Raw genomic sequence first — 72,089 nt, 5'->3', positions numbered from 1 at the left:
TTATACTGACAGCCTCACTGTTAGTTTTAGCTGATTTTGTAATCATTTTAATGAAACAACATCACCTCCCAGTGGGAGATATTTCGTCCCCCTTTTCCTTGTGTGAAATTTGTCAGTAAGCTTTTTGCCTTCCAACCAGAGAAATACGGCAGAGTACAGCCAGTAAAAGCGATTCACAAACCACGATTTAGTGCCGTTAAGACGATTTCTTTAAACATTGTCGTAGCGGAAGGAATTTAGTTTCTTCTTAAATCATCTTATGCAGTAACGTTCACAGATATCTCAAATAGGAAAAGCTCTTTATCCAGGTACGAAGGTTGTAAAACAAACTTCCTACAGTTTGTGTCAGGTCGATCTTTTCGTCTTATAGCACTGCATAAGTATTTTGTCTATGAGGTATCACAAGTAGTGTTCGTGTAGCTGTGGGAATCATTGGTTGAAAATGAGTTTAACACCAATGGGTACACTACTGCCAAATATTCAAAAAGATTATCAACGTAAGTCTGAGTTCATCCACAAACTGAGGCGTATTTATAACACTGTAGCTAGACTGTGTATCCTTGTCTTCCTTGAGTGGGCATTGGAAGGCATTTACACACACGTATACGATACTATGAATACTTCGAACGCTGTAGCTAACGTTGCTCTCATAAAATAATTTTGTTTTGTTAATTTTTCTGGGTGTTCAGTGTGCAATATGTGTTTTAATACAGTCTTGAGCAAAAAAATTGTCCGTAAGGTGGACAATACAATCGTGCAGCCATCAGAATTATATGTCCGGCAATATGCTCGATCTGCCTACATTGTAGACTGCGTCGCTTCCTGGAGGAAGTCTTGAGTGCAGTCTGAGTGCATCACTTTCCACTGCGACTGTAGTCTTGAGGTTAAACGCAAGGCTAGCTACTACGACCGTTGGCAACCGAGAGCACACGTCGATATAATTTTTATCACCCCTTTCTTCTCGATGCTGAAGCTATGAGTGTATTTCAAGCGAATCTACAAAATATTTCGCTTTCTGTCACATTGGTAATAACAGTTTGGTTCAACAATATTTTAGCGAGAGGTTTCTTGTCCGACTATCCGCCTCTGAACACCGCATGCGTCTGAGTTCTCTGTGACCCGTTTGCTGCCCACCGGCGGGGGCTGAGGCACTGCGCTGCCTTCTGCCGGCAACGTCTGCTCCACTCCTCACTCTCGACGATGTAAAATGCTTTAATGTTGTTGAGTGGTCACCCATAAAACCTGTCTACGATTTGTTTTTCACACTCAACTGCAACGGAGGCACAAAACCGTTCTTATTAGGTGAGTATTTTATTACACTAGTATGCAATATATAAATATGCACAGATTTAAGTTCATTGTGATCCAGTGCGCTGTAATTAAAGTGTCACATCCTGTTCTTCTTCCTTTCACAAGAGATTTTTCAAACAATTTATTTTTTTCATGGATTCATATGTGTTAGCAAGGTAGAGAGTGTAAATGCAGTGTAATGCGTTTGGTTCCTTTCTCTGATTCCCTATGGTAAATGGATGCAAAACATAGTGCCAATACCTTTCAGAACCTGCTACATAGCTACTCAGGCATATTGCTTGTTTTGAGGTCTATACATTAATTAATGGAGAAGTGAACGCTATTCAGAAGTGATATTTAAATTATTCAACTGGATTTAAGGCGACAAAATTGCCCATATTTGAAGCTACCCAGAGAAAAAGTAAGTCGCTAGAGCCGCTGTTAGTAAATGTCTGCAGAGAGTTCCTAACAGCTACTGTGGAAATTTAGCATAGAGGCCCTACAGTAATCAAGAGGTTCATTCCCTTCATACTTATCACCCTGGCATGTGAGTCTTATGTGAAGAACAACATTGAAATTCGTATCGTTGACGGTCGATTTGAATTTCTTCAGAGACGCTTGTATTGTGAAGCAGCTTGACAGTAAGAAAGCCAAGATCTCTGACCATTAACACAATTTACTGGGTGGAGTTACCAAGAGGAATTGAAGTGTAAAGGTTTTCCTTACGATTTCGTTACAGAATTTTTTCTGGAAATTCGTAGCTCCATAAAATAAATCAGAAAAAAAGCTCGCTTACGCTGGCTCCCACCTCGGTTAGACCTGACGATTCATTGAGCCGTTGCGACACGAGACACGGGCTTTACCATGGGGCTACGGACACACTGCTGCGAGTACTATACTCTCATCATGGTATTGGTCGCTAAGCCTCATAACACATCGTGAAAGATAATAAAAGTTGTCACTCATGTGAAGAACAGCATTTCTTTAGCCAAAAAATGAATTTTAAGTCTCACTGTCTTAGTTTACATGAGGATTATATAGCACGAGTCATTCAAATGGAAAGAGAATATCAAGCGAATTTAGCGAGTCAATTCAGTACCATACGTGGAAGTGATTGCACTGTCACAGTGTTGCCAAATGTTTGTGACGGTGTTGCCAATTCTCAGCTGTGCTAGGAACAGCTCTGTAGAGGTATGTGAGGAGAATCCCATGCTCATGTCATAGCAGGATACAGAGAGGAGGCGTCTAGTTTGGTTAATATGCAGTGTTTTCTCCTACCAGTTGTGTTAAACATTCAGGTGTATAATCTTCCACAACGATTACAGTTTCCAACATCGTATATATAAATAAAACACTTACCTTGTTACTTTGTGACGAAAGATTATTTCAGTACAATAAAAAGTTTTTGGAAATAAACTTTGCCCACCTGTCACAAAAAGTAAGATAACAAACACTATGCACCTCGAAATCGATTGCATCTATGTGCAGTCTTGTGATCATACAGGCAGAATTTCATGAATTGAACGAGAATGTAGAAAAATGTTGGTGCGAATGGAAGCTGTAAGAAACACAGTTAACTAATTATTCTGTGCCATGTAATAATCAATTCATTTGAAAATTCAGAAGAGAAGAAGCTACACATTATGCCCATTAAGACAGAAAGTAAACTGCAGATCTGCGCTTTTTGATCTTCCGATCTATGCAAATAATGTATACTAATCAGCGTATTCACTGCTTTCGTAATGTTTCCGTCTTGTTTAGTCTTCTAATGATGAACTGGATCCACACCCATGAGTCTGATTGTTTCTTTGTATCCTTCCATCTACTATTTTTGTGTGCTATTGCTCAGTGTTCAAAAAGCAAAATATTATGCCTGCTTCCACGAGGTATTAGAACGAGGTCGCAAGAAGGCTAACGAATTATAATCAAAATACACCGAGACGCCAATTTGCCTGCCGTCATGGTGTTAAGTCGACAGAAATAGTTGGATATTATTGCCTGTATCACCGGCATCCCGTTCTCGTCTTCTCTTACTGAGAGTTTCACATTACCCTGAACATAAGACGCCGAGAGAAATGTATATATTCTCCGTGACGAAATATCCCACATTCCATTCATCCTGATCCATTCGTAACGTGCATCGGCAGCAGTGAGTGATAGGAAATCTGTTGTGAGGTGACGAATAACAGTGACAATGGTAGTAATAAAAAATCAGTAATCAAAGATGTTTACTGCATTACAGACAATTTTTAAGGATTAACAAAATAACCAAGAAAGACTGAGTGTTTAATTGTCGCACTGCATAGGTCTTCTTACCTCTTTGTTACTGAATTCTGTTCTGGTTGTTTGCAGGGAGAAAAGAAAGACCCCTGTAGCCATACATATCGCTAGTACAACGAGATACTACCTATCAACTATCCTTGCTTTACATCACGGCCGGCCGCGGTGGTCTCGCGGTTCTAGGCGCGCAGTCCGGAACCGCGCGACTGCTACGGTCGCAGGTTCGAATCCTGCCTCGGGCATGGATGTGTGTGATGTCCTTAGGTTAGTTAGGTTTAAGTAGTTCTAAGTTCTAGGGGACTGATGACCACAGCTGTTAAGTCCCATAGTGCTCAGAGCCATTTTTTTTTTACATCACGAGACGAACATGGTGTCACCGAGCTGATATTTGAAAAATATTTCTGTTTTCTCTCTCTGTCTCTCTCCCTGTCTTTAACTTTCTTTTTTATTTTCTGAGGAAAGCATCGAGAAGCGCGAGTAATAAGCAAATAGGCATATAATCTATTTACAGCTTTTTTTTATCGGGATACATAATGTTGAAATACACATTTTAAGTGTATTATTGCATAATTCGAATTATTGACAGTCTATTCGTGAGCTTGGTCGCATTCAGTGGGCTGAAACCCATCACAGAAGCAAGCAAAACAAAAATGTTTCTTACACCATGCGCAACACACAAACGAAAGTGAAGACGGCAATGGGATTCCGGTGATGCAGGCAATAATACCCAATTATTTCTACCGATTTAACACCACGACGAAGGACAAATTGGCGACTCAGTGGATTTTGATTATAATTCGTTAGCCTTCTTGCGACCTCGTTCTAATACCTCGTGGGAGCAGGCATAATTTATTGCTTTTTGAACACCGAGCAGTAATACACAAAGATAGTAGATGGAAGGATACAAAGAAACAATCAGACTCATGGGTGTGGATCCGCTTCATCGGTATAAGACTAAACAAGAGGGAAACATTATGAAAGCAATGCATACGTTGATTTGTATACATTATTTGTATAGATCTGAAGATGAAAAAGCGCAGATCTGCACAGTGCCCGCATCTGCACTTTAGTTTCTGTCTACGCCCATGATTGTTTCATTGTATCCTCCCATCTACTAAAATTAGTTTTGAGAGCAACGTTAGCTACAGCATTCGAAGTATTCATAGTATTGTATACGTGTGTGTAAATGTCTTCCAATGCCCACTCAAAGAAGATAAGGATACACAGTCTAGCTACAGTATTATAAATACGCCTCAGTTTGTGGATGAACTCAGACTTAGGTTGATTGTCATTTTGAATATTTGGCAGTACTGTACCCATTGGCGTTAAACTCGTTTTCAACCAATGATTCCCACAGCTACACAAACACTATTTGTGATACCTCTTAGACAAAATACTTCCGCAGTGCTATCAGACGAAAAGATAAACCTGACACAAACTGTGGGAAGTTTGTCTCACAACCTTCGAACCTGGACAAAGAGCTTTTCCTGTTTGAGATATCTGTGAACGTTGCTGCATAAGATGATTTAAGAAGAAGCTAAATTCCTTCAGCTACGACAATGCTTAAAGAAATCGTCTTAACGGCACTAAATCGTGGTATGTGAATCGTTTACTGGCCGTACTCTGCCGCATTTGGCTGGTTGGAAGGCAAAAAGCTTACTGACAAATTTCACACAAGGAAAAGGGGGACGAAATGTCTCCCACTGGAAGGTGATGTTGTTTCATGAAAATGATTACAAAATCAGCTAAAACTAACAGTGAGGCTGTCAGTATAAGCACATTACTGTTGTCAGTATGATGATGCACTGCCCAGGGCCTGTAATGATAAAGGGCCCAATTAGGTCAGTCCTTCTTTTATTTGTTTGTTGTGCTCGACTATCGGCGAGGCACGAAAACGTTCGTCAATGATTTTCTTAGTTTTGAGTACACTTACGAAAGATACATAAAAACAACTATGAAAGTTACTGATTTATGAAGCTTAGTTTGCAATCAGTTCTGAGTATTACTAGTAACTATTAGTAACTACGCTCCAGTCCCTAAACCCAGTTACAGAAACGTGAATCAGACGGATTGCGTATTGCAGGCCGTAGCAGCCGCGTCTTTGAGACGTCGGCTATTGTCACGTCCCAGCCCACTGTAGGATCACATCGGTTCGTCTTCTTCCTGCTAGTAATGTAACTGAGATTTGGCAACAAGGCAAGGTATATTTGGCAACTCTGTGATCGACGAGTTACTTCCTAGTGTGCACGGAATTAAGCCTCAAAGTTCACTTGATTTTTTCTGTCACTTCCATTGAATAATCTGAGTTATTATTAACGCTTGAGTTGTAACAAAAGATTGTAAATTTACGGTTTTCAGCCCAGGAAAGTCGTTGCACGTAAAAATCACATATAATCGCGTCCTTTAAATAGCGGTTTACGAGTTCTAGCCACTACTGGTCTCGTAAGAGTAAACCTGGACGCATCCCTCCTCCCTAGCTCTGTGGAAACGTGGTAACCTGTGAGAAAACGTCTGTTATGGTTTGCGGATCCAGTCTTGCTGACTGTAACGTCTTTATCTCTTCTGTGAAAGAGCTCTAAGCAGTCAGATCACACATCGATAAGGAAATCGAAAGAAAATACTTTCGGCTCATAGTGCAATGGTGAAAAACTTACAATGCTGCACAACAGGTAACGCCTCTTTCCGCTGCTGACAAACAAATTTTGGGTTTCTAGGAATACATAACTTTATTTATGAAATGCCACATTTGCATACCACTTGAGTATGAAACAGCATACCAATCAAACACAGACCCAATCGAAATCTAAGTGATTACTATTTTACTAATTCGTGCCGATAGAGGCACGCTTGTGTACAGATACTCAGTTTTATTGAAACAGACGTTCGTCGTAAGGTTATCGTGGGTAGTTTTATTTTATTTCTTATAATACAGTGCACAATTCTCGTACGGTTTCTTTCAGTGTTGTTAAAACATTAGTTAACATGAGAGAGGAATTAAGGATCAACGATATATGCCAATTCTCTGATGTTATCTATAACAGTCTGACAATGCACATGCAGTTTATTGATTACATGCATGTAGAAAACTTGTTCTGAGTTAAAGCTGTCAAACAAGGTTTGATGAAGAATAAAATGCCACTGCCACACGACAGCTAATGTAGAAAATACTTTTCTGACGTATTTTGGCACGATGCGCTCTCCCCATACATAATACAATAGTTTCGAGATGCATCTGTAGCCTGGCCATCTATTAAACCTGAAAAGAACAAAATGTCGCAGAAGTTAGCCCTTTTTCTACATGCGACTATTTTGGGTTGAGAAGTGAAGGGAATTATGTTCAAAGTTCCATTAGATCGATAGCTTCAGCAGACAGCAGTATGGCGTTTTAAAAAATGTAGCAGTGAACGTACTCAAACTCGCGACGTCTTATCAACTGTGCGCGACGCTTACAGCTACGGTACTAGCTGACACACAGGTACAACACCTCCAGAACTCAACAACAATGCCTCCATTTCATGGCGATTTTGGTCAACCAAGTAAATGAATGTACTGAACATCCTACAAACCACTACAAAGTCTGTGTGTCAGAATTCTCATCCAGTGTGGCGCAACATTGTTATGATAGAAAAATGAGCGATCGAGAAGAGAATTTGGTGATCTCTTGGATTGATGCTAGGTTCATATACTTATGGTCTGAGTTCGATTCCAACTTCTGCTGATGATTTTTGATAAGAAGAGATAGATTCTGTTCTCTTCTGGCTACGCCCAGTGTAGAAGGTATAATGGCATTGTGGTCTGACATTCATGTTGATCGTGATATTCCTTCTCTACCAAGTAGACGTTAGGTCGAACCACAATTAAGTCAGGAGTCGCGTCACGTAGAATCTCTATGAACAGGAATCTTTCTTATACTAGTTCTTTATTTCTAGTGGCGAAAAAAACCCTATGTAGGGTCACAGAACACTTATTCCATCTTTTATTTGAGCTTCTGTACGTCGATAAAATTGGTTCTGATCTGGGAATGCAACTCAGATCGCCCTTAACGTGGAATTTGATCCCTTCGTGACAATACAGCTCGACTGCAATTTGTTGTTTGTTCAAAACTGCAGATTCCTCACCATCTCCACATATTGCGCGTGTAAGGGTTCGAATCCTGACCCGGAACTAAAACTTTCATTATTATTATCAAGCTCTAGCATGAGAACACCTATCTGCTGGTGGGCAATAATTTTGATTTTTAATGTATTTTAATTGTCAACACTTACGGTATCTGACGATTTTGAGCCCCAGTGCGACACAGAACTGTTTGCGAAATCATTGTAAATTCAAGGATGTTATTCTGAGCTGTTGGTGGAGAAAAATTCGGTAGCTGATGTCTCTTTGTGTGCAGTCAACAACGATATGTGTGGCGCTCGAATCCCAGTCAGTACTGAACTCTTCGTCATATTATTTCTAGTTCAAATATGCTCACATGTCGCTGCTGGTGTAACAAACCCATTTTTAACGTTCGTTTCCTCTAGAATATAACAGCGATAGGTGCCAGGTTGGAGTCCCGGGAAATAAAAAATTAATGTTTCGGCCGTCATTTCACTTAAAACATCTAGCTGCTGCCGAGAAAATCCAGTATGTCACAGTTGATTGTGCTTCGATGACAATCCCATTTGGTTCTGGGTTCGAATCCCTGTCCAACAGAAAGCTTTACCTCACGGCATTTCAAGCAAATTACTTGTGAAGAAGGAATATTTAACATCTCTCGAAGTTCGTTAACAAGGACAATAGATGCTGGGTAGGAATTCGCGTCCGTTAAAAATGTTTACGTTATGTAATTTAACGTTGATGTTTGCTAACTGATACTGTCTAAAATCGAGGTATATCGCTCTCTGCATGCCTAGTCAGGAATGACTGTTAGTTTTCGTCAGTCACGAAGTCTTTGCTTAGTCTGCATGACCTAGGTTTGAATCCATATGCAGAACGAGACGGTTCGTCGTGTCATTTGAAGTTCATACATATTCAAAACTAGCTGCTCGTGAATAACTTGAATTTTTAATGCCATTTTGTGTTAAATAATAATTACGGTATGTTATTTTGAAGAGGAAATCATGAATACGACGAACTTACTACGTGAATTACCTATCTGACGTAATAATGAGAGTGGTAACATTTCATGTATGTCATTTATTGTAATAAATGTGAGCTTACAAGCCTTAAGAACCGTCTTATCTGTGATAAGATGTTCCCTGATATTTGTAGTACCTTCATATTACTTTACATCTTGAGTTATTGCGATACAGAGCAGTGTTTTCTAGTGCTGACTTGTTGGAACAATTTTCAATAGTCAAACGACTGTACCGTGGGGCGATTAGAGGACCTGCTAGACAGCTGCTCTATGTGGGTTGCATTCGAATCAGGCAAAATGCAATTCAGGTCGTTCGGATACTTTTGAGCACGACTGTACATTAGCTGCGTGTGCCAGTGGGGTTAAAAATCGAAAAATAAACCTGAGTGGAAGGATAAATCTGTTCCAGTGTGTACATTACGTGAATACCTTGATTAGGTAATATTAATACGTTTACTTACATTTCTGTTGGCGATTTCATTTTCTGGCACACAGAGCACAGTAACAGGAAAAATACAACTTAGCATTTTCACAAATATCTGTTTACATTTTTCGAAAGATTTTTAAAGTCTAAGATAAACTACTTACAATTTCAAAGACTTTTAACATCTTTCCAGATAGTTGTAAATCTAAGCTAAACTACTTACAATTTCAAACACAGTAATATATACCTGTAGTGAAGGTGAGGACTTTTATCTAGATGTATTGGCAATATGGACAATGTTACATGGATACTAATGAAAACAATTCTGCCTTTTGTTAACGTTCATCTTATATTCTACTTTCAAGACACTGTCCATTCCGTTCAACTGCTCTTCCAAGTCCTTTGCTATCTCTGAGAGAATTACAATGTCATCGGCAAACCTCGACTCTTATAACTGCCGTCTGGTTTCTGTACAAATTGTAATTAGCATTTCGCTCCCTGCATTTTACCTCTGCCACCTTCAGAATTTGAAAGAGAGTATTACAGTCAACATCATCAAAAGCTTTCCCTAAGTCTACAAATTCTAGAAACGTAGGTTTGCTTTTCCTTAATCTATGTTCTAAGATAAGTCGTAGGGTAAGTATTGCCTAGCGTTTTCCAACATTTCTACGGAATCCAAACTGATCTTTCCCGTGGTCGGCTTCTACCAGTTTTTCCATCCGTCTGTAAAGAATTCGTGTTAGTATTTTGCAGCCGTGACTTATCAAACTGATAGTTCGGTAATTTTCACACCTGTCAACACCTGCTTTGTTCGGGAATTGAATTATTACATTCTTCTTGAAGTCTGAGGTTATTTCACTTGTCTCATACATCTTGCTCACCAGATGGTAGAGTTTGGTCATGACTGGCTCTCCCAAGGCAATCAGAGTTCTAATGGAATGTTGTCTACTCCTGGGGCCTTGTTTCGTCTTAGATCTTTCAACGCTCTGTCAAACTCTTTACGCAGTATCATCTCCCTTGTCATCTTCATGTACGTCCTCTTCAATTTCCATAATATTGCCCTCAAGTGCATCGCCATAGTATAGACCCTCTGTATACTCCTTCCACCTTTCTGTTTTCCCTTCTTTGCTTAGGACTGGTTTTTCATCTGAGCTCTTGATATTCATACAAGTGGTTCTCTTTTCTCCAAAGGTCTCTTTAATTTTCCTTTAGGCAGTATCTGTCTTGCTCCTAGTGAAATATGCCTCCACATTCTTGCATTTGTCCTCTATCCATCTCTGCTTAGCCATTTTGCGCTTCCTGTCGATCTCATTTTTGAGAGGTTTGTATTCCTTTCGCCTGATTCATTTACTGCATTTTTATATTTTCTCGTTTCATCAATTAAATTCAATCTCTCTTCTGTTACCCAAGGACTTCTACTAGCCCTTGTCTTTTTACCTACATGTTCCTTTGCTGCCTTCACTGTTTGATCTCTCGAAGCTACCCGTTGTTCTTCTACTGTATTTCTTTCCCCTGCTCTTGTCAATCGTTCCCTAACGCTCTCTAAAACTCTCTACAATCTCTGGTTCTTTCAGTTTATCCAGGTCCCATCTCCTTAAATTACTGCCTTTTTGCCTAACCAATAAGTTGTCGTCAGTCTCCACACCTATCCCTGGAAATGTCTTACAATTTAAAATCTGATTCCTAAATCTCTGTCTTACCATTATATGATCTATTTGAGACCTTCCAGTGTCTCCAGAACTCTTCCACGTATACAACCGTCTTTCATGATTCTTAAACCAAGTGTTAACCATGATTAGGTTATGATCTGTGCAAGATTCTACCAGGCGGCTTCCTCTTTCATTCCTTACCCGCATTCCATATTCACGTACAACCTTTCGTTCTCTTCCTTTTCCTACTACCGAATTACAGTCCCCCATGACTACTAAATTTTTGTTTCCCTTAACTATTTGAATAATTTCTTTTATCACTTCATACGTTTCTTCAATCTCTTGATCATCTGCGTAGCTAGTTGGCATATAAACTTGTACTACTGTGGTAGGCGTGGGCTTCGTGCCTATCTTGGCTACAATAATGCGTTCACTGTGCTGTTCGCCAACTCCTGCTTTACCCCTATTTGATTTTGTATTTACAACCCTGTATTTACCTGACCTGAAGTCTTGTTCCTCCTGCCACCGAACTTCACTAATTCCCACTATATCTAACTTTAATCTATCCATTCCCCTTTTTAAATTTTCTAACCTTCCTTTCCGATTAAGGGACCTGACACTCCACGCTCCGAACCGTAGAACGCCAGCTTTCTTTCTCCTGATAACGACGTCATGCTGAGTAGTCCCCGCCCAGAGATCCGAATGGGGGACTATTTTACCTCCGGAATATTTTACCCAAGAGAACGTCATCATCATTTAACCCAAAAGTAAAGCTGAATGCCCTCCGGAAAAATTACGGCTGTAGTTTCCCCTTGCATTCAGCCATTCGCAGAACTATCATAGCAAGGCCGTTTTGGTTGATGTTACAAGGCCTGATAAGTCAATCATCGAAACTGTTGCCCCTGCAACAGATACACTTCCGTCGTGCTTGCACCCGCGGTACGGCTATCTGTATCGCTCAGGCACGCAAGCTTCCCCACCAGCGGCAAGGTCCATGGCTCATGGGGGGACTAACCATGGGGGGACTAATCACTTAAAGCAATAAAAAGAAGCTGGTTTACGTATTCTGTCCTTTCGGTGACTGACTGACTTTACTCACCGTCGCTTGAGTGTCTTCCTCTTACAAGGAAGCCAATGCCTTTCTCTCCGCAGTTCAACTATACCAAACTCAAAAATACCACTGACAGAACAGGATACTAAACCAATAACAGTAACTCATGGATTGCACCATTATTTCACACACACTGCAAGCAAGCGTCTCCCAACTAGCTATAACGCGTCTATGTGAAAGCACTCACACAAAAGAAGAATTCACTTTAGAAAACTTTGCAACGATCACCATCAAACGTTTTGAACCAACAAGCACATGCACCTATCAAGGAGGTACCCTCCAATATACCACGTCACTCTGCTATAACCAACGGTGCGATCGAAAGGCTGCCCCAACGACCACTACGGAAAATAACCTCACGTCATAGGTGCACCAGGCAACAACAAGCAAACCAAAATACCAGCGGTCAGTGCCCCTGGTAAGCTCCGCACCTTTCAACGCCACAAACAAAAATTACTAACACTACGTTGGCTGACCCCAACTAGACATAACGAGCTATCAGCAACTACACAATTTTGGCGAACGCACATACAATAACGGAACACTCACAAAGAGCAAATACAATTCCACGACGAGCCATCAACCAAAGCATTATCACCACTGCCCACCGCGACGCTGGAGCCGCCTGGTGGCGTTACAGGCACGTGACTCGGTAACAAAAGTATGTAAGCGAAGCAGACATGGACGGGGAATCACCCTAGCCACGATATGGGCTGCAAATGGAGAAGTCCATTGAGATGAGCGACTTTAACAAAGGGCAGATTATTATTACACAGAGCCTCTGAACGAGTATCTCGAAAACGGCGAAGCTGGTCGAATATTCACGAGCTACTGTCGTGAGCATCTGCGGAGAGAGGTAGAAGGACAGTGAAACTGCCACCAGGCGCTAAATGCTTGGGTGTTCATGACTCTTCATAGAGCGTGGGATTAGGAGGCTTGTCTGCTCTGCGAAGCACAATAAATGGTGATCTGTGGCATCTCTGCCGAAAGAGCACAACGCTGGTGCACGCACAAGTGTTCCGAAACACACAGTCCATTGTACATTGTTGAACATGGAGTTCCGCAGCAGACCACGTCTACGTGTTCACACTTTCACCCAACGACATCGTCAATTACGATTGCAGTGGGCGCGTGAACATCGGGACTCGAGAGTCGTTTAATGGAAACGTTTCAGTTCTACAGGCGGATCACATTTTTACTATACTAGGTCGATGGTCGTCTCCGCAAACGCCGTCATTGAGGTGAACGGCGGCTCGAAACGTGCAGCGCGCCACGGTCACCAGCTGGTGCTAAGGCCGGTATTACACTATCAAATTTCTTTGTCCAATATCTTTGTCCAATATCTTTGTCAAAGATATTTGATAGTGTAATAGGAATTTTGTCAAATGTCGTCCAATATTTGATCAAATCTAGGGCCTCGCTGTATATTTGATCAAAGAAACCGCTTGTCTTCTGTTCACTGCAATGTGACATGTTACCACATGGAGCGCTAGCATCGCTGCAGCGTTCTGTCGTCTGTAGTGTTTTTGTAACCATTGCTGGTAAATACAATTGGTGTGTGCCGACAACTACAAAATTAATAGAGATGTCTGAAGCTGATGAGGCGCTTTACAACGTGAGGCACCCTGAATACAAAAATAGATTAAGAAGATTGGAGACCTAACCTGATCTAACCTAACCTAACCTAACATAACCCTCTCCTGTAGCAAGGAATGGGAGTGTTATAGTGAGCCTGTCTTCAGAAGATGTAGCAGTTCTTAAGTGAATATTGTGCTTTGTGATATGAGGATACACTTCATTGAGCACATACAGAAATGTATGCCCATCCATTCTTAAGTAATTGATGTACGACTTGACGTCTTCCACTGTAAGCTCACGTAACAAGTTTTGTTGAATGCTTTTATCGTGTCGTCGTAAAACCCACGGCTTCACCCAGATTAGATTAGTTTTTCGTTCCATAGATCCGTGCTGAGGAGAGCCTCGTGGATGTGGAACATGTCGATTTTTTTAAGCTGAAATAACAATACTAATAGTATGAATAAATACAATACATCATTTGTTTCTATTAAAAATTTCGCCAATGGAGTAGAAGGAGTTGGCCAGTAGTAAGTCTTTCAGGCTCCTTTTAAACTGATCTTTATTTCTAACTAAATTTTTTATGTTTCCTGGCAAATTATTGAAGATGAGTGTTCCTGAGTAGTGGACCCCTTTTTGAACTAAAGTAAGTTGGTTGGTTTGTGGGATTAAAGGGACCAGACTCCGATGGTCATCGGTCCCTTTTTCCAAATACTAAAAACGCCCACAGAGAATAAAAACGAGTAACAGAATAGATCACAGACGCTTTTAAATCCTTGTGCAGATAATTTTTGTTCCTGGTATTGTATGTATGAACTGAGTTGTTTGTTGGAAAAAGAGATATATTATTTACGACAAATTTCATTAAGAAGTAAATATACTGAGAGGCAGTAGTTAGTATACCCAGCTCTTTGAAGAGGTTTCTGCAGGAGGTCCGTGAATTTACTCCACAAATAATACGTATTACACGCTTTTGGACCTTGAAAACTTGTTTGACTTCAAGATTTACCCCAAAATATTATCCCATATGACATTATGGAATGAAAGTATGCAAGGTTTTTCATTTTTATGTTTCCTATGTCTGTTAACACTCGAATTGCAAATACAGATTTGTTAAGGCCTTTCTGCAGTTCTGTGGTGTGCTCCTCCCAACTGAATTTATTATCAAGTTGTAATCCCAGGACTTTTAAGACTGTCAACCTCGTATGTATGGTTCCATTTTTTCCCCCACTTCTTTTCCGCATGTGCACACAATGCAATTGGAGTACGTAGAACTGCAGCGGTTGTAACAAGTTGTTGTCAGCCATCTTGAACTTTGACGAAAAATTTGATGACAGTGTAATACCCCCTCTAGCGCTACGTCAAAAAAATGGTTCAAATGGCTCTGAGTACTATGGGACTCAACTGCTGAGGTCATTAGTCCCCGAGAACTTAGAACTAGTTAAACCTAACTAACCTAAGGACATCACAAACATTCATGCCCGAGGCAGGATTCGAACCTGCGACCGTAGCGGTCTTGCTGTTCCAGACTGCAGCGCCTTTAACCGCACGGCCACTTCGGCCGGCGCTACGTCAAAGATCTTTGTCAAATATATTGGACGGAATATTGGATCACATCTTTGATCAAATCTTTGACAAAGAAATTTGATAGTGTAATACCGGCCTAAGGGAGCTTTCTCCTAGGACCTGTGGTAGTAACTGAAGACACGCTGATATCTGCGAACCACCTGCATCCCTTCATGCTTCGTGTCTTCCCCGACAGCGATGTCATCTTTCAGCAGTATAACTGTCCGTGTCTCGCAACAGGGCTGTGCTACAGTGGTCTAAGGAGCATTATAGTGAACACGTTGATGTATCGGCGATCAAATTCGCCTGATGTAAATCCTATGGAACGCATTTGTGTCGTTCTCGGCGCAATAACCGCGTACACAAATCAGTGGTCCGTTATTTACGCGAATTGCGTGACCTGTGCGTAGACATCTCATGCCAAATATCTCCACAAACCTACTGTATCAACAAACTGTAGGACACTTGATACGCTGAATCAGTGATGTACGAGGGCTGTCCAGAAAGTAAGTTCCGATTGATCGCGAAATGGAAACCACAGTGAATACCAGAAATGTTTTATTTGTAACAGTTAGCTACACCTTCCAGCTACTTCTCTACGCAGTCGCCGTTCTGACTTAGGCATTTGTCGTAGCGTTGTACCAGCTTTTCAATACCCTCGTCATAGAAGTCAGCAGCCAGTGCTTTCCGCCAATTCTCCAAGCTGGCCTACAGCTCATTGTCTGAGCCAAAATGTTGTCTTCATAGACAGCGGTTCATGTCACCAGAGATGAAACTCAGAGGGAGACAATAACGGGCTGAATTGTGGGTAATCAAACTAATCAAACATTTTCAATTGAAAACGACGCAGGAGCATCTTCATTGCCCCTGCAGAATGTGGCTGAGAATTGTCTTGAAGAAGAAATAGCACGACAGTTATGTAATGTTGGCTGCATAGCTTCAGGCGAAATTTCTCACCAGGCCCTCGTACTTGGCGGCAGACAGTATTTTCTAGACATCTTTACGAGCTTACTGTGAGCTCAAAAATGAGAAGAGCGACGTGATGCTATCTGGCGTCATACTAGAGACACTGCCCAACACATCTGTGGAAAGCTTTATGGGATTTTCATAGTCGTTTCCATTTCGCGACCGATCGGAACTTAATTTCTGGACACCCCTCGTATTTCGTTCGAAAGACGGACGAACAAAGTATAAATCAGGTGGTGATAACGTTCTGGCTCATCAGTGCACGTTGGCTGGTCTCAACTCGTAGTAACGGAACACTCACAATAGAGCAGACAATTCCGCAACGAGCTATCAAAACTACCCGACGTTAGCGAACAGTCAGAGTCACAGCAAAAGGTTTTCGTGGGACTCAGAAATAGTCCACAACGTACACTCTGCCACCGTATGTCAACACGGGCGCTGGTCCCATCCATCAGGCAGAACTGCCCTTCCGCCAGCCACCCAAGCGATCTCTCCCCTCTACGGGACACGGACCATTGCTCGCCGTACCCGGCGCAGTGGCACCCCAGAACAGCTACCTAAGAGCCGACGCAACGGGAGCCCAGATTACCTTGGTACCTGCAATCTTTAAGTGACGCTGTTGTAAAAGATATTAATATTCTAATTGAAAAATGGTTCAAATGGCTCTGAGCACTATGGGACTTAACATCTGAGGTCATCAGTCCCCTAGAACTTAGAACTACTTAAACCTAACAAACCTAAGGACATCACCCACATCCATGCCCGAGGTAGGATTCGAACCTGCGACCGTAGCGGTCGCGCGGTTCTAGACTGAAGTGCCTAGAACCGCTCGGTCACACTGGCCGGCCATTCTAACTGAAGGAGAGTGTTGCAAGTACAGTAGAGGATCCTATTCTAGAGCTAAATTGTTATCCTTCTGAAAAATACGACGCATTACATGAACTGGATAGGAGAGATGAAGTTTCAGCAGTTGTTGCTAAAAATCTTTCGGAATCTGCAACTTCCAAACAGTCCATGTGGTTAGAAATATCAGACATTTTCAAATACATTTATTTTTCTGGAAAACTATTGCGTTTTTCTAGTCAGTTGCAGCTTGAATAGCACAGGCGAACGAAAAATTTTTTTTGAAAACATTTTTTACTTTGATAGCTCATCTTTATAGATTTTTATGAGCTGAATCCAAATCTAGCCTTAGTTGTTTTGTATCACCCATAGTTTTCGAGCAATATGCTTTTTATTAAATAGTTTAAAAATCCTATGCTATTCGGTAAACGGACAAATTAATGAAACGCTTTGTTACAACATAAGCATGGTTTGTATTTACAGTAAGCTACCTAAAAACAATGATATATGTTAATAGAGGTTTCGTTTGTCAGCTAGTATTGGTTTGTATTTTCTTTCTCTGTTTTCTTTGAAACTTCTTGTGTAGCTTTATCTACGATGAGTCGCTTGCTGAACTTCTCGGTTAAGTGACCAACAGTAGTCCCCCATCATGTTGGTGTTCTTGCGGCCTTCGCAGCGTTTTTCCATCACTTTAACGTCCTGGTGAAAACGCTCTCCTTGCTCCTCACTAACATCTCCCCTATAGACCGGGAAGTAATTAAGGTGACTGTTCAAAAAGCGAACTTTCAGGCTCATTAAACATCCTAAAGTCTTAAACTTCTTTGACATTGTAGCTATAGTAGAAACATATTCTGGGTCTTTTTCATGTCCTAAGAACTTTTTAACGACTTGCTTGAATGATACCCATGGTACTTTCTCATTTAAGGTCATTGTGGATTCAGAGTTAACATTAAACATCAATTTTCTAATGTTAGGTCCGACAAAGACGCCTTCTTTTAGTTTAGCTTCTGAAAGGTGTGGAAACTTTTAGCAGAGATACTTAAAACGTGGTACACCTTTAGGCAAAGTCTTTGCACACTGTTTCATTAGGCCTAACTTTATATGTAGAGGTGGTAGGAGTACGTTTTTTGGATCTACAAGGTTTTTGCGTAAAATGTTCTTCTCACCAGGTTTTAAAGACTCCCTCACAGGCCAGTTATTTGTGCACCAGTGTTGATCCCTACCCACACTGTCCCATTCACTAAAGAAACATTGAAATTTGGTAAACCCACCCTGCTGACCAAGAAGCATGCATGTTGCTTTTAGAACGCCACATATAATCAAACCATGAGCAGAATAGCCTAATTTATTTAGCACTATTTCTAGGTTTTCATAGCTTCCTTTCATACGTACAGAATGTCCAACAGGTATAGATGCATACATGTTACCATTGTGTAATAAAACAGCCTTTAAACTAGTTTTGGATGAATCAATCAACTGCCTCCAGTGATCCTTTTTGTATTCAATACCAAACTCATTCATCAGACCGGGAATGTCTGAGCAGCACTCTAAATCACCTTCATGCTGAAAAAAAAAACTTGGAAAATTGCTGCTCTCTCTTTCTATACATGTTTATGCTGGTTCCAACTGCCAATAAGTTATTTTCTTTTAATCTAGAGCCAAGCAATTCAGCTCTCTCTTTCGTTACTCCCAGATCCCTAACTAAATAGTGAAGCTCGGTCTGAGTAAACAGTTTGGGCTCTAGACTTTCTGTATTACAGTGGAATTCATCATCATCTGGTTTATCTAAATTAGAGTGTACATCAGAAAATATTTCTGTTGGAATAGAATTTAAATCATGTGGTGTTTCAGGAACCGGCAAATCGACACCATACCCTATTGATCGTAGTGCGGATGGGAGATTAGGGTAGCTTATTACCTTCTTGTTTTCGAATTATGACCAGTAATATCAACACTGGAAAAGTAGCAATCATCGGAATGAGTTCTTGGCTCCCTCCATATCATAGGAACAGCAAATCTAAACTCTTTTTCATCCTTTTTGGACCATTTTCTCAGATCTTCAACACACACATAACATACCTTATGAAACCGGAAAGTGAGGTTAGGTTGCCAATAAACAAAACACCACCTGTTAACACAAAAATAGAATCGACCTTTCTTTGCCAGCAAATGTTTTTCAGCAGTGCTACCAACGTCATCTACATTCATTACACCTACTTTTTAAATTACACTCCTGGAAATGGAAAAAAGAACACATTGACACCGGTGTGTCAGACCCACCATACTTGCTCCGGACACTGCGAGAGGGCTGTACAAGCAATGATCACACGCACGGCACAGCGGACACACCAGGAACTGCGGTGTTGGCCGTCGAATGGCGCTAGCTGCGCAGCATTTGTGCACCGCCGCCGTCAGTGTCAGCCAGTTTGCCGTGCCATACGGAGCTCCATCGCAGTCTTTAACACTGGTAGCATGCCGCGACAGCGTGGACGTGAACCGTATGTGCAGTTGACGGACTTTGAGCGAGGGCGTGTAGTGGGCATGCGGGAGGCCGGGTGGACGTACCGCCGAATTGCTCAACACGTGGGGCGTGAGGTCTCCACAGTACATCGATGTTGTCGCCAGTGGTCGGCGGAAGGTGCACGTGCCCGTCGACCTGGGACCGGACCGCAGCGACGCACGGATGCACGCCAAGACCGTAGGATCCTACGCAGTGCCGTAGGGGACCGCACCGCCACTTCCCAGCAAATTAGGGACACTGTTGCTCCTGGGGTATCGGCGAGGACCATTCGCAACCGTCTCCATGAAGCTGGGCTACGGTCCCGCACACCGTTAGGCCGTCTTCCGCTCACGCCCCAACATCGTGCAGCCCGCCTCCAGTGGTGTCGCGACAGGCGTGAATGGAGGGACGAATGGAGACGTGTCGTCTTCAGCGATGAGAGTCGCTTCTGCCTTGGTGCCAATGATGGTCGTATGCGTGTTTGGCGCCGTCCAGGTGAGCGCCACAATCAGGACTGCATACGACCGAGGCACACAGGGCCAACACCCGGCATCATGGTGTGGGGAGCGATCTCCTACACTGGCCGTACACCACTGGTGATCGTCGAGGGACACTGAATAGTGCACGGTACATCCAAACCGTCATCGAACCCATCGTTCTACCATTCCTAGACCGGCAAGGGAACATGCTGTTCCAACAGGACAATGCACGTCCGCATGTATCCCGTGCCACCCAACGTGCTCTAGAAGGTGTAAGTCAACTACCCTGGCCAGCAAGATCTCCGGATCTGTCCCCCATTGAGCATGTTTGGGACTGGATGAAGCGTCGTCTCACGCGGTCTGCACGTCCAGCACGAACGCTGGTCCAACTGAGGCGCCAGGTGGAAATGGCATGGCAAGCCGTTCCACAGGACTACATCCAGCATCTCTACGATCGTCTCCATGGGAGAATAGCAGCCTGCATTGCTGCGAAAGGTGGATATACACTGTACTAGTGCCGACATTGTGCATGCTCTGTTGCCTGTGTCTATGTGCCTGTGGTTCTGTCAGTGTGATCATGTGATGTATCTGACCCCAGGAATGTGTCAATAAAGTTTCCCCTTCCTGGGATAATGAATTCACGGTGTTCTTATTTCAATTTCCAGGAGTGTATTTTAACTATATAAAAGCTGCTAAATTCCTTAAAAAATCGCTTAATTTAATAAATTTAACTGTAAAATGTGAAGAAATGGTGGGTGATACAGTTTTTTAAGTATCATATTTGGATTTCTCACCAAAAAAACTTAAGAATAAGGTATTTTCAGCAAAACTTTTTCCATCGTTGGCCTGTGCATCATGGTGAATGTTGTGGTAGTTTTAGAAACAGTATCATACATTTTTAGTAATGCAGCAAGTAATGAAATGTTTGCAACAACACCAAACTTTGATGCAAAAGATTGTAATTTTAACTTGCAAGTTATAGTGACTGATCAAAAATTTTGCAAAAATATTTTGATGGAATACTGTAACAATGCTAAGGCTGGAATCTATTTACACAGACATTTTTTTTGTAATTCTGGAGAAATTTTTCAAAATGTTGTTGACAGTCAGTGAAAGCAAAATCATGATTTTCTGTGATAAAGAAGGACACGGTTCTGGTTTGCCAGTTAAGCTTAAACGAAATAATGAACATAAATGTAACAGTAACATTTTGTATAGTCGCGGAAACTGTGAGAAAAAATAATTTTTAGAATTGACTTTGAAATGGAAAGTTCATCGGAGGATGTAGTAGTTAAAAGGATCAACAAGCCACCCAATAAACTGTATAATACTGAAAACACAGCGAAACGTGCTGCGTTCATGATAGAACAAATCATTTTCTTGTTTTATCTTACTTATTATGTAAACTCTGAATTTTTTACTGTGATGTAGGTAATGTTAGGATGTACAGACAATCACAGAATTTACGAGACCCCTCGCACTATTCGTTATGCACAACCGAAAAGCTTTACTGTCTGCTCCAGAGTATAACAGGCTAGGAAACACAATGGCACCAACTTACAGGCAATTTCATGTGTACCTAGTGTACCTTACACGAAACGAAAGCTGAGTTGAAAACAGTTACCTACACGTATCACAGCCAGTAGCGTCAACTCGCCCATTGTTTTCTGCGACGTGAAGTGGACCTCGCAAACGGATTTTCAAACTACTTTGCATTTTCTTTCCCACAGTGTTTTAAGGTAATCACGAGTACAAAATTGGTTTCTCCATACCTTTATAATGCATTCAGTGAACGAAGACAGCACCGACACACTTGCTGGATCCACGTAACAACATTTATTCGTTGATAGCACAGACAATAGGGATCCTGTTCTAGATCCTTCGTTACGAATCTCTAGAAGCCATAGCGCACTACGATGTTCGGACTGGTCGTGAGGCGTTTTCCGGCCACTGCTTCTATCAGAAAGCGCTCGAATGGCGACAACTATTTGGCGTGGCAGACCCCTGGAGGTGTTCTTCAGAGTGAAGATTACATCATTCTAACTGTCGCTTTTAACGCTTTCGATTGACGATGCTGCTAAAACATTAATCTAAATTTAGCATATACACTACTGACCATTAAAATTGCTACACCACGAAGATGACGTACTACAGATGCGAAATTTAACCGACAGGAAGAAGATGCTGTGACATACAAATGATTAGCTTTTCAGAGCATTCACACAAGGTTGGCGCCGGTGGCGACACCTACAACGTGCTGACATGAGGAAAGTTTCCAACCGATTTCTCATACACAAACAGCAGTTGACCGGCGTTGCCTGGTGAAACGTTGCTGTGATGCCTCGTGTAAGGAGGAGAAATGCGTACCATCACGTTTCCGACTTTGATAAATGTCGGATTGTAGCCTATCGCCATCGCGGTTTATCGTATCGCGACATTGCTGCTCGCGTTCGTCGATATCTAATGGCTGTTACCAGAATATGGAATCGGTCGGTTCAGGAGGGTAATACGGAACGCCGTGCTGGATCCCAACGGCCTCGTATCACTAGCAGTCGAGATGACAGGCATCTTATCCCCATGGCTGTATCGGATCGTGCAGGCACGTCTCGATCCCTGAGACAACAGATGGGGACGTTTGCAAGACAACAACCATCTGCACGAACAGTTCAACCACGTTCGCAGCAGCATGGACTATCAGCTCGGAGATCATGGCTGCGGTTACCCTTTACGCTGCATCACAGACAGGAGCGCCTGCGATGGTGCACTCAACGACGAACTTGGGTACACGAATGGCAAAACGTCATTTTTTCGGATGAATCCAGGTTCTGTTTACTGCATCATGATGGTCGCATCCGTGTTTGGCGACATCGCGGTGAATGCACATTGGAAGCGTGTATTCGTCATCGCCATACTGGCGTATCACCCGGCGTGATGGTATGGGGTGCCAGTGGTTACACGTCTCGGTCACCTCTTGTTCGCATTGACGGCACTTTGATCAGTGGACGTTACATTTAAGATGTATTACGACCCGTGGCTCTACCCTTCATTCGATCCCTGCGAAACCCTACATTTCAGCAGGATAATGCGCGACCGCATGTTGCAGGTCCTGCACGGGCCTTTCTGGATACAGAAAATGTTCGACTGCTGCCCTGGCCAGCGTATTCTCCAGATCTCTCACCAATGGAAAACGTCTGGTCAATGGCGGCCGAGCAACTGGTTCGTCACAATACGCCAGGCACTACTCTTGATGAACTGTGGTATCGCATTGAAAATGCATGGGCAGCTGTACCCGTACACGCCATCCAAGCTCTGTTTGACTCAATTCCCAGGCGTATCAAAGCCGTTATTAAGGCCAGAGGTGGTTGTTCTGGGTACTGATTTGTCAGGATTTATGCACCCAAATTGTGTGAAAATGTAATCGCGTGTCAGCTCTAGTATAATATATTTGTCCAATGAATACCCGTTTATCATCTGCATTTCTTCTTGGTGTAGCAATTTTAATGGCCAGTAGTGTATAAACTAGCTTTCCTACCACTAATGGCAGTTTCTTCTGTAGATACGTTGTCTGTATAATAAAGCACCGGGCATCGCGGATCGATTTCGAAACAAGAGATCTTACGGTACCAATAAATAAATAAATAAATGAAAATAAAAGTAAACCATCCAATTGTGTTTGTGTAATTTATATGAATTAGGGCGGTGGAATGTTCTGTATGGTGCAAGGTGTCTTGGGGACGGCGCAAGAGCGACTGGTCACTCGCTGCTGATAAGGACTACTACCTGATCTTCGAAATAATGGGACCGCAGGACGAGGGCAGAAGTACGGGAGATAGGGCTTTATCGCCACACCGGGCAGACGTACCTGTAACTGTGGTTCTCAATGTAGTGTTAAATATGCAGTCCACTTTTCCAACCGTGTACTTTTATTTTCAACCGCCTTTCCTTTGCAACGAGTATATGTATTCGTCTGCATTGTGGAAACAGCGAAGCAGCGCAGAATTACGGCGTGGTTTGCGGCTTCCTACAGCGTCAAATATTAACACATAACGATTATTTGAAATGAAAACTCAGAAAAACGAGTTTTGCTAACATATGAGCTTCTTTGTTAAGTGTGTCTAGCTGACGTGGCACTTGTCAGCAAACGACGGCTTGAGCACTGCCTTTTTCTCGTTTTTCTTGCATTCCTTCATTTTTCTGATTATGTTTTTCTTGTTACAAAAACAAACATGTACAAAATTTTAGTAAAATGAGTATCGCAAACATTCTGACAAATTTTTATTGTGATTCACATTCTTGTTTCATAACCCTGAAAGATCTGGATAGTAGGAAAAGAAACATATGCAGCAGAAAACTGTATTGCACCAAACGAATTTCTCGTAGCCATCATTTGCAAACATTTACTGATGTTTTTATTTCTTATATTTCAGTAACGGCACAAAAAGAAGTTGTGAGTAAGCAATATAAAGAATTTTAAATTGGCCCCAACATCTGCCTCTGCCATGGTTTAATCCGATTTCACTCCCCTCGGTAGTGGGAGGACATCATGTTTGACAAGAACTTCTGAATAATGACAGGTCCGGCGTTCTTCATTTTGCATTACCTAAAACGAAGGAGCTCTTTTGGTATGAGTGAAAGTTTCTGTCGCTGGTGGGAATCAAACAAGAGACCTTTCGCATACTAAACAAAAACGCGCCGACAAATACAACCCCCACGAAGCAGACTTCTCGACGGACGTCTTGCCGCGCGGAGTGGCCGCGCGGTTTGAGGCGTCATGTCACGGACTGCGCGGCCTCTCCCGCCGGAGGTTCGAGTACTCCCTTGGGCATGGGTGTCTGTGTTGTTCTTAGCATAAGTGAGTTTAAGTAGTGTGTAAGTCTAGAGACCGATGACCTAAGCAGTTTGGTCCCTTAGAAATTCACACACATTTGAACATTTGAACGGACGTCTTACATTAAACTCTGCGTCTTTTTCCAAGAAGCAGTCATTAATGTAATATTGTGAACAACGAAACCAGATGCTGAGAAACATGTGGAAAGTAAAATTTCGTGTCTATGATTCTAATTTTCGACTTTCTTCTTCGTGGCGGTAGTCATACTGTGTGAAATTAAGGAGAAAAACGGAGCAAAAATGAGAAGGTTAAATGATTCGTACACTGATCTCTTCCATTTAGCCGCGCGGGATTAGCCAAGCGGTCTCAGGCGCTGCAGTCTGGATTGTGCGGCTGGTGCCGGCAGAGGTTCGAGTCCTCCCTCGGGCATGAGTGTGTGTGTGTTTGTCCTTATGATAATTTAGGTTAAGTAGTGTGCAAGCTTAGGGACTGATGACCGTAGCAGTTAAGTCGCATAAGATTTCACACACATTTGAACACATTTTTCTTCCATTTAGAAGTCAAAATTTATTCTGTTATCAACGCTTACAGCATTATACCGTGGTGGGTTTCAGTTAGTGAGTGGAAATCAAAATCATGGTTTCTAGTCAGCGATCAAAGGGTGAGTGCTTTCCGGATTGGCGTCTGTCACTTCCGCATGAATGGTATGTTCTTACAGAAGTTTGAAACTCGGTAATGCTAAGTTATATGTTTTCATCTTACGGGAGAGGAGATTAAAGTTCTCTCGCCCATTCGATCCATCTTTAAAGATAAGTCAGGTTCATGACCTAAACTTCAAACAAGCAGAAGTATAAAATACCATTTTTGGCCATTGGCATTCAAAAATTATCGATGAGGTCCTACGATCGAGTCCATCTCTCAGCAGGTTTTTTAGTATGCAGTCATTTACATGAGTACCAAAATTGTATTCTATACATTTGATATTCAGAAATACGAACCTTTTGTGTCCAATAAGCAGTTTCTAAGGCAATATAGTATAAAAAAATTGAAGTATCCATTCAAGTAGTGCATACAACTTTTAATGTGCGTAAAATTTGTAAAAATTTGCACCGTCCACTCAATCCCTTCGTATAATGACTCACATAACCACTTTGAGAACTGATGGCCGACTAGCTAAAATACACTTTTCAGTCGCGAGATGAAGTTATGTTCTTATTTCACTCCCCACTGCCAATGCAAAATCTGTTTGCATGTAGACGTTCTGAGCAGATCGTCACTGCCACGGAAAAAAGGAATAAAGATACTATAAGAGATGGTATGAGTGTGTTCCACGGACATATATTTCTACACAAAGGATTTCGTTAAACAAAGATTTCAGGGTACATAAGGCATGCAGTAATAAATATCAAATCAACAGTACTCTAAATTTGCTACCTCAGATGAATGCATACTGAACAAATCTGCCTGTATGTGAACTCAGAACTCTGACGTCTCATGCACGAGCAAGAGCGTTTACTGTTGAGCCCCTTGATGACAGGCACATACCGAGTATATACAGGGTGTTACAAAAAGGTACGGCCAAACTTTCAGGAAACGTTCCTCACACACAAAGAAAGAAAATATGTTATGTGGACATGTGTCCGGAAACGCTTACTTTCCATGTTAGAGTTCATTTTATTACTTCTCTTCAAATCACATTAGTCATGGAACGGAAACACACAGCAACAGAACGTACAAGCGTGACGTCAAACACTTTGTTACAGGAAATGTTCAAAATGTCCTCCGTTAACGAGGATACACGTATCCACCCTCCGTCGCATGGAATCCCTGATGCGCTGATGCAGCCCTGGAGAATGGCGTATTGTATCACAGCCGTCCACAATACGAGTACGAAGAGTCTCTACATTTGGTACCGGGGTTGCGTAGAAAAAATGGTTCAAATGGCTCTGAGCACTATGGGACTCAACATCTTAGGTCATAAGTCCCCTAGAACTTAGAACTAATTAAACCTAACTAACCTAAGGTCATCACACACACCCATGCCCGAGGCAGGATTCGAACCTGCGACCGTAGCAGTCCCGCGGTTCCGGACTGCAGCGCCAGAACCGCTAGACCACCGCGGCCGGCAGGTTGCGTAGACAAGAGCTTTCAAATGCCCCCATAAATGAAAGTCAAGAGGGTTGAGGTCAGGAGAGCGTGGAGGCCACGGAATTGGTCCACCTCTACCAATCGATCGGTCACGGAATCTGTTGTTGAGAAGCGTACGAACACTTCGACTGAAATGTGCAGGAACTCCATCGTGCATCAACTACATGTTGTGTCGTACTTGTAAAGGCACATGTTTTAGCAGCACAGGTAGAGTATCCCGTATGAAATCATGATAACGTGCTCCATTGAGCGTAGGTGGAAGAACGAAATTAAAATGAGCTCTAACAAGGAAATTAAGCGTTTCCGGACACATGTCCACATAACATCTTTTCTTTATTTGTGTGTGAGGAATGTTTCCTGAAAGTTTGGCCGTACCTTTTTGTAACACCCTGTATAACAGCTACGTCGTCACTCTTCGAATGCAATTTTCTCCACTGGGACTGAGAATTGCCCCTTAAGGTTTTGTGTGTTGGAAGTCCCAGTCATGAATTTTACGTATACTGAAAATTTTCGAAATAGAATGCATGGAGACATCCGTCTTTAAATTGATAAAGACGGAAACATTCAACTTTTCTACCAACGCCGAATTTTCGAAACAGTAACGAATCTAAATTTTTAACACGGACATGTTTTTCACGGTATACTGTCTCTTGAGTGAAAATGTAGCCGTAACCAATAGGCATATGAGTTAAAAAAAAGTAATTTTGTGGAAAACTTAGGACGAAATTTTTATACCTTTGCAGACCAGTCGTGTTTCGAAACATCCAAAAGCCAGATCTTTGTAAGTCGAGATGTTCATACTATTGTCACTCGGTGTTGCATTTCCATCGACTGCAATGACAAAGAGAGCTTTATATACGAGGGTAAGTCAATTATTATCCGCAATTTAGTTAAACTTTTGTTTATTTTGGTAGTACTGTCGTTTTACGTTGACGCATGCCTAGTTTATTTGTTGTTATATCTTTGCTATTTTCAGGCTGCTAGGTTAGTTTCGTTATCGCTGCCGAACTGTTAATCATGGCTGCTCCGCTGTCTATTTGCACGAAAGAATAGCAACGTTCAGTGATCCGTGTTTTGTGGTCCGAAGGCGTATCAGGGACTGAAAGTCATCGAAGACTTTCGGTACAGTTCGGGAACAGTTTTTGCCACAACGGAGTGTCTAGGAATGTATTGAAAAATTCCGATATGGTCGCACGAGTGTCACGGACGGTCGGCCGTTGTGGCCGAGCGGTTCTAGGCGCTTCAGTCCGGAACCGCGCTGCTGCTACGGTCGTAGGTTCGAATCCTGCCTCGGGCATGGATGTGTGTGATGTTAGTTAGGTTTAAGTAGTTTCTAAGTTCTAGGGGACTGATGACCTCAGATGTTAAGTCCCATAGTGCTCAGAGCCATTTGTTACGGACGGTGAAGGAGCCGGACGACCGTTTACCGCCACAAATGAAGAAACCATTGAGCGTTGACGTGAAATGATTCTCTTAGACAGACGATTAACTATTGACGAAGTGGCACATCGTCTGCAAATTAATCACGGTTCTGCCTACGAAATCATCCACAACAGACTTGGGTTTCATAAAGTTTGTGCGAGATGGGTCCCAAAACAACTCACACAGTTGCATTAACAAACGCGCTTGGACATCTGAAAAAAAACAACATTTGGATCACTATGGTAACGAACGGGACAACTTCTGAGATAGGATCGTTACTGGTCACGAAACGTGGAGCCATCATTACGAGCGGGAGAGTAAACGACAGAGTATGGAATGGAAGCATCCAAATTAGCCGTGCAAGAAAAAGTTCAAGACCCAACCGTCCGCAGGAAAACTGATGCTTACGGTTTTTTTGGGACGCATAAGGTCCAGTACTGGAACATTATGGGGAGAGGGACACAACAATAAACAGTGTACGTTACAGTGAGATGCTTACTGTCAGACCAAAGCCTGCTATTCGAAGCAAACGCCGAGGATTGCTGTCAAAAGGTGGTGTGTTGTTGCACGACACTCCATATAGTCCCGATCTTGCCCCTTCTGACTATCACTTGTTTGGTCCACTCAAACAGGCATTAAGGGGCCGTCGATTTGCGTCGGACGAAGCAGTGAAAGAAGCGGCGCATTCCTGGCTCGCAGCTCTACCGAGAACGTTTTTTTATGAGGGCATCAGGAAGGTTGTACAACGATGGACCAAGTGGATTGAAAGGCAAGGAGACTATGTTGAAAAATGAAGTTCTTTTAAGTTTCCTACTTGATTACAATAAAATTTTATAACTACTTTGCGGCTAATAATTGGTTCAAATGGTTCAAATGGCACTGAGCACTATGCGACTTAACTTCTGAGGTCATCAGTCGTCTAGAACTTAGACCTAATTAAACCTAACTAACCTAAGGACATCACACACATCCATTCCCGAGGCAGGATTCGAACCTGCGACCGTAGCGGTCGCTCGGCTCCAGACTGTAGCGCCCAGAACCGCACGGCCACTCCGGCCGGCGGGTAATAATTGACTTACCCTCGTATATAAATGAAGTATTTGAGTTGCCACAGAAATGCGTTCAGATATTATGTCACACTGAATTACCAGTTTAATAATTTCGCATTAGCGATACATCTAACGCAAAAAGCATTTCTAAAAGGTCTGGGGCAAACCGAAGACCATCCCGTGAAATGTAACTGCAGTACATTGCCGTGTAAGAAGGAAATCCTGTTTATCCTCGGTCACCGGTTGTCATGTGTCGCAGTTTGCTCTTACGCAGAGCGATCGCAGGGCTAAAATAACGACTCGACATCGAGACATGCGCTGCGATTGAGTTGAGTAGAGAAATGCATCGCTTTTCCTCGAATGTTCACTGATGCGTTTGGTTATTCCGTTTCGTGTACTGACTGTTTTGTTTATAATGGCTGGTTTTCCTGAAAACGGACTATGGGCAGTCTGTGCTCCTAATTAATATTATTGTGCGGTGGACCTTTTGCAGCGAGTTCACGGATAATCTGCTCATTAGATACCATGTTTCGCGATAATGCTTCCTTTCGTTGCTGAACGACAGTCTTTGGAAACTTCTACAACTTGGTATCATAGGTAACAAGTTGTGATGTTTGAAAATGTCCTGTATGGTGAACTAAAATGCTCTTGAATATATAGCACACTAAATTCGAAAGCTGCGACGTCACAAGCTTTAAATACAATGTTATATCTTAATTATGGCATGTCGGTTACATACTGATTTGAAGGATGGATGATTGGGGTTTAACGTCCCGTCGACATCGAGGTCATTAAAGACATAGCACACCGCGCGCTGTAGCCGCTCGGTGTAGGGCGCCTTGCATTCTTCACGCTGGTCCCCCTTGGAGGATCGCATGGGTTTGTCTGTTGTCCTTAGCGTAAGTTAGTTTAAGGTAGATGAAGTAGTGTGTAAGCATAGGGACCGATGACCTCAGCAGTTTCGTCCCACAGGAACTTAAAATTTCGAAAATAAAAGATATAACACAAGCTCGGGTTGTGTCCAAGGTGGGGAAGGGAACAGGCCATCAAGGGAATCATCCCAGCATTTGCCTTGAGCGGTTTAGGGACATCGTGGAAAAACTATATCTAGATGCCCTGACATCCATCTGAGCCGTTGTCCTCCAGATTGCGAGTCAAGTGTGCTAGCCACTACGCCATATTGATTTGAACACCACAGTCGGTTGCTGCTTTTATTACTTTTTGTTTTATTAGTTTTAGTTATAAGTAGTAGGGTAAAGAGAGCGTCGCCCCGCTCTGCATTGTTGCCAAATTTATTCAAGATGGCGGATCCAAGGCTCTGAGGACTATGGGACTTAACTGCTGAGGTCATCAGTCCCCTAGAACTTAGAACTACTTAAACCTAACTAACCTAAGGACATCACAGACATGAATGCCCGAGGCAGGATTCGAACCTGCGACAGTAGCGGTCACGCGGTTCCAGACTGTAGCGCCTAGAACCGCTCGGCCACTCCGGCCGACGGGCGGATCCAAGATGACAGAGATGGAAGTGGCAACATCAGAATGACGTTGTGATGGGAAACACGTCAATTGGGCTACCTTCACTAACCTAACCACCTGCTCTCTCTCTCCCCTCCCCCTCCCCATCCGCCCCCCACCCTTCCCAAGAAAATGGCAGGAAGTTCAAACTTATATGGGTAAAAAGGCTACTTGGGCTCCCTCCACTAACCTAAGAAAATGGCGGGAAAATAGGTCAATTGGGCTACGTCCACTAACATAAGTCATCTGACCACCACCTCTTTCTTGGAATTGGTGGGAAAAGGACTCAGCCTGTTCTGGGCTGCTGGATGGGATGGACATAAGTCTTTATTTATTTTCAGTGTTTATTTAAGCAATTTGAGCTGTCATAGGCAGTAACTCCATCCAGTGTGTTCACCATGAGGTCCAGAGTCCAACTGACCTAGTAAACAGCACTGCCACCAGAGGGCACTATCGTCCCATGGCAGTCTGGGGAAAAATGGTGGGAAAAGGATTCAGTCTGTGTCCAGCTGCTGGAGAGAGGAAGGAGTGTGCATTATTCATTTTGTAACAATTTATTTAAGGACAGATTTCACATAGTTCATTTATTGCAGTGATACATAACATTCGCCCTGATGTGCTTGGGGTCACAGTAAATAGCCTACAGACCTGCAAACTACTCGTAAATCTCCAAACGAACGAAGTACACTGATGTAAAGACACGAAAACAACTAGTAAATTGTCAAAACAATACATGTATAACGATCTGTAAACAATTTCACTAATTGCAAACTGTCGAAATAATTCATTGCACAACCTACAGACCTGCAAACTACTCATAAATTACGGAAATAATGCAGTACACTGATGTACATAAATGCAAATAACTCGTAAATTATCAAAATTAATGCATGTAAAACGCTCTGCAGACACACTCACTAATTATAAACTGGCGAAATAATGCACTGCTCAGCCCACAGACCTGTTCACAAAATAATGCAGCAGACACGTTCACTATATGTAACATTGGCAAAATAATGCATGCAAAGGCTGTGTAAACGCGCTCATGACGCTTGTACAGCCGAAAATAGTGCACTGCACAAACACTAATTGCACGTAAAAACGCTTTCGAACTATCGGTAAGAAATTCGACCGTAACGTATCAGCGAACTTCGCCCTACAGAGACCCCAAGGTGCACACACCACTGCAGCGTGAGCACAGCGGTCCAGCAAGCAAGATGCCTCCAGCCGCACACACATGTTTACCGTTGCTGGTGCAATGATGCATAGCCCTAGTATATTCAGTAAACAGAAGACCTAATACTCGAGTGAGTCACCATCGCAAGTGCAGCTAAAAGGTTCTCAGTGTTGTACTGACGTCACATGTCTATGTAAATAAGAGCCAAGGCTCCCTATGGATGCACTATAGAAACCTTTTGCAGTGCTTCCCAGAATACCACAGGATGCATTGTTCCTAGTGATCCTAATGGGACATCAGAGATGCATCTAGCGGTGAACGTGTTTACTGTCATTGTCGTATAGCTTTTGTACCTGCAGTCCAGCATCAAGTGAGGGATGTCTGACTAGGTACTCACCATCGCATGACCTGCTAAAAGGTTCTCACTTTTATACTGACGTCATATAGCTCTGTAAATAAGAACTAGTCTACATCATGGAAATAGTAAAGTGCTGCAGAAATAGTTAACAGTCGCTTTTGTAGTAGCTTTCGTGATGTCTCAGATTGTCTGCATGGAAATTCTTGGCCTAGCAGGAGCTGTTTACGAAAATAGCTCAGAATAACACCGATTGCATTCTTCCTGATGGTGCTTACGAGGGAGCCCGTCCATCACGTGTTGTCCTTCTTGGAAATCGTTAAGTCCCCCTTTCAACAAACATCTCCAAAATGGCAAACGTTCTCATCGCTATGTAGAGTCTCCAATGTCCCATCGCAAAGAGTGTCTTGTGAATGAACGGAGCTTTCTGACTGGCTCTTACCGAATTTACCTACCAAATTACTGATCCTGCCAGTGTGGAAGTACCGTCTGCAGACGAGACTTTCAGTGGCAAAACTATTTTGTACAGATCGCCATATCGCACTGACAGTTGATCCTGCAAAAGTAGCCTACAAATCGTCATATACGGAAATACACTTCCTCAGTTACACTGCTCTGCCATTGACGATGGAATCTTGAATCTTTCAGCGTGAAATCAATCTCTGCATACCATATCAATGTAGTGAACGAACAGTTCGTATCCTGCGCCATACAAAATCACCACTTCTGCATCCGTAATATAGCTATTGACCATCAGACACGTTCCTGCACCCTAAGAGGCCTCTCCATTTGGACAGACAGAATCGTCCTAGGAAACTGGCTACATACATATTTGATTGCTATACTTACAATTAAATATTACGATTGTGATCTCAATTGGACGATATTTGACAATGAGCAAAGTATCGGAAATACCCCCTGCTGATGGCTGTGGCTCTGGAAACAGAAATATATGTACCAGTCTCATTACTTGACACACTTTTCCAAGTAAAAAAAAATCTTTCATTCCCTTTGTGGCTATTGCACTATTCCACGTCAAATCCATACCTTCCCTTACAACAGGACATAATAATTTTCTTTGCACATGGAGCACACGTTCACACACACACACACACACACACACACACACACACACGCACACACACACACACTTTATAAGCCTGATGCTCAGGGTGAACCAATCACACATCCCCTACTACTAAGTATAATACTACGCCAGTAACTGATTGCTGGCAATATGAGATAATACTGAACGAAAATCCACGATGGGTGGACGTTTCCCATAAGTTTTTCTTGCAGTGGTACCACAGTGTCTCAAACAGAAAAACGCAACCGTTTTAGAAACCGCTAGATGTTAAAAACACGATCGGGACAACAATGTTACTGCCAGAAGCGGTATTGGTTCTACATGTGTTCACAAGCAGCGCTAACAATATCCATATTAACAATTATACAAGGGTTATAAATCGAGGTATGGCGTTATCTCCAAATGAAGTACTTTTTCCACACAATTACCACGACACTAGAATGAGATTTTCACTCTGCAGCGGAGTGTGTGCTGATATGAAACTTCCTGGCAGATTAAAACTATGTGCCCGACCGAGAGTCGAACTGGGGACCTTTGCCTTTCGCGGGCAAGTGCTCTACCATCTGAGCTACCGAAGCACGACTCACGTCCGGTACTCACAGCTTTACTTCTGCCAGTATCTCGTCTTCTACCTTCCAAACTTTACAGAAGCTCTTCTGCGAACCTTGCAGAACTAGCACTCCTGAAAGAAAAGATACTGCGGAGACATGGCTTAGCCACAGCCTGGGGGATGTTTCCAGAATGAGATTTTCACTCTGCAGCGGAGTGTGCGCTGATATGAAACTTCCTGGCAGATTAAAACTGTGTGCCCGACCGAGACTCGAACTCGGGACCTTTGCCTTCCGCAGGCAAGTGCTCTACCATCTGAGCTATCGAAACACGACTCACGCCCAGTACTCACAGCTTTACTTCTGCCAGTATCTCGTCCCCTACCTTCCAAACTTTACAGAAGCTCTTCTGCGAACCTTGTGTAGGTAGGCTGTTTAGGTTATTTTATTGGTAACGCCACCTCTGTATAAAAATCACTGGCTGTGCTAAGTAGGCTGTTTAGGTTTTTTTATTGGTAACGCCACCTCTGTATAAAAATCACTGGCTGTGCTGTGTGCAGTCTGTGTCTAGTTCGCATTGTTGTCTGCCATTGTAGTGTTGGGCAGCGGCAGCTGGATGTGAACAGCGTGTAGCGTTGCGCAGTTGGAGGTGAGCCGCCAGCAGTGGTGGAATCTTTTATTTAGCTGGCAGTAGTGGCGCTCGCTGTATTGCAGTAGTTCGAGTAACCAAGATTTTTGTGAGGTAACACATAGGTTAATGTTAGTCAGGGCCATTTTTTTTGTAGGGATTTTTGAAAGTCAGATTGCATTGCGCTAAAAATATTGTGTGTCAGGTTAAGCACAGTCTTGTACAATTTTTCTAAGGGGACGTTGGGCTGTTTAGGTTTTTTTATTGGTAACGCCACCTCTGTATAAAAATCACTGGCTGTGCTAAGTAGGCTGTTTAGGTTTTTTTATTGGTAACGCCACCTCTGTATAAAAATCACTGGCTGTGCTGTGTGCAGTCTGTGTCTAGTTCGCATTGTTGTCTGCCATTGTAGTGTTGGGCAGAGGCAGCTGGATGTGAACAGCGTGTAGCGTTGCGCAGTTGGAGGTGAGCCGCCAGCAGTGGTGGATGTGGGGAGAGAGATGGCGGAGTTTTGAAATTTGTCATGAACTGCTATATATATTATGACTATTAAGGTAAATACATTGTTTGTTCTCTATTAAAATCTTTCATTTCTTAACTATGCCTATCAGTAGTTAGTGCCTTCCGTAGTTTGAGTCTTTTACTTAGCTGGCAGTAGTGGCACTCGCAGTACTGCAGTAGTTCGAGTAACGAAGATTTTTGTGAGGTAAGTGATTTGTGAAACGTATAGGTTAATGTTAGTCAGGGCCATTCTTTTGTAGGGATTTTTGAAAGTCAGATTGCGTTGCGCTAAAAAAATATTGTGTATTGGTTTAAGCACAGTCATGTATAATTGTTCAAAGGGGACGTTTCATATGGCGACCCTGCCAGGATACCTCACTGGAATCTTCTGATTTTTTTCTTGTAGTTTGTGTAATTAGTGTAGCTTTTGTTTATTGCCAGCGCGGAATTATAGAGAGAATTTCCATTGTAGTTGTAGTTGTTCATTGTTGTACAGTAAAACATTTGTGGCATGCATGTAGATTTGCACCAAGTATTTCGCAGCTGCGCTTGCAATTAAGTAGACATTATTTCCATTGCTATGTTATCTTATTTTGCTCTTCAAATTGTGCTTTTCTGTGTTATCGTGTGAAATATTGTGACAATTATGGCGTGTGAAAAACGTAATATTAGGCTCCAAAGTAAACTGAGAAATGACAGTGAAGACGAAAACAGTGTGTTAGCGCCGCATGGTAATGAATTAACTAATGTTCAAAGTAGTAATTTGGTAATTGTGCATAGGGAAATGGAGCGGGTTGCAAATAATGGTGTACACAGTGAAACAATTGGTGAACAGGGAAGCATTATCGATCGATTGGTCGGCAACAGCTCGCCTCAGGAATCCGAAATGACAGGAAACAATCTCGCAAATACTGTAGATTCAGGTTTTGGGTCCTCACCGTTTTCTCAAATAAGTCAAGACACATTTTCTGCTTGTCAAAATGTGAATGTTGCCGGTGCAAATGCACTGCCGAAAAGCATAGAGGAACAGATTCCAGACACTAATACATTATTATTGCAATTAATGCAACAAATGAAACAAAATCAGAGTCAAACACAGCAAAACTTACAAAAGTTAGACGGAATGGAACAAAATCTTCAAAAGTTAGACATAATGGAACAACACCAGAGACAAACACAGCAACAGTTAGACACAATGGAACAAAATCTTCAAAAGTTAGACACAATGGAACAACACCAGAGACAAACACAGCAACAGTTAGACGCAATGGAACAAAATCTTCACACCACGCTTGAACAAACACGTGAAGATTTGACTACTGAGTTACATAAAATCGAATCGAAATGTCAAAAAGTCTGTAACGACGTAAAAACACAGATTTGTGAGAATTTTCAACCTATTTTTTCGCGGCATGAAAATGCATTACAGAATCACGAAGCAGCCATAAAAGAACTGCAAATTATTGTTCATGAAAATCATGAGACCTTGCAAGCTAAAATTGACTCAGTTGCGTCTACCGATTCGGTTACGCAACTTGCAAAAACTCAGGAAAACTTAAAGGACACAGTAGAAAGACACATGGAGGAAATTAGTTCATTATCAGAGAAAGTAGTTGAACTTTCGGATCAGCTAAATAATTTATCTACGAAGGTAGATGATAATCTGAATGACACAAAACCGGCAGTCTTTAATGACACAGAAGAGTGCGAACAAATTAGGAAATTCAAACAAAATCTGAATCAAATTAATACGCAACACCAAAGAGAAATCCGCGAAGTACAAGATCAGCTGACACAGGTAATACAAGAATTACGTATTTCAGAGGACACTCGCGCCCCAATACGGGAAGAGGGACATAGAAATACGGAACAGCCACAAAATAATAACACAGCGCATTTCGGAAATTATGAAAGAAATTGGCAAGGTGCACCGAATTTTGAAATGGAACCGCCGAAACGACGTAACAATGACCAATATGTGACTCGCCGACATGATGACTTTGACTATAAGCTGTTCATTACTACACGTAAATTCAAAACATTTAAGAATTCTAGCAACGACATTCATCCACAAGCGTGGCTCCATCAATTCTCTCATTGTTTTCCTCCCAACTGGTCATTAGAGCACAGATTAGAATTTATGTGTGGCTACTTAGAGAATGAACCAGCTGAAAGAATGCGATCGGTCATTCACGATTGTCACAGTGAAGGAGAATTTTATCATGCCTTCCTCTCAGCATATTGGTCTCAAGCTACACAAGACCGAGTAAAACATAGCATCATGATGATGAAACACTTTGAACAATCTGAATTTTCCAGTCTTGTCAAATATTTTGAAGACATGTTGCACAAGAATCAGTACCTGTCAAACCCATACAGCCCCTCAGAACTCATCCGCATTTGCCTGATCATTTACGACATATTATTTTGGCAGGACGTTGCAAAGACGACATTGAAGCTTTTCAGGGACTCTTACACGAATTAGAAATTGACACTGACAATCGCGGAAAACGGAAACAGGAAAACAATCACTACAGGTCACATCCGTCACAATTCCGTGACGACAGAAGCAATAACTGGACACGACAAGCCTATTCTTACAACGTAAATCGTGACCAAAACAGACACCACCCGTATGACAACCACTGGCAGAGTAATAGTTACAGAGAAAGATCGCATTTCCGTAGTAATGAATATGACAGAGACAATCAGAGAAATAGACAATATGTGAACCAAAACAATTATTATCGAGGCAGACAGAATAACTTCAGGCGCAACAGTTCAGCTGGCGCAGTTACGATTCAGGGAGAAATTCTCCACCACGTGACCGACAAGAAAGAAACTATGGAATCTACCGACATGACGACAGATGATATAATCATAACGGGCCGGCCGGTGTGGCCGTGCGGTTAAAGGCGCTTCAGTCTGGAACCGCGTGACCGCTATGGTCGCAGGTTCGAATCCTGCCTCGGGCATGGATGTGTGTGATGTGATTAGGTTAGTTAGGTTTAATTAGTTCTAAGTTCTAGGCGACTGATGACCTCAGCAGTTAAGTTGCATAGTGCTCAGAACCATTTGAACCATAACGACAGACCTGAATTTCATCAGAACTGGCGGGATTTAAACAGGGCTGGGCCCTCTGGGCAAGGTGAATTTCTAGAAGTTAGACCTCCAAATCCCAATAACGACGCGCGCCAACAAAGGAACAGACAATGACTCGCACCGCAGGCAGCCGCGTGCGCCGGCTGGCTCAGAGAAAAATAACATTGACGCTAACCTTGAGAAAAAATTTAGCACTCCTCACCGACGTATACCGCATGATAATTCCGTTCAAGCTGAAACTCTGAGTACTAGGAAGAGTAAAGGACTGCACCACGTTTCTCATGTAAAACCGTTTATTGAAAGATAATCTGCTTTCTAACTTAGTCTTTGCTATAAAATTTTTCACTTTACATTACTAGTATGCTTAGTCAGACTTAGAATCTGTTAACATGCAGCAATGTTTGAAGTTAAATATCCAGTCAAGAACCAAGAGAACGTATTTAAACAGAAATTACGAATGCATTGTTATTGTGAAGAGACGACACAGTGTTATTGTGTGTGTGCATTCTTGCTTGTTAGTTGCACGATTATGTAACGACTATAAGGCTCACATACTTAGAACATTTACCAGTACTGCTAATGAGATTTTAATGCAACATTTTGGTTTACTTGAAATTTGGTGTATCATGAGGTAAGTACATTGACTTCTGCAGAACTTTGCTTACAGAGGACGATAACTACGACACTTCTACAGAGATTATCTTACAACAAGACGCACAGTTTAGCGCTTCAGTACACGTATTTGAGTGATTAATTTCGCACTTAAAACATTTATTTTTTAAGATATTTGAAGTACAATGATACAAGGGTTTTCCGTGATATATTTCATTCCATTGCTGTAATCTGTAACACCTGAGGGTATAATTACATTAATCCTCAGGTGGGTACACGCCTACTTTGTGTACCATGTGTTTGGCAAGCACAAGGAGCCCTTGCTAATATGGTATTTGCTTACACAACTTTACACATCGGTACCATATTTCTCTAACACAGAATTACACAGCTATCTGATTATTTGACAGAGAAACAAACATTCTTTTTACTACGTCAGTGACAGATGTTTACGCAATTCACAGTTGGATAACTTCACACTTATGAAACTGTATTTTGTCTGTACTTTGTAAACTGTTCATATTTTTTCGGAACCATTGTGATACTATGAGAGCTTTGAATGATGTATTTGGTATGGGATCACGATTTTTAAAGTACGTTTGAGGCAGATGACACTTTTGACATGAGCAGAGAATTTTTTTAATTATTGGAGGAAGCTACGACGATTTTGAGATTTTACTGAGGTGTTATGATGTTATTATTACAATGACTATGTGTATTATGCTTTTGCGGTATCTTTATGATCAGTAAGCTGATGCTATATGAGTTATTTGATTATGCTACATATCTGTAATGATGAAATATTGAGAAAGTGTCAACGAATAAGGTAAGGAATAATGAGTAGTGGTTAGGGACTCTGGTTTGTGAAAAAGGTTGTTGGAAACCAAGAATCGTACTTTAAGAGTTATGAAATGTGTGTATATGCGTGAATGTATCACAATGCTGGCGAAAATTTTTTGGACGCTGTTATATTTATAGGATTTTGTTTCTACAGATGTGTAACCCAAATTCTTGACCTGTGAAATATTTTTATGTGAGACTGTCACTGTGGTGGAAACTGCCATCGTAAATATTTCAGCAAGAAAGGTAAGTGACCTTGGCGTAATGCGTTTTGGGCGCCCAGCTGAGAGGTAGATGTCTGACAAAAGAAAGCCATTAGGTGCAAAAAAAAAAAAGGGAGACCATTATCCTCGCTATTGACATTCCTTTGTAGAAAGCATCGCAAATACGACACGCTCAAACTTGAAAACATATGATTATACTGTGGAGCTTTTAATTTATGATATTTACTAAAATGCCTAATGAAATGATGAGAAACATTTTACATCCATTGTCTTTCTAGTTGAGAGATTGCTCATTTTGTTTAATATCTAGTTTCTAGCGGCACTGCAGCATTGGTTAAAATAAAATTTTATAGATGTACTAATATAAATATTTTCTGTCTACAGATCGAGTAAATAATAATTTTTTTCAAAAAAATGAGGGAGCACAAAAAGACATTTACCTTCACAGGAACTGCATTCATAATTTTCTTTTCAAGTACATGGTAATTTATTTTGTAGAATAAGTTGTGGTGCACCACTTTAATTACTTAGACATTAAGATGTGATTATACTTTTCCCTTATCTGCATTGTTATCTTTAGTGTACTATTTTTTCTGCTTGAGCTTTGTCATGTTTAGGTTTATAGCATTTGCTGCTGCTGCTTGCCAGGCATAATGTTACTGAATTTCACTTTGTATTATTCTTTTAAGCCAGTTTACTACTGATTTATTTTTCTTGTTTGCTGCTCATTGCCTTATATTAGTTGTAATTTATGCTGCTTGCTTTGCCTTTTGTATTTTTTATCATTGCTGTTTGTATTAATTGTTTTATGCTGCTGCATTGCCTCGTCCCTTAGTTTAGCATCTGAGCTCAGTAGATTTAAATTAGCTTAAGAGGGGGTAGACTATATACGAAACTAACTATGATGAATTGGAAGAAATGCATTGAGAAGCTATAAGAAACAGATTTGGCAAAAATGAGTATTGTGCACTAAGAAATAATTATTTTGAAAGAAATATGAATAGAATACAGAAAGCAAGTATAGATAGAACTTTTTGGGAATAATGATGAATGAAGGGAGATCTCCAAGAAGTAAAGAAAGTTTTGTTTGCAAAATACTGCAGTAAAACAAACCCTGTCCTTTCCTTTTGTATTATTATGCGATGTGTTTGTGTACCCTTGTGTATTTGTGTACTTCCTGTCTTTATGTGTTTATCTGATAAGACTTATGTTGTAGAATTTTTCTAGTACTAAGCTACATTCACTATGATGAGGAATACTGTTATCCTCAAATATAATTGGCATTAATAATATGTTATTTACTTTGTAAATATGCTTAGACATTATTTATTCTGTTTTGTTTTAATGCTTATGTGTAAAGTTGATGTTTAAAAAGTTATTCTGATCTTTTATGTATTTACTTATGTCATAATTCCTGTAACACTGATGTATATGTTAGTTCGATTCTTTTGTAAAGCCTGTACCACAAATGTTATCTGTATTGTTATGTTCTTTAATGATGTATTTTGTACCTTTGTTATTGTATTTTTATGTTATACAATTGTAATTGACACCAGTTCATCAAATTAAGTAACTTGTAAGTTACATTTCACTGCACACGATTCTGTTGGTCATAGTATATGGACAATATGTGAGAAGTAGGGACTGATAGTGTTTGCACGTGTGTTAATGATTCAGCAAGGGACTGGATAACAGCATTGCTGGTTCTAAGGACAATTCCAGAAACTTTGTGAGTGCACAAGTGGTGGTTTATGGACTTGCTATATTGTCCGCAAGACTCTCCGATGGTGATTGTGCACCTGCACATTTGCAACAGATGGCTGCTGGCCGTCTCTACAAGGACTACAGTGGGTCTGCGTCTTTGCTGACTCACCAGTACCATTATATCTACAAGGACTGCAGTGCGTCTGCGCCTCTGGTGGCCCACCAATACCATAATCTCTACAAGGACTACAGTGGGTCTGCATCTTTGATGACCCACCAATACCATTATCTCTACAAGGACTACAGTGGGTCTGCATCTTTGATGACCCACCAATACCATTATTTCTACAAGGACTACAGTGAGTCTGCATCTTTGATGGCCCACAAATACCATTATTTCTACAAGGACTACAGTGAGTCTGCATCTTTGATGGCCCACAAATACCATTATTTCTACAAGGACTGCAGTGGGTCTGCACCTCTGGTGACCCACCAATACCACACTCTCTACCAGGACTACAGTGGGTCTACTCTGTGATGACCTACCTACCAATATTCTTCAAAACGTCAAATGACTCTGCTGTGGGTTTGCTCTGTTGTGGCCCATTACTTGTCTGCATGTCAAGAGTCAGCACTGTCTTTCCGTTGGAAGGACACTACTTCTTCAAGACTGCATGGAAATCCACTACTTCTGTGTGCATTCTCTTTTACTGTTCAGACTTTGAAAAAAAAGAAAAACACTGTAATTTTACTGTGATGAATCAGGACTGTCTTTATAGACTGTGAGAAAATTTTAGCTTTTGACCAACATTGTATCAATAAGTGTGTGCATTTGATATCTTTGTTACTGTAATTATGAAAAATTTTATCAAATCATTATTGGCCACTGCCCAAAACAATTTGTAAAATTTTTTGTGGGGAGCATGGGGGCTATGTAAGTAGGCTGTTTAGGTTTTTTTATTGGTAACGCCACCTCTGTACAAAAATCACTGGCTGTGCTAAGTAGGCTGTTTAGGCTTTTTTATTGGTAACGCCACCTCTGTATAAAAATCACTGGCTATGCTGTGTGCAGTCTGCGTCTAGTTTGCATTGTTGTCTGCCATTGTAGTGTTGGGCAGCGGCAGCTGGATGTGAACAGCGTGTAGCGTTGCGCAGTTGGAGGTGAGCCGCCAGCAGTGGTGGAATCTTTTATTTAGCTGGCAGTAGTGGCGCTGGCTGTATTGCAGTAGTTCGAGTAACCAAGATTTATGTGAGGTAAGCGATTTGTGAAACGCATAGGTTAATGTTAGTCAGGGCCATTTTTTTTGTAGGGATTTTTGAAAGTCAGATTGCATTGCGCTAAAAATATTGTGTGTCAGGTTAAGCACAGTCTTGTACAATTTTTCTAAGGGGACGTTAGGCTGTTTAGGTTTTTTTATTGGTAACGCCACCTCTGTATAAAAATCACTGGCTGTGCTAAGTAGGCTGTTTAGGTTTTTTTATTGGTAACGCCACCTCTGTATAAAAATCACTGGCTGTGCTGTGTGCAGTCTGTGTCTAGTTCGCATTGTTGTCTGCCATTGTAGTGTTGGGCAGAGGCAGCTGGATGTGAACAGCGTGTAGCGTTGCGCAGTTGGAGGTGAGCCGCCAGCAGTGGTGGATGTGGGGAGAGAGATGGCGGAGTTTTGAAATTTGTAATGAACTGCTATATATATTATGACTATTAAGGTAAATACATTGTTTGTTCTCTATTAAAATCTTTCATTTCTTAACTATGCCTATCAGTAGTTAGTGCCTTCCGTAGTTTGAATCTTTTATTTAGCTGGCAGTAGTGGCGCTCGCTGTACTGCAGTAGTTCGAGTAACGAAGATTTTTGTGAGGTAAGTGATTTGTGAAACGTATAGGTTAATGTTAGTCAGGGCCATTCATTTGTAGGGATTTTTGATAGTCAGATTGCGTTGCGCTAAAAAAATATTGTGTATCAGTTTAAGCACAGTCATGTATAATTGTTCAAAGGGGACGTTTCACTTGCAGAACTAGCACTCCTGAAAGAAAGGATACTGCGGAGACATGGCATAGCCACAGCCTGGGGGATGTTTCCAGAATGAGATTTTCACTCTGCAGCGGAGTGTGCGCTGATATGAAACTTCCTGGCAGATTAAAACTGTGTGCCCGACCGAGACTCGAACTCGGGACCTTTGCCTTTCGCGGGCAAGTGCTCTACCATCTGAGCTACCGAAGCACGACTCACGCACGGTACTCACAGCTTTACTTCTGGCAGTATCTCGTCTCCTAGCTTCCAAACTTTTTACCACGACACTAAATATAGATGGTGATCACCCAAGTGTATATTATCAGACCAACAGTACGGTTACATGTCGCTGATAGATTTAAGTTAATAATAAAACCACTGAAGTTAGATAGTGGTTCAGCTAAGGAACCCGGTATGAAGCCAGTATTTGTAGCTCCCTCACGTTGCCTCTAGATACTCCTGCAGTATTTGTAATGCATTCTGTCTCGATGCCATATCATAGGTTCTGTGATATATCCACTGAGTTACAAGCGATAGTTGATTGAGAAGTATCACGAACAGTAGATGGTGTGCTGATTATGATCGTAAGAAATGTACACTAACTTTTCAAATCTGTAGTGCTACGCTATCCAGTAGAAATGCTTCCTGTGGTTCGGAATCAAGTCTTTCCATTCAACCACATACCTGCATTGGATCCTATGGAGAAGACTTTTAATGATTACAGCCACTAGTGAATCGTATTTCTGGCACTCTCATATCTCAAAACGAGTCACCTTTTTCGAACCTATCTGCTAAAGTAAAATTTTAGATAGTCCCAATGCCTCTTGCAACTGCTGCCATTTCTGCAGCTTTGAGCTTGTGATCCTTCTAGTTTAAGTCGGAACTGAGCAGAAGCCGCAGAAAGCTATATTTACCACCTTCTGCAACCGATGTAGTAACAGAGTTACCTGAGTTAGTGCGACAGGACCGCGTGTTTACCATTCGGTGGAAATGGGAATATGTTGTCGTGGCTCCACCAACAGTGTACGATGTGTAAGGTCAGTGACAAACAAAGCGTGCTTCTGCAACACAAGATAGTAGAAAAGACAGTACAGAACTGGGAGGACACGGATTTTGCTACTGCATTGTGGTGCGTCCCCAAACTACATACAGATACTGCAGTCTGAAGCTTCTGCAACACAAGATAGTAGAAAAGACAGTACAGAACTGGGAGGACACGGATTTTGCTACTGCATTGTGGTGCGTCCCCAAACTACATACAGATACTGCAGTCTGAAGCAGATCCGCATTCCTCAGGGCCCATTCTCATCCATCTCCCCAATATGCTATCATCGTTATTCTGTAACATCCAACAGAGAAGAATTACGAACTATAAAAGCTCCACTAACTTCATCTGATAGAGAACTCAATAAGATTTTTACCACATTCCTCTCCTCCTGTGTATCGAAAACAAATACCGTCTGCATGACAGCATCGAGCACACGTGACATTCTATTTAATATACAGGTACTGATCCAATGTGCAGACCACCATAAAGTTGCATTGCCTGTACTGTAGGAGGATGACCGTATCCCGCAAACAATACTATAGGTCACAAGAGACACTCCCTGTATCGTTGTTTGAAACATTGCTCTTTTTTCTACTGTAACACGCTTTGTACACTCCCATACATTTTGTCTTTCCGACATGACTTCGAGGTCTGTGTCAAGTTCTAAACTGACCATTAACACATTCTGATCCATTGCCTGCCACAGAAAATTAGGCATCGCATGGAGTAAATCATGTTGTTGGTGCTGCTACCATAACAAATGGTTCAAATGGCTCTGAGCACTATGGGACTTAACTTCTGAGGTCATCAGTCCCCTATAACTTAGAACTACTTAAGCCTTACTAACCTAAGGGCATCACACACATCCATGCCCGAGGCAGGGTTCGAACCTGCGACCATAGCGGTGGCGCGGTTCCAGACTGTAGCGCCTAGAACCGCTCGGCCACTCTGGCTGGCCTACCATAACACACCTCACACAGTGGATTTTAAATAAAAGACAGTTACAACATAAGGAAACTGGAGGAGCTTGGCGGCATTGTGGAGCGTTATCAAACTGCTCTCCGAAGGTGATTGACGACTTCCACATTTGAACTGATCTGTCACAATGCACGACATCTAATAACTCTGCGTTCCATTTCGATTGATTCGTCATATTGCAGTCATGTATGCCATGTTCCAGTGCTAGTCATCCACAGAAGGTGTTTCCCCTCCACTAAAACTCTTTATCCATCTGAAACAAGCAATGTCAGTCAATCATTATGTGGTAACCAACAGTGTACCAGTGGATGGATGGGATGGAAAAGACACTGTCGATGTACTGTAGTAATAAGCATCACAGTTGATACAGAGAACAATTTTAGTAATTTTACAGTAATTTTAACACTGACCAGTGATGTGACAGCATTCTTCCCAGTTTCAGTATCATCGCTAAACTGCCCCTTCTCTACTTTGCGAGTATCATTGCGAATGAATATAGATGACTGTGCAGTACATCCATCCATTTGTTGCACCTCGAGCATAGTGCATAGCTTACCATCTGTCTCTGTGCAGATGGGTATTACAGGGCATTCTCACAGTCTTCGGACAAAATCAGTGACTGAAAGATCCTCTTGCACTGTCTTTAACCAACCTGCCCTACAGCACCATTACCGATTTAATCTGCAGCTGACCGTAAGTCGACTGCCATATACAATGTCTCATGAATGAATGGAGCTTGCTGAGCCCATGCCCATCCAGATGCACAAGATTTCTCCAGATGCGCCCATGTCGAGGAGGTTATCACCTCTTATCGGTGTATAGTAGTAGATTTGAAAGTGTTGTGATGTAATAGCAGACAGTTAAGAAGAACAAAAACGGGTGGTTTTTATACGTGGTGGAGCTCCAGATGGATGGAGTCGAACCATTTTACGTAAATCAACTACGCTATCAATTTTAAATTATTGTTCTAATGTCAGTAAGAGCGCTGCTTTCCACATGACTAATATGTCAGAAACTAAAGTGATCTAACATTATAGTGCCGGCCGGGGTGGCCGAGCGGTTCTAGGCGCTACAGTCTGGAACCGTGCGACTGCTAAGTTTGCATGTTCGAATCCTGCCTCGGGCATGGATGTATGTGATGTCCTTAGGTTAGTTAGGTTTAAGTAGTTTTAAGTTCTAGGGGACTGATGACCTTAGAAGATAAGTCCCATAGTGCTCAGAGCCATTTGAACCATTTAACATTATAGCCTCTTTTAAGTGCAGAACCGTGTAGCCTTAGGAGTGTGTGTGTTTATGTTATCTCTTACCAATACCATCCTCGTTCTGATCCCATACACTAGAACAATAGTGTTTGAGTTTCGAAATTCTAATCTATGATTTATGTTTATTGTTATGTATTTATTTATCACTGAAATAAGTTAATGTCAAGTTCCAAGATCTAAGAAACAATTGGAAATTTTTAATTTAGGGAATATACTGTTAACAATTTGTATTCTGAATAAAATCTGAAGTAATCATAGTACAACTGAAGAAGCAAATCGAGAAAGGTATTGTAACCATCACTGCCAAATGTAGATATTGGCGTGTGGTGGAGGAATGTTGGACGTGGATGGAAACTGTCAGGATGCGCCATATTAAAACTCAGCCGTGATCTACAAGTGTTTTATTATTCCCAGCTACAGTGCGACGTTTCTCTCGGTCTAAATGGAAATGTCGTGTGGCTAGGGCCTCCCGTCGGGTAGACCGTTCGCCTGGTGCAGGTCTTTCGATTTGACGCCACTTCGGCGACCTGCGTGTCGATGGGGATGAAATGATGATGATTAGGAAAACACAACACCCAGTCCCTGAGCAGAGAAAATTTCCGGCCCAGCCGGGAATCGAACCCGGGCCCTTAGGATTGACAGTCTGTCACGCTGACCACTCAGCTACCGGGGCGGACTTCTGTCGGTCTGTGTCACATGGTCCCGCGATGCTGAGGAAGCCACTTTGCTGTCTGCAAAACAGCTTGGCGCAGAAGGGCTACCTCAGCGACCCGTGCAATGTACTGTGGTGTGCTGGCCGTGTACTGCCGTGGTGTTTGGACGATGTCAGGATGCGCTGGCAGCTGACTCAGTGGCCTCCGTCCTCGCTGCCTCAGCCCCGTTTGCGGGGAGCTGCAGGGCGGCCCACTGCATGCTTCTTCGCCATCATGGTTTAGGTCACGGCGACAACAAACACCTGCGATCCGACAGCCAAATCTGTGGCCCTCACGTCAGGATGCCTCTGGCGTATGTTTGGAGCCAACAAGACTGCCCACAGTAGCGAGCTGTCGAATGGCCGGCCACTGGCTGGCTACGGACCCCTCATTGGCCTCAGAGGGTCAAACCAGTGACCCACTGTGGACAGGAACGCTGGCGCCCCATGTGCTGCTGCGTGTAGCTGATGGTCTGACACGCCCTGCCATACAAGAGAGCTACTACACTTGAATGCCTCTCATTATAAAATCGGCACCTGTGTTTTCCTAACACTCGGAGTCATGTACTCATAACACCTAGGTAGGCCAGTGGGTCCCTTCTGCCTGTAACTTGCTCCATGCAAACCGCTGTGTTTACTCTCTCCAGCAGTTCTACGGCCCTATGGCCTCCATTCTACTTCGCAACCACTGGTAAGCATAACTTACTGTGCCTGGCTGTAACTTGTGCACTCAGAAATATTCCCTGTCTTAAACAGTGGTGCCACTACAGTAATTTGGAAAGAGCAGGTAGGTCTGTAAAAGATGATGAAGGTCATACAAAAGAAAAAAAAGAAATTCGTAAGAGCTATTGTTGTGGAATAACTGACGTGTCACTTTTATTTAATTCTGAGATTCTGTGGAATTTTTGTCAGTCCAATGTCTGAAGCAGATACCCTATTGTGTGTAAAGAATACAATGAACTTTGCAATTTACATAACATTGCAGAATTTTAATACACAGTACATAGATCAGGACTCTATTCACACTCTCTTTAATTTTATTCTCACAGAAGCCATTGAGACTACAGCCATGCATGGTACTGGTTTTGGCCCACCTAGCCCTTGTCTCTGTGTAGCCAGTATGCACAGTGGGATAAACCACTGTAGTGCACCGACCATATCTAGTTATAAATGGGCGAAGCTGGAAGTGAACTGTAGGAGTGCCTGCCACAGGCAAGCACAGCTGTTATGCTTCACAAAATGTAAGACAGCCTTCACAATGTTGTGAGGAAAGCCAGCCTGGGAGGATGTGGAAACAGTTAACACACCAGTGCCCAAGTGGTATATGCCCTGAGTGTTTCCACACCAGCGGCTGCCAAATTGGTGATTATACGTGCCGCAAGGCACAGCAGAGACCAAACAAGTGCAGCTCGGAAGCGTACAAATACCCAGCCATTTACACTAAAGTCATTTCTGTTAGTATCACAGCTCCATAACACCCTGAGACTGTGGCACCTGTAACCACCGTCACAATGGACCAGCACCGGTCTTTGGAAGCAGTTCACCGGCAATCGATGGGCTGTCAGTCACTGCCATTGCGTCGCCAGACTGCCGCCTCCTGCAGTGTACGGGGTGCGCGGGCTTTACCATAACACACTAACATGAACGCACACGGTCACAGCTAGCCGAGGCCGCCTGCAGCTGGAGTCACCACTGACGCCAGACTGCCGCCTCCTGGAGTGTACGGGGTGTGCGGGCTTTACCATAACACACTAACACGAACGCACATGGTCACAGCTAGCCGAGGCCGCCTGGAGCTGGAGTCACCACTGACGCCAGACTGCCGCCTCCTGGAGTGTACGGGGCGCGCGGGCTTTACCATAACACACTAAAACGAATGCACACGGTCACAGCTAGCCGAGGCCGCCTGCAGCTGGAGTCACCACTGACGCCAGACTGCCGCCTCCTGGAGTGTACGGGGTGCGCGGGCTTTACTACAACACACTAACACGAACGCACACGGTCACAGCTAGCCGAGGCCGCCTGGAGCTGGAGTCACCACTGACGCCAGACTGCCCCATCCTGGAGTGTACGGGGTGCGCGGGCTTTACCATAACACACTAACACGAACACACACGGTCACAGCTAGCCGAGGCCGCCTGGAGCTGGAGTCACCACTGACGCCAGACTGCCGCCTCCTGGAGAGTACGGGGTGCGTGGGCTTTACCATAACACACTAACACGAACGCACACGGTCATAGCTACCCGAGGCCGCCTGGAGCAGGAGTCACCACTGTCGGAAGTGGTTGTGTCAAGGGCCACCGTTCAGCCGATGCTGCGTCCTGTCAGCAGTGCGTCGCTGAATGCCACTGCCAAGCTACCCCTTCATGCACTGAGATACGGCGGGGTGCCGTATATTCCCGCAACTCATCTGCACCAGTTCGCTTAACCCTGCTACCTTCCTTGAAGAAACTTTACACAATATATTCTTTTGGTTCATAATGACCCGATATGGTATTTAAAGGTCATGATTATTATAATTTGTTAAAAATTATTATAGTTGTAAATGTAGGTTTATTTGTTATAATATAAACAAATTTTACAGTGTTGCATGCCAACAATCTCAACAGTGATGTGAACTCTGGCCCTCAATGAGTTGCTGCGAAATGGAGTTTTATTCAGCGTACAAACTGCCAATGACAGGAAAAGTTAAATGGTTCAAATGGCTTTGAGCACTATGGGACTTAACATCTATGGTCATCAGTCCCCTAGAACTTAGAACTACTTAAACCTAACTAACCTAAGGACATCACACAACACCCAGCCATCACGAGGCAGAGAAAATCCCTGACCCCGCCGGGAATCGAACCCAGTAACCCGAGCGTGGGAAGCGAGAACGCTACCGCACGACCACGAGCTGCGGCCCAGGAAAAGTTATAATAGAGTTTTACATAGAATTCCACAATCTGGGCATTGGTATCTAACGTGAGCATTACAAACATGTTTGTTACAATTTGAACACTTCGTTGGTATGCTGTTGTCACGACTCGATGGACAGAATTTGCATCTGGCACGTTAGCAGTTTTGGTTGCCACCGCTACAGCTCAATGTTGATGGACTTCCTATTTGTGTTCTTCTAAGAATGGCCGCATTTCGTGGCAGCAATTTTCTAGCTTCCATGTAAGGAATATCTAGGAGTTTTCCCTATTCATAGAGAAATATTCTTCTTTTGTAAAGAGCATTTTTTCCCACCCTGGATTTATTTCTCTCTACAGCCCAAAAGTTTTGTAGGCAGAAGTATCAATAATATTATAGAAGATGACTACTGACCAGCGATTGGTTTTTCTCTTGATGTGTAGGTGCCAATAAGCTGACACAATGTGTCAACTGATCCCTACTTGCATTGCAGTCCAGTAACGTTTTTGGTTTCTTCTCTGCTTCTTATTTACCCACTGCTGTGCATTGTGCTAATCAGGAAAATGTGTTTGTTCGTCCTTGGAACGAAAGATACGACCGAGGTATACTTAGTGAAAAAAACTTTGAAGTGTGAACATCTTCTTTTCTTGATTTGTTATTAGGGAGTTCAGGCTTATTTTTTCTCACCGTCACCAGCATTGTAAGATGTGTTTTGAGATGTGGCCTAATGCATATGGTGTGAATCAACTGTTACATGTGACATTTTGTCCTTTTAGCTCATGTGTCAGATCCATGACAACCCACATAGATTGATTTTTCTCAGGTGCTTGTCAAGGTAACTTTCCTATATGGAGTTGTGTCTTTAAAAGATGAGAAGTAGCAACTCTTTGTTGATTCAACATATGACTTATACACAGCAGCCAGTAACAACAGGCCAATATAGGCCTAAAGTGTAATTTCATCTAATGCTTCCCAGCTATCCCCACAAACTCTTCGACCTTCTGTATTAATATTTTCCATGGCAATACTCAGAATATTATCGTTCGTCATACTCGTAAATTGAAAAGACGATTTTATATCTCTTACTCTGGCGGTAGCGTATCTTGTCGGACCAGGAGAAAATTTTATAGTATTTGCACTAGATGCTCTTCCAGGTTCTAAGCACCACATGATTTTTTTGTCTTTAGACTGAATCAGTTGAACAGTTTGCACATTGTCATTTGAGGGCTCAATAGCTCAAATGTCTTCTGAATCAGATGAAGGATGAATGTTGTCGTCCTTATGTGATTTTCTTCTTCAGAAATACACTACTGGCCATTAAAATTCCTACACCAAGAAGAAATGCAGATGATAAAAGCGTATTCATTGGACAAATATATTATACTAGAACTGACGTGTTAAAAAATGGCTCTGAGCACTATGGGACTTAACTGCAGTGGTCATCAGTCCCCTAGAACTTAGAACTACTTAAACCTAACTAACCTAAGGACATCACATACATCCATGCCCGAGGCAGGATTCGAACCTACGACCGTAGCGGTCGCGCGGTAGCACCTAGAACTAACATGTGATTACATTTTCATGCAATTTGGGTGCATAGATCCTGAGAAATCAGTACCAAGACCAAACACCTCTGGCCGTAATAACGGCCTTGATACGCCTGGGCATTGAGTCAAACAGGTACAGCTGCCCATGCAGCTTCAACACGATACCACAATTCATCAAGAGTGGTCATTGGCGTATTGTGGCGAGCCAGTTGCTCGGCCACCATTGACCAGACGTTTTCAATGGGTGAGAGATCTGGAGAATGTGCTGGCCAGGGCAGCAGTCCAACATTTTCTGTATCCTGAAAGGCCTGTACAGGACCTGCAACATGCGGACGTGCATTGTCCTGCTGAAATGTAGGGTTTCGTAGGGATCGAATGAAGGGTGAAGCCGCGGGTCGTAACACATCTGAAATGTAACGTCCACTGTTCTAAGTGCGGTCAATGCGAACAAGAGGTGAGTAAGACGTGTAACCAATCGCACCCCATACCATCACGCCGGGTGATACGCCAGTATGGCGTTGACGAACACACACTTCCAATGCGCATTCACCGCGATGTCGCCAAACACGAATGCGACCATCATGATGCTGTAAACAGAACCTGGATTCATCCGAAAAAATGACGTTTTGCCATTCGTGCACCCAGGTTCGTCGTTGAGTACACCATGGCAGGCGCTCCTGTCTGTGATGCAGCGTCAAGGGTAACCGCAGCCATGGTCTCCGAGCTGATAGTCCATGCTGCTGCAAACGTCGTCGAACTGTTCGTGCAGATGGTTGTTGTCTTGCAAACGTCCCCATCTGTCGACTCATGGATCGAGACGTGGCTGCACGATCCGCTACAGCCATGGGGATAAGATGCCTGTCATGTCGACTGCTAGTGATACGAGGCCGTTGGGATCCAGCACGGCGTTCCGTATTATCCTCCTGAACCCACCGATTCCATATTCTGCTAACAGTCATTGGATCTCGACCAACGCGAGCAGCAATGTCGTGATACGATAAACCGCAATCGCGATGGGCTACAATCCGACCTTTACCAAAGTCGGAAACGTAATGGTATGCATTTCTTCTCCTACGAGGCATCACAACAACGTTTCACCAGGCAACGCCGGTCAACTGCTGTTTATGTATGAGAAATCGGTTGGAAACTTTCCTCATGTCAGCACGTTGTAGGTGTCGCCACCGGCGCCAACCTTGTGTGAATGCTCTGAAAAGCTAATCATTTGCATATCACAGCATCTTCTTCCGTCGGTTAAATTTCGCGTCTGTAGCGCGTCATCTTCGTGGTGTAGCAATTTTAATGGCCAATACTGTATTCTCCTCGCTGGCAGATGTATTTGTTAATGCTTCCAATTGCTCATAGGAATAAAGTCGTTCTGTCATTGATAGTCGCAGAAATTACTACGATACGCACGTGAACTGCGTCTGGCCACAACGGTTGTGAATGTGCTCGCGTTGTTGCAGAACCTTCGCACACTTCATCAATAAGGAATCAGATATTCGCTTTTTTTTAAAAAAAACTGTTACGCATATACCTGAGGCATGTAGACATAAAACTTGACTATGATATTGATACGTTCTGTGAACACACAAGTGCAACAAATTAGGTTTTGGCAAGGGGGAGAAAAGTAATTTTTTTTTAATTTGAGCTTTAAAGTATTTAGAATGTTTAGAAGAACAAAATCATCAAGTCTGGAGCAATACCATTTAAATATTAAAAAGTTATGGAAAAATATATTATTTTTTGAGTCATATTGAACCGAAGGTAACAGCAGGGTTAACCGCCTAGAGCTGAGAGCAGCCCACCGTCTCTTGTGCTGCGCACTGTGGTTACTCGCCTGTCCAGCCACTTCCTTATTTCTGCACTTCATTTGTAAGTACCAGTCGTAACCCATCTGCGCAAATTCGTATGTTGGTCATCGACTCAATTTGTCACCCTCGCCTTTGACTTCTGTACCGGCATCACCACCACCATTGGGTGTTTCTCACCAAGGCAACGGTGAAGGAAAAGTGAAAGAAAGCAGTACTTTCTGCACAATCGAACCAATATCTTTGTTTTGCTCAGTGCAAATCGTGGGTTGTATTGCTTCAAGAAAGGGTCATCGTCTTCAGTGTTAATCAGGCACAAATGTGCTAAAAGTATTACAATCTCTTGAGAAATGGACTCTACAGCCAGAACCTACATTCCTGTAATACCGTTAAAGGTTCATGGCCTTTCACACATATGTGCACTGTTTTCAAAATCAGTCTGCATAAGTGTTAACGACTTCCTTCCTCATCTGTCAACGATTACAAGAAATGTTTCTGAGGCAACTGAAAAAAATCAAAGCAGACGTCCAACAGGAAACCAGAGCTTCCTTAGTAACCGATGCATGTGCCTCTGAAGAGGATCTGTGATTTGATAAATATACTAAAACTGAATACGTTATCATTGGTGTCACTATATAACCCCCGAAATGCAGATGAAATCTCGCGTTTTATGCACATTGAATTTCCTGCTGAAGACACTATATCTGGTCTTAACATTGAGAGAAAAATTTCGCCTGAATTAGAAAGTTACACATTTCTGTCCCAAATTTAGAAGGTGCAACGGTAGTAACATACCAGGTGGCCAAAATTTAGTTGGGACTTTAGCCGTTTACACGGCTCCACTTTGTACTACATGGCATTGGAAACATACTACGACACACGTTAGATGAAGAGAAATTTCTCAAAGAATGTTCTCAACAAACGCCAATAACATAATATCGTTAAAGGAAAAGGTTCAAGAACTTATATTAGGACCTTTTACACATAGGCGCACAGATTTCAAAATCAGGCTTCATAAATGTTAACAACGTCCTTCAAAGAATATCGTGAGTTACCTAAAAAAAAAACTAAATAAAAAGTCTAAGTAGGTTTCACACCAAAATAGTGAAGCCTGTGATAGATATCCGCTGGAATACCGTTTTTTATTTGTTAGTCTGCGATAAATGCCATTGACGAGATCATTGTCATATTGATGGAATGGAATAAAACGCATAGATTAGAAGGCTGGAATAGGAATCTTGCTACAGCTTTGATTAACTTCCTATCAAAGTTTCAAGACATCACTTATGAGGTTCAAGCAAAGAAGCACCTGACACTCCATTTTGTTTTGTTAGAGTACTACTACGAGGTGTGACTGGAAAGTTTTAAGAATGGATCCACTACTGCTTACCTGTTTGGCGGGCAGGTACACGGTGGGTGAGGAGTGAGTCATTGCCTTGTCCTTGAATGCCCTCTGACAGGAAACTGCGTTTCCTTTATTCAGTTCGTTGTGGCAGCTGGTTAAGTGCGGGTCTGCTAGGTCTTGTTGCCGGATTCTGTCTGCTTGAAAATGGACGTAAAAACGGAGCAACAAGTTTATGTGAAATTTTGTTTTAAAACTGGGAAATCAACTTCTGAGACTTACGAACTATTAAAAACAGCTTTTGCAGATAATTGTATGAGCCAGTCAAATGTTTTTGTGTGGTTCAACAAATTTAAAAATGGCGCGAATCATTTGAAGATGAACCACGGTCTGGCATTCCTTCCACCTCAAAAACGAATGAAAATATTGTGAAACTTCAAGACTTAGTGCGCTCTGATCATAGACTTACAATTAGGGAGATTTCTGATGAACTTAATTTAGACCTTTTCCCCAGTTTTGCTCCTTGTTGCTCCGTTTCTGACACATAGCTGCCCTCCAAGGTCAGCCCCACATTTAAGGAAAGGTCTACTCTGTTCTCCTCACACTGAAGGAAGTTCTCCTATGAGCTGGATTGCAATGGCCGCCTTCAGGTAGTAACAAGGAATGTACTAAGTTTACTTTTCTTGTGGATTGTTCGCTCATGTCGTAGTTCTTTAATCTTCCTGTGATCGTGCTACTGTTGAGCCATACGAATGACTGCCTTTGATGCTGTGTGAAGTTCCCCTGCGGCCAAGTTTCCACTGTGCTTCTTAGTGGATTCCCTACTGAGATTGTTTATATACCTCATAGCTTTTTGCAGTTTTAACCACGAGGAATAATGTTGGGCTATTACATACACAATGCAAGTATCAGTGAGTGAGCAAACATGTTGATTCAGTTTCTCCAGTATCTCAGATGATTTATCTGCGTGATTCAAGGTGCTAAAAGTCCACGTTTATGACAGCTGATGGAGTGAGCGAGGACCTGTCTACCATATCTCCAAGATATTGTGGTACGCTTCCTCCTGAAATGATGTCAGCGGGGTTATTCCTACACGATACGTTATTCTAGTCTTATATTGAGGAGAGCTGATGGATTTCAGAGACACGATTTCCAACAAACGTTCTCCACGACGTTGGCTCTTTCTCCAACCATGCTAAGACAACAGTAGAATCTGTCCAAAAGTAAGTTTTGTTATATTTAAGTGCAGCCCAGTTTTAATCTTCCCCATTAAGCTAACCAGTAGCAGGGCTGCACACAGCTGCAATCTTGGGAGTGATATTTGCTCTATTGGTGCTACTCTGGATTTTGAACCTAAATGCTTGACTGAGAAGCTGCTTTTCTCACAGATAATTTCGAGAAATGCTCCAGGCATCATAGTCACCGGAGAATCGGTGCAGCTCCAGCCGCTTTACTCCACTGCTGATCGTGCTTCGATCGATTCGTATGCTATTCAGTGACAATAGGTGATTATTCATCTGATCCTACTGCGTCTTTGGGTCATCTGGTAATGGCTTATCACATTCTATTTGCCTTTGCCAAAGGTGTTGCAGAAAAATCTTGCAAATCATTGCCATGGTCCTACAATTCCCAATGGGTCGAATATGTAGATAGTTCGAAAAAATACACGTCGTTTAGTCCAACTTTCACTACTGTTCTCTGTATCCATCACCAATAATTGGAAGATATCGTTATGAGGGTACCACAACAGACCCAAAGTCTTGACTGTTTCTTGCTGCTCATTGTGCAGACCCCATGGCATTTGCGCTTCATGGTGTTCAGCTGGGATTTTTTCAACAATCTTGACTCATTGGCACACCATTTACGAAGGGGGAAACCTGCACTTTCAGTAATCTAGCCACATCTTCCTGTAGACAGAGTGCTTCTTCTTTGGTATTTGCTCTGCTCAAAACATTGTCTGCAAAAAAATATCTTTGTAATATGTTTACAGCCCTCGGATATGTTGTTCTTTCATTTTCTCCTAGTTGTAACAGGCGCCTTGTTGCTAAAAGGTGCTGTACCATAGGTGAATCTTGTCAAACGATAAGCTTTGATTCGTTCGTTGGGAGACTCACGCCATAAAATTCTTTGTAGATCATGATCTGCTTGTTGGACCTCAATCTGTCTACACATTCTTGTAATGTCTGCAGTGAAGGCATATCTGTGTGTGCGGAACCGCAGCACAGTAAAACGTAAGTCATCTTCTACTGTTAGTCCAACCATCAAGATGTCATTGCGATAACTTTTCGATCATGTCTTAACTGAGGCATTAAACACTATTCGAAGTTTAGTATCACTGCTTGAATCCTTAAGCACTGCATGATGCGGCATGTAATATGTACACTTCTCACTATCTGTGGTTACCAACTCCATATGACCCAAACTTTCAAATTCTCTGATATAATTAACATAATGTACCATTAATTCTGGGTGTCCTGATATCCCTCACTTTAGGCATGTAAGAACATGTAGCTTTATTTGTGGAATCTTCCAGTCCTGCATGATTAATTTTCATTGGTAGTTTCACCACGAATCTACCATTTGCTTTCCTCTGAATGGTTACTGAAAAATGCTCATCACATAATTGCTCTTCTTGCGTGCACACAGAAACAGGTTTCATTTCTTCTTGCTATCAGAATCATTCGACCTGAATGTTAATGTTGCTGTCATGTGCGAGGTGTGTGACAGTACCCTTTGTGTATCAGACTTGACTGAGTAGTGATGTCTCTTTCCTGACACAATCCAACCGAACGATGTGTACTGTAAGGTTGGGTGGCTGTGTCTCTGTAGTTGACTAGGTTTCAAAACACCAAAAAATATCGATTCTGCAAACAGGAGATCAGTCTCTCCAGTTTTATTGAATGATGGATCTGCTGAAGTTATATGCTTGGGAAGTTGCCAGGTGGAAATTTCAAGGGATGCAGTTCGGAGTGTCCCCGTTATGCGTGGTAGTGGCAATTTCTGCCACCGAATGTATCAGGATGACCAAACGTAGTGGAAAGAGGTAGAAGGCACCATATTAAGACTCATCTGAGCTTTCCAAACGATTTATTTGTTTCCACTACAGTGCCCTGTTCACCTCGGTCCTCATCACAGGGTCCCGCAATGCTGAGGCCACCATCCAAGTGACCCAGTGCAATGTGCTGCTGTGTGTCGGCCTTGTAAGACTGCGTCGTCAGGGCTGCGCCGGCAACTGGCTCAGTGGTCTTCTTCCCCACTGACTCAGCACTGCTCTGCTGGGAGCCGCCAAGCGGCCTGCTGCTTCCTTCCCCACTGGCATAGCTGAGATAGCAGCGACCACAAGCGCCTGCGATCCAGCGTCCAAATCTGTGGCCCTCGCCTCAGGATGCCTCCGGTGTGTGTTGGAAGCCACGACGACTACCCGCAGTAGCGAGCTGTGGTGTGGCCTGCCACTGGCTGCCTAGCTACAGACCCCGCTTCGGCCTCAGGGGGTCAAACCAACGACCTGCCGTGGACTGGAACACTGGCGTCCCATCTGCTGCTGTGTGTAACTGATGGTGTGACACGCCCCGTCGTCCAGGAGAACTGTCACACTTGAATGACTCTCGTTACAAAACGGCACCTATTTATTCTCAGCTGTGCACCCCTGTTTTGCTAACACGCCATTCCGAGTCAAGTACTCACCACACCTAGGTTGCGCCAGTGGACCCCTTCTGCTTGTAACTTGCACCATGCAAACTGGTGCACGTTTCAGTGGTTCGATGGCCCTGTGGCCTTCATTCTACTTCGCAACTGCTGGTCAGCATACCTTATTGTCATCAGGTGCACGCCTGACTGTAACTTGTGTGCTCAGAATTGTTGCCCCGAATCTAACTTTCCTATCTTATATTGCGGTACCACTACATTATTCCCCTCTTCGGAAAGACCCAGTCCCCGGGTCGACCCTTAACTAGCTCGTAGCTTGTTTGGGTCGGCACCTATGACATATTTCCTTACTATTAGAGAACTTAAATGTGGTCTAGTGCCCCTTGAGACCATAACATGAAAAACGTAAAAATTCCTTACTGGACGACCACTGCTCGATCAACCCCTTACCTACTTGTCTCACGCCCTCGGTATCCAATCCGCTGGGATTTGAACTACCATTGGTTCCCTCTTGGAATTAGCTCTCCGCCTGATCAGAAAGAAAACAACACATAACAGAGTTAAGGCTATGATGACACTTGGCACAGAGGTGCTCAGAATGATCGTTCTTTGCGTTGCCTTTCCCTGTACTGAGTGACATGTTGCACAAGCTGTTCGGCTAATATGCGCCCTTCTTGCTCTAAAATGAACTGTTTTATGGATCTCAACAGACCTGGCTCCAGAGTTTGATTTAACAAGGTCAGATTCTGCCTTGGCAAAAACTCTAAAGTGGCTTCTCGCCTGTACAACTGTGGCTGCGTAACATTCGATTGCATGACTCCTGAAACAGATGCTGGCAGGTGGAAGGTTGGTCCTATTATGTTACACTTAGATCCATTCATTAAAATTCCGCTCGCTTCTGCAAATATTCCTTGCTCAAAAAATCTTGCTACTACTACCAAATTCTCGTAGGTGCAGAAGATCCATTGCATCCCGACCTGTTGTAAGCTCAATTTTGGTTCCACGATGTCCCTTGGACAGTCTATTCCTTTTCCCCTGGCTAAAAATAACTGCACCGTGCAAGTGTCCTATATTTGTAGCTTCACAGATTTTCCTCCAACATTCACTATTTTTGATCCCAACCCAACTCCGATTGTGTGACTACTTTCAGCCTTAAATTTACATTATATGAACTGGTGCAATAAACACGAATTTCCTGACCTAGCAATATCGATAACAAAAAATTTAAACAGCAAGTCGTACGACTCTGACATCGTTCAATACATATTTATTACGGCTTTGCCGCAAACTTTACTCCGACGCATTTATTTCTCCAGAACTGCGTTTGGTTTCTCCTCCAACAACACTCCACATACGGCAGACGCTACACTTCCCTTTTCAGTGACCTGAGGACGGGGATCACCATCACCCTTCCTCCCTCTTCAAAAAAACTGCTGTCCCTAGCAAGCTGATAATACTCTAAAACACATATACGAAAATACAGTGCCCAATTACTCTATGCAAACCCAATGGTGCACGACAAGAAAACAAAAGAAATAAAAATAAAATATTCTACTACTTTCTGGATCGCAAATAATACGGTACCTCATGCTGTACTCTATCTTCCTGGTTTTCTCTGCGCTGAACAACTCTCTTCACTCTCCCTTTCTTCCTCTTTCCTTCCTGTGACACACCTGGAATCACATCTCGGCAACCCTTAAATGGCCGTAACTGCCCAATGTGTACTATCGTTGATCTAGTTGGCAGCTGAAGCTTAACATTAACGGGAGATGTGGTTTCAGCAACATGGTACAGCCCTTGATACCTCGTGAGGAACTTCTTCGTTTTCCCTTTTTGCGTATAGGGGCTGCACAGCATTACTCATTGCCCCACTCTATACTGCGGTAAACTTCCTTTCCGCTTTACTGCGTCTTCCTGCCTTTCCAGAGCCTTTGTATTCGCCTTTTGTACCCGTTTCCAAACATCTTGAATTATTCTTGCGAATTGACGTACAGATTCACCGGTCCTTCCTTTCTATAGCTTCACTAAATCAAACGGTGACGGCATTTTTCGCCCATACACTACCTCATATGGAGACCAACCGTTATTTGCATTGTATGCGCATACAATATGCCTAAAATACTCTTCCCACTGATGGTGATGAGAATCCACATAAAAACTCAACATCTTCCCGATTGTTCTGTGTACCCGTTCTGTCCTTCCGTAAGCCTGTGGATGAAACGTGCTCGTCCTCAACTTCTTTACGTTCAATAATTTACATAGTTCCTTCATTAAATACGACATGAAGCTGGTCCCTTGGTCAGTAATTATTGTCTCCAGTATACCAAACTTCAAAATCCAATTGTTTACTAACGCTTGTGTGACTATTGCTGCCTGTTGATTTGCCATAGCCACCATCTCCAAATACCTCGAAAAAAGGTCTATTATTGTCATGACGAATCTGTTCCCCGATGGTGTTCGCCTAATAGGTCCTAAGACATCAATCCTCAGCAAAGAAACTGGACATATCGCTTCGGGTAATCATTGTAGCTGTATCTGTTTCAGACTCAAATCTGCTCTCTGCGCACATGGTATTCAATTCTTGACATATTGATCCTCATCCACTTTCCTACTTCTCCACCAATACCTCTCCGCCACTCTCCTACTCGTCGCTCTATACCCTCCATGACCAGATAACACGTGATCATGTGCTTCCTTTAAAACCTCATCCCTCAACTTCGCTGGCACTACTACCCTTGGTCCTAACTTCGTTTCCCTGCACAGAAGACCGTCGTACATATTAAATTGTGGCTGTGTCCGATACAATTTTATCGTTGTCAGCATCCTGTAATTGTTACCGTACCACTATGTCATAACCTATGACTTCTACTTTTGCCACCTTCCTACTCAGTGCATCCGCATTACCATGCTTCTTCCCAGGCTTGTGGACCACCTCGTAGTCGAATTCACTAAGCCTCACAGCCCATCGGGTGAGTCTAGTGGACGGATCCTTCAACCCCAACAACCACTTCAATGCAGCATGATCTGTCACTACCCGAAATCTTCTCCCATATAAATAACATTTAAAATATATGATTCCATAGATTACACTAAGCATCTCCCTCTCAGTTGTTGAGTAATTCCTCTTTGCTGCGTTCAACAGCCTAGACGCATAGGCCACAGGATGTTATTTCCCATCAATTTCCTGACTAAGAACACACCCTAATGCTTGATTCGATGCATCGCATGCTAATATAAACTCCTTTTCAAAGTCTGGAAACACAAGAACCTGACTTGATGTTAACACTTCTTTCAGTTTGTCAAACGCTTTCTGACACTCTTCTGTCCACTCAAACTTCACACCCTTCCGTAACAATCATGTCAACGGCTGTGCTAAATCTACAAAACCCTTCACGAACTTTCGATAGAAATTGGAAATTCCGATGAATGCCTGCACTTCATTGCCTGTTTTCGGCTCTCGAAAATCCCTTACAGCCTGTACCAACCTCGGATCTGTTCGCACTCCGTCCTTACTGATAATATGACCCAAATATTTTACTTCTTCTGATGTAAAATAACACTTCTCCAGGCTCAATGTCAAATGAGCTGCTCTTAACCTCATAAAGACTTCCCTTAACCACTGTCTATGTTGTTCCATACTACTTGAAAACACTATAATGTCATCCAAACAGACTAGACACTGCTGTGGTTTCAAAACCCTCAAGACACTGTCTAGCAACTTCTGAAACGTTGCCGGAGCGTTTTTCAAACCGAATGGCATTCTAATGTACTGGTAATGGCCTCCAGGTGTAGAGGAAGCAGTTTTTGGACGATCCTCTGGAGCCACCTCTAACTGATGGTAACCACTTGTCAAATCCATCGTAGAAAAGTACTGGCACTGTCCTAAGTGATCCAAAGTCTCCGATATGTTAGGAATGGGGTTTGCGTCTGTTACTGTCTTATTATTGAGGTATCGGTAGTCATAACACGACCTGTATTTCTTAGTTCCATCTATAGACTTTTAGACACAACTACAATGCCCGCTCCCCAGCAACTGTTACTATGCTCTATAATACCATCCGCAAGCTGCTGATCAATGGAATCCTCCACAATCGGCTGCAAATACCTCGGTATTCTGTATGGTTTACGGTAAACAGGTGCTTCATTCCCTGTTGGTATCCTATGCTGAACTAATGGAGTTGCTGGTAACGGCCCTTGTGGAAAAAACAAATCCTCAAATTCCCACAATAATTCTTCCATATGCTCTCTTTCTCCTCCTTTCAAGTGCTTAATTTTGTCATGCAATGCTGTTCTATCGGCAGTTAGTGGTTGATCGCTTCGCCTACCTCTCGAACACCAGTCTTCATCATCTGACACATCCAAATTTGCTACTAAAACCCCTTTCCTCAAATTTGCGTCTACAGCGCTAAAATTATCCACGCTCACGGGAACTACTCGCCCGTCGTTCCACTCCTGTACGCGTACAACACTACGTTTCACAAAAAAACCCAATGGACCCAAAACTTCATTATCCTTCAATGGTTCAATAGCACATACTGTACCCATAGGTAGATTTGACTCCACACTTACCCAAAGCGACTTCCCGGTGCCACTAGACACACACTCATGCGAATTAAGCCTTAATGCTAATGTACGCGGTTCAATTGGTTTGTCCATTATGTTGAACGCCCCTCGCGACAGTTCTGCACTGACAACAGTTTCCCCTAGCAGAAATAACATTCCACCAAGTTCCACAGTTCGTTGTCCAAGGTCAATTTTGGCATGATATTGATGCAAGAAATCTACTCCTAGGATCATGTCGTAGTTCTCGCTTACCCATGGTACTACCTCCATGCATGCATTAAATCGGACTTTCTCTATTCGAAAGTCAACTGTCACTGACCCCAAAGGCGTAACCTCCTTATCCCCCACTCAACGCAACTTATAACGTGGTGGGTCTAGCTTCCTTCGTCCCATTATATTCCCAGTAGTCACTGACACTTGCACCCCTGTGTCCAAAAAAATCTTAAACCTTTTAGTTCCTATGGATCCTACCACTGAACATTCCACCTCTGCGTATGTATTCGTAGCATTGAAATTAAATGGGAGCTCCCTTAGGTGGGTCTTAGGCCCCCTCTGCCATTTAACGCTTGTTCACCTCTCCTATCTCCACTTCTCCATGCTCCACGCTGCTGATTTCCACCCCTTCCTCTATTCCTTGGTGACTGGGTACATTGCCTCTGCACATGCCCCATACGACCACACTTCTAACATTTTATACCCGCTGTTAACACTGTTTGCCTCTCGCGTAACCCTGTTGCCACGTCTGTTTTCTTACATTGAATTGGCAGCTGAATGGCAGAATACAAATCTTTCGGAGTCCCTGCACACACTTTCCGTGACATATGCGCCGGTAACCCTCTCAAAAATACATCAAGTGTCCTTTGCTCGGCCTCCTGCAACAGAACACTATTCGCTTCATCACTCTGACCCAACTCGTAAGTATACTCATTAATTTCCCTTATCCTGTCCGCACAATTCTCTATCATCTCCCCCTCTCTCTTTGGCATTGTACTTAACCTCTCTCTAAAGTACCAGGCGCTATTCTGTTTTTTGTACCTTTGTAAAAGCACTTCCTTTAACTGCTTAAACTGTCCTGCCTTCCTTAAGGCCTCAGAACACTTAACATACGTTTTCATCACCCGTTAATCTAATCTTGGCTATATGTAACAACTGTTCATCAGGCCAACCATTCATCACAGCTGAAGTGTCCAAGTCCTCCAAAAACGAACGCACATCCTCAGATGCCTTCCCAGAAAACAGAATAATCAAACTCGTGGCAGCTGGATCAGTCTCCTGCTGCGGCATCCTAGGCAACAACGACTGATCCGATGCGGTTTCCTGCTCACTTCTAAATGTTAATTCACTTCTCAACTGTGTATTGTCGACAGTCAATTGTGCCATCTTTTCCATCAAAATCCGCACCGCTTCTGGTTCCGACACACCTTGAGTCCTTGACTCTGTCATTGTGTTGCTTTAGTTCCCAGTTAGTCCTGAAACAAAACGTTTAAGTACAAGAACAACCTGACTTCCTACAGCTCTGTATCATCACACTCAGTGTCATCATAAACCAATACAAAAGTAATTAAATGCCACGAGAAAAAAATAATAAATCTTACTGTCTCAAATACACTTACTCTGACAACAAAAAATAGGATGCCCCCGCAAAACACCTAAAATGTGGCTTGTCAGGAGCCACACTCGAAAAAAAAGGCAAGAAAACGTCCAATACTCAAAAGAAAACTGGTCAAAACTCACCACATTTTGTGCCCGTAATGCAGGTGGTGGGCTCGAACGTCGTAATGTACAGATGACATCCGCTATTCTAACACCAAATATAGTGGCAACTTCTGCCACTGAAAGTGTCAGGATTACGAAATGTAGTGGGAAGAGGTAGAAGGCACCATATTAAGACTTGTCCGAGCTTTCCAAATGACTTGTTTCCCCGTTCACTTCGGTCCACGTCACAGGGTCCCCCAATGCTGAGGCCACCGCCCCAGCGATCCAGTGCGACACACTGCTGTGTGTCGGCCTTGTAGGACCACGTCATCAGGGCTGCACCAGCAACCGGCTCAGCGGCCTTCTTCACCGGTGACTCAGCGCTGCTCCGTGGGGAGCCGCCGAGAACGACCACAAGTGCCCGCGATCTGATGTCCGAATCTACGGCCCTCGCCTCAGGATGCCTCCAACGTGTGTTGGAAGCCAGGACGACTGCCCAAGGTAGCGAGCCGTGGAGTGGCCTGACGCTGGCTGGCTGGCTACGGACCCCGCGTCGGCCTCAGGAGGTCGAACCAATGACCTGCCATGGACTGGAATGCTGGTGCCACATCTGCTGCTGCGTGTAACTGGTGGTGTGACAGGCCCCAACATCCAGGAGAGCTGCCACACTAGAATGACTCTCATTAGAAAATGGCACCTATTTATACTCAGCTGTGCACCTCTGTTTTGCTAATGCGCCATTCCGAGACATGTACTCACCACATCTAGGTTGTGCCAGTGGGCCCCTTCTGCCTGTAGCTTGCGCCATGCAAACCGCTGCTTTTTTCAGTGGTTCGAAGTCCCTGTGGTCTCCATTCTGCTTCACAACTGTGGGTCAGCATAACTTACTGTCAACAGGCCCGTGCCTGGCTGTAACTTGCACACTCAGAAATGTTGCACCGAATCTAACTTTCCTCTCTTAAACTGTGGTGCCACTACAGTGTGATAGTAATGTGTGGACACCATGTGTGTGGTGGTCAGCAACTCTTGAGGGAATATATACCTTCCAAGTGATGACTCTACCATTTGAACATCGCTTATACCAAATACTGGAATCAGATACTGGCTGAGCTGTAGTCCCATTCGATCTCCTAAACTCTCAGACATGAAGTTCATTTATGAGGCACTATCAAGAGGTGCTCTGCATAGGTACACCTTCCGATCTTCGTCGGCAATGTTTATAAGGATAGAGCGGTTGATAACAGTACTTCTGCACGCTAGTGGTTTCCTGTCACTGTGCAGTATGTTTTCTGTTGTGGTGTACTGGCTTATTGCTTTCTGTCGACACTATAACTGGCTTGTTCACTGGGTAATAGCATATTGTAGTGCTTGTTACAAATGCAACACCTGCCAGCACAACATTCCTTCTGCCTATGATTCGTGCCTAGACAGCTGAAACATAGCTTCTGACTGTTCACAAAGTCTGTCGTGCTTGCAATATCGCTCTCCTTGAACTTATTTTTTTTTCCTTTATTGGATTTCGATTCCCCCCCAAAGGGGGCGGGCTGGCAGCCTCTTAGTACGCTGCTCTTCAGCCTACAGAATTTTTAAAACATAAGAAGATAAGAAACAATAACAGCAGGCGGTAAAACTGTGACGTAAATTGTAAAATGGTGGATAACTGGAGAAAGTTAAAACATAAAACAAATGGTGGGCGATGATAATAAAATACACAGGAAGCAGACAGGGAAAATAGGAGACAGACAATTAAAAAACATGGCGACAGTCTGGTTTCTGTTCGCAAGAGATATAAAAATCATACCCTGTGACAGTATGATGTCCATTTGCAACACTTCGGAAAAGACACACAACTCTTAACAATCACTGGAAACACTGCACTAAAAAGTCGTCATGAAGATGACACACCACAGGCAAGGGCAGATGGGGGTGGGAGGACCTGGACAGATGAGGGGCCAAGTTTCCGTCACTTCCGACAGATAGCGTAGCTGCAGGACAGTTTCAAAATGGCGTCTGTTGGTGATGTACGTTCCAAGCAACATTCGGACATTGCATTTCTCGCTGCAGAGAAGGAAACAGAGGGGAATATTCATAAATGCTTGTGCAAAGTCTGTGGTGCATCTGCTGTCCACAGAAGTACAGTTAGTCGCTGGGCATGGAGGGTGAAATCATCAGAAGACGGTTTGGCGGAGCTGATGTCGTTCGCAAGAACAGACGCATTACGCCTCGGGAGCTGGCTCTGCATCTGTCAATCAGCAGAGGAAGTATAGATGCAATTGTCCGCACTCTTGGATATTCGAGGATTGGTACCGACAGGGCATACACGCCCTTGTTTCACGCTGGACGAAGGCCATAGAACGGGATGAAAATTACGTGATAAAATAGGGTGTGTAGATCAAACACCAATCTTTCATGTGTGTAATTCTCATTACGATCAATAAGGAATTGTTGAAGAAGAAATGCGATACATTACTTTCTGGGAAACCCTCATATTATCTCTAGCGTCTGACAGCTGGTTTCTAGAAATGTCACTAGGTCTTCCAGATGAGAAAATGTGGTGTCAGCTGTTTTAGATTCCCACTGTTACCTCACATTCACACTAATGTGATCCAGGAAAATGTGCGACAGTTACACCACAGACAATGGAATGCCGACCTGCGTCACCTCAACTGCATTCAGATTTCTCAATAGCTGGTTGATCAACATCCGTATGTCCTTAACAGATTAACTTTGGACGCTGGACAGATTCAGGAGTTTTTTTGTATGGGAATCAACAATTAGCTTGTGATTGTTGTACCTTTGAACAATCAGATCCCATGCAATCTTAAAAGTTACTTCCTGCGTACTGAATAATGTTTTACTTCAGTAAGTAGATCTAAAGTAAAAATTGTTGTGTTTATTGGTGTCGTTGATGGACAAGATCACTTACTGGCTTCTGAATACTTTGAGCTGTTGTATCCCTTTTACACTGAAGAGCCAAAGAAACTGGTACATCTGCCTAATATCGTGTAGGATCCCTGCAACACGACGTGGCATGGACTCGACTAATGTATGAGGTAGTGCTGGAGGGAACTGACACCATGAAGCCTGCAGAGCAGTCCATGAATCCGTAAGAGTACGAGGGGGTAGAGGTTTCTTCTGAACATGTTCATGTCTGGGGCCAGCGGAAGCGCTTAAACTCGGGAGAGGGTTCCTTGATCCACTCTATAGCAATTCTGGACATGTGGGCTGTCGCATTCTCCTGCTGGAATTTCCCCAGTTATTCGGAATGCCCAATGGACATGAATGGATGCAAGTGATCAGACAGGTTGCTTACGTATGTGTCACCTGTGAGAGTCGTATCTAGACGTATCAGGGTCCCATATCAGTCCAACTGTACACCCCCTCCCCCCCCCTACACACACACACACACACACACACACACACACACACACACACACACACACACACACACACCATTACAGAGCCTCCATCATCTTGAACAGACCATGCTGACATGCAGGGTCCATGAACTTTTGGGGTTGTCTCCATACCCGCACACGTCCAACCGCTCGATACAATTTGAAATGAGACTCGTCCAACCAGGGAACACGTTTACAGTTATCAACAGTCCAGTGTCAGTGTTGACAGGCGCAGGCGTGGCGTAAATCTTTGTGTCGTGCAGTCATCAAGGGTACACGAGTGGGCGTTCGGCTCCAAAAGCCCATATTGTTTATGTGTCGTTGAACTGTTCACACGCTGACACTTGTTGATGGCTCAGCATTGAAATCTGCGGCAATTTGCGGAAGGGCTGCACTTCTGTCACGTTGAACGATTCTCTTCAGTCCTCATTGCTCCCGTTCTTGCAAGATCTTTTTCCGGCTGCAGCGATGTCTGAGATTTGATGTTTTACCGGATTCCTGATAATCACGGTACACTCGCGAAATTGTCGTACGGGAAAATCGCCACTTCATCGCTACCTCGGAGATGTGTCCCATCGCTCGTGGGCCGACTATAACACCACGTTCAGACTCACTTAAATCTTGATAACCTGCCATTGTAGCAACAGTAACCGATCTAACAAATACACCAGACACTTGTTGTCTTACACTCCTGGAAATTGAAATAAGAACACCGTGAATTCATTGTCCCAGGAAGGGGAAACTTTATTGACACATTCCTGGGGTCAGATACATCACATGATCACACTGACAGAACCACAGGCACATAGACACAGGCAACAGAGCATGCACAATGTCGGCACTAGTACAGTGTATATCCACCTTTCGCAGCAATGCAGGCTGCTATTCTCCCATGGAGACGATCGTAGAGATGCTGGATGTAGTCCTGTGGAACGGCTTGCCATGCCATTTCCACCTGGCGCCTCAGTTGGACCAGCGTTCGTGCTGGACGTGCAGACCGCGTGAGACGACGCTTCATCCAGTCCCAAACATGCTCAATGGGGGACAGATCCGGAGATCTTGCTGGCCAGGGTAGTTGACTTACACCTTCTAGAGCACGTTGGGTGGCATGGGATACATGCGGACGTGCATTGTCCTGTTGGAACAGCAAGTTCCCTTGCCGGTCTAGGAATGGTAGAACGATGGGTTCGATGACGGTTTGGATGTACCGTGCACTATTCAGTGTCCCCTCGACGATCACCAGTGGTGTACAGCCAGTGTAGGAGATCGCTCCCCACACCATGATGCGGGGTGTTGGCCCTGTGTGCCTCGGTCGTATGCAGTCCTGATTGTGGCGCTCACCTGCACGGCGTCAAACACGCATACGACCATCATTGGCACCAAGGCAGAAGTGACTCTCATCGCTGAAGACGACACGTCTCCATTCGTCCCTCCATTCACGCCTGTCGCGACACCACTGGAGACGGGCTGCACGATGTTGGGGCGTGAGCGGAAGACGGCCTAACGGTGTGCGGGACCGTAGCCCAGCTTCATGGAGACGATTGCGAATGGTCCTCGCCGATACCCCAGGAGCAACAGTGCCCCTAATTTGCTGGGAAGTGGCGGTGCGGTCCCCTACGGCACTGCGCAGGATCCTTCGGTCTTGGCGTGTATCCGTGCGTCGCTGCGGTCTGGTCCCAGGTCGACGGGCACGTGCACCTTCCGCCGACCACTGGCGACAACATCGATGTACTGTGGAGACCTCACGCCCCACGTGTTGAGCAATTCGGCGGTACGTCCACCCGGCCTCCCGCATGCCCACTATACGCCCTCGCTCAAAGTCCGTCAACTGCACATACGGTTCACGTCCACGCTGTCGCGGCATGCTACCAGTGTTAAAGACTGCGATGGAGCTCCGTATGCCACGGCAAACTGGCTGACACTGACGGCGGCGGTGCACAAATGCTGCGCAGCTAGCGCCATTCGACGGCCAACACCGCGGTTCCTGGTGTGTCCGCTGTGCCGTGCGTGTGATCATTGCTTGTACAGCCCTCTCGCAGTGTCCGGAGCAAGTATGATGGGTCTGACACACCGGTGTCAATGTGTTCTTTTTTCCATTTCCAGGAGTGTATATAGGCGTTGCCGACCGCAGCGCTGTATTCTGCCTGTTTACATATCTCTGTATGTGAATACACATGGCCGGCCGGAGTGGCCAAGCGGTTCTAGGAGCTACAGTCTGGAGCCGCGCGACCGCTACGGTCGCAGGTTCGAATCCTGCCTCGGGCATGGATGTGTGTGATGTCCTTAGGTTACTTGGGTTTAAGTAGTTTTAAGTTCTAGGGGACTAATGACCTCAGAAGTTAAGTCCCATAGTGCTCAGAGTCATTTGAACCATCTGAATACACATGCCTGTGCCAGTTTTTGGCGCTTCAGTGTATTTTTATTCGCTGCAGTCCGGAACCGCGGGACTGCTACGGTCGCAGGTTCGAATCCTGCCTCGGGCATGAATGTATGTGATGTCCTTAGGTTAGTTAGGTTTAAGTAGTTCTACGTTCTAGGGGACTGATGACCTAAGATGTTAAGTCCCATAGTGCTCAGAGCCATTTGTATTTTTATTTCAAACGGGCACTCGCAGGGTTCGTAAAATATTGACAATGGTGTTTGTCTGCTAAGACATTTACATGGACGGCAGCCTATGTGTTTAAGGGGCTCCGGAACGCCCTATACTTGCAATGTTAAAATAACGCTTATAAATTACATCTTTCCTCACAATGTATTTGAGGTAGGAAGTTGAACTTTTTACAGATTATTTATTGGAATATGGGCTACAACTTAACACAGGGATTTTACAAAATTTTAGTTCAGTTATTAAAGATGATTTTTTTCAATTGTAATGAAAATTCACAAAATTTTTTTGCAATTTTTTATTTATATATTCAAAAATATACAGTATTTTGGAAAAAGGCTGTATTAAATTATGCAGAAGGTACTGTGTAACATTTACTGAAAGTTTGAAACAAATATGTTTGGAAGATCCTTAGAAAACATGTAATTAGTATGAGAAAATAAAAGTTTTGGGAATCGAGCGACAAAGATTGGATTAACTTTTTAGTGCATTCCAGGTCCATAGGATGGATTATCTTCATCCTCTGCAAACTCCTCCTCCAGCTTCCTCTTGTTCCTCCTCCTGTTTACTCTTGCTTGTATTTCTAGACTCTTTACAGCCCTGTTTGCAGCCCGAAGGCGTTCCTTGTCTAAAGCAAGCATCGCTCGTTGTTGTGTTCGTAGATTTTGCTACCATTTTCTTCAGTTGCAGTTACTGCAACACTGTTCCAAAAGGTGGTCATGTATGAACACTTACCACATTTCAGTTGTATTTCACTAGCAAGTCCTACGTGCTTTATTATGGAGAGTTCCAGACCAACTTCACTACAATGAATACATCTTACACAGTTTGAAAAAATTCCTTTGAGAACCGACATATAAAATATTTCATTCACATTCGATTCGCCCATAAAACATTCATAGTTTTCACTCATTGAACCAAGCTTCTTCTGTGAATTATTTTCTTTCCCACTTTGACCGCTATGGGCAGGTGTACTTGAGAGGTTAGGTTCACTCACTTGGTTATCGTCTTTATTGTTTACAGTAATAACACATACCTTTGGCTTTCCAAAATTTCTCC

The sequence above is a fragment of the Schistocerca americana genome, chromosome X, assembly GCF_021461395.2.
Source record: "Schistocerca americana isolate TAMUIC-IGC-003095 chromosome X, iqSchAmer2.1, whole genome shotgun sequence".
Taxonomy (NCBI): Eukaryota; Metazoa; Arthropoda; class Insecta; order Orthoptera; family Acrididae; genus Schistocerca; species Schistocerca americana.
The sequence above is the reverse complement of the archived record's forward strand: the minus strand, read 5'-3'. Positions refer to the sequence as shown.